Below are 72,089 nucleotides of genomic sequence, written 5' to 3'. Positions count from 1 at the left end.
GGGCTCCAAGTACTGGAGAAAGCCGCCATTAACAAACAAGCATCTGCTTGCTTCCTTCCACAGTCCCTGCCAGCTGCAGCCATAGCTCAGTAAATTATTCCGCTAATTCTATTGGCTCATTCCTTCATCTCTCTAATGCAGAATATTGATTTGTGCTGGGAAGTCTGAGCTTACACAGATTCTAAAGGTGTAAGCAGGGTGTGTGTATGTGTGTGTGTGTGTGTGTGTGTGTGTGTGTGTGTGTGTGTGTGTGTGCTGTACTAGGGTTTAAACTCAGAGTCTGGTATTTGCTAGTAAGGTGCTCTGCCACTTAAGCCACACCCCAGTCATTTTTCACTCAAATTATTTTTAGTAGACTCTCATGTTTTTACCCAGGGCCAGGCTTAGACCTTGATCTATCTACCTATGCTTCCTGCCTTGTTGGGATGACAGGTACATACCATCACACACACAGATTTTATTAGTTATGATGGGGTCTCTATACCTTGTTGCCAGGAGGTCCTTAAAAACAATCCTTCCAAGATGTGCCTGTTGAGTAGCTGGAATTACAGATATGAGCCAGTGTGGCTGGCTTGTTTTGACCCATTTTGAAAGATGGTGAGAATGAGCTGGGAGCTATCACTAAATAATTAATCTTTAAATGATTATTTGATGTAGAAGTTTTACTTGGGGAGGGACATTTCTACAACAGATACTTATTCTAGTGCTGTTCTAGATTTTCAGAAACACCAAGGTATTGTGGTTCAGAGTCTGTGACCCAGCCTCTACTCATAGTAGAATGATAAGGATGGAACTGTTTCCTCCTCTCAAAGTGGCAGTGATGACTCCCATAGAGGTGAGAATAGGATGAAATACTACGTGGAATTCAGTTGCTGCAGCCTAGCCATGTCATTGAACTCAGTCTCAGGGCTATGTTGTACTTCTGGAAAGCTTAAAGGTAGTGGAAGGTACTGTTTTCAGCTTCATTGAGAAAAGAAGATAGGTTTTTAGGTTTAGACGATGACTCTATTGAGAAGAAATTAGCCACTGATCCCTCCAGAGTTTACTAAGCACCAACGTCTCTGGAAGGACAAGGTAGAAGAAAGTCTACCCGTGTGTGTGTGTGTGTGTGTGTGTGTGTGTGTGTGTGTGTGTGTGTGTGTGTGTGTATATATTAGAATAATACCCTTGGGCATTCCGGGGTTACCAGATCACTTATAAAATGTAAGATGCTTGATATAAATTCCCCACCCACTCCAAGCTTCAATTTCACAGCCATTGAATATCAAAGAATTATTCTCAGGGTCTTCTTATTTTAAATTTTACAAAAACATAGCAGAACAAAATGCTGAAACAGGATTCAGGATATCTTTCATAGATGGAACTCGCATCCCATTCAGAGTAAACATCCTGGCTTATGTGAGGCATGGCTATTCTGAAAGATGACCAGAAGCCCAGAACACTAAAAAATCATGGGTCACTTCAGAAAGTTTGGAAAAATCTAAGGGCTTCCCCCTTCCTGGGTTCAGAACTGTCAATCCCAAATGAATGTTTGGGAAACTGCCTATTCACTTGCTGGGGACAAAGCTCCAGGTGGGACACTGCGTACAACACTCATCTCATCCCCACATATAACACTGTGAAGGCCGATACTACAGTACCCATTAGACATTGGGGCATACTAAGGCTCAGAGAAGTGAAATTACCTATACCTAAGAGTTCAATGCTAGTAAGTAACTGAGACAGGATCCATCCTGCCCGTTGACCTGCAGAAACTATCCTAAATTGCCTATGTTACAACATAGATCACAATAAATGAACCCCATGAAATTGCTAATGTTCAGCCAATTTTCCCCTAAAAATGTGAGAATCACATGCTACAGCCATCCTCACTTGACCCTCTCTAAACTTTTTGTATAGATACTACACAATGCCCCAAGAAGAACATAGGTAAATGTATTTGAAGACTTTATTTAAATTCCACGTTCTTTTCTTCTGCAAAATTCCAGGCAAGCTGATGGATCCAGCCTCAATGATTCGTATATTACTTGACATTTTCTAATGATTTTGTAATTAATCTTTGTATTTTTAAAAACAGCTTTATTGCGTTCTGACCAGATGTGTTTTGCTCTTATTGGCTGCTGAACTTGAACACATTTTACCACGATGACTTTTACATTACTTCCTGGTTCCTTTTATTCTCAGCTCAGCAATATTGGAGTAATTATTGCTCTTCATACTTTCCAAATGTGAGGACAGATTTTAAAAACATAAACTACATGAATGTAATTATATTAAGTTCTCTGGGATCTAAAAATATTCTCCAGAGGGGCAAAAATTTACCATAATTACACATGCCTAAGATACACTTGAGTAGCCATTTGAATAGAAAAAAAAAAACCTTTTAGATGTCATAAAATGATAAAAAATGTATTACATGGGATGCATGAATAAATAAATGAATGTTTGGGCACATTAGTATTTATTATCTGTGTTTCATATTTACAGCAAATTAATGTGTTGGGTTTATAAGCTTTATTTCCTCCCTCCCCAACAACTCCGTATCTGTATTTGCCTATCACAGCGATCAGAGAGTCCTTTTAGAAGGAATTCCACTGCTCCTAATGTCTTCATTTGCCACTTTTTAAACTTTTTCCTTTCCTTGCTTATTTATGTATTTTTTATTTAGTACTGAAGATTAAACCCACGGTCTTATCTATGCTTGCTAAGCAAGTACTGTACCTTGGGAGCCAGACCCCACCTCTTCTAGAGTTTAGTTTGTTATCAGATAGGGTTTTGCTCTAACTTTGCCGTGGGTGTTCTGTAACTGAGATTTTCCTACCTCCAAGAATTTAGGATTACAGATGTTTGCCAACACACCCTGCTTTTTTTGTTCTTTTTTTGAGATCATATCTTTGCAAGGGCCTTTATTGCCCACAGTTGGATCCAACTCTTGAGTTCAAGGAACTCAACTCCTGAATTACCTTCCTGACATTGCTTTGCCTTTTCTTTTAGAAGATAAATTTCTTCAATGTGTAGTAGTACAGTCATCAGATAAATTCAGTTCTCTTTTGTCTAGCTCATCCAAGGAGAATGTTGGTGAAGTAAAATGCTTCATTTACTTTTGCTTGAGAGCTTTTACTTGTGGAGAGAACTTTCATTGTTGCTCTCATTTCACATGAACATTACACTTGACAATATCCATTTCTTTTTACTTGCTTTCTTATGTCCCATTAGTAAGTATCAGGGTTTGAACACAGGCTTCATGCTTCTAAAGCCAGCACTCTACCACTTGAGCCACACCTTTAGCACTTTTGCTCTGGTTATGTTTTAGATAGGGTCTTTCTTTTTGTCAAGGCAGGCCAGGACTACAATTCTCCTGTTTACACTTCCTTCTGTAGTAGCAGTGACAACAGGTGCATCTCTCATGTCCAGATTTTTCTGATGAAGAGTGTTACTAAATTTTTCCCTAGGTTGGTCTCAAACAGCATTCCTTGTATTGTCTATCACTGAATAGCTAGGACTATCCATATAATCCTAGGATATAATCCTAGGTCTCTGGCCGTTGCTTTTTTAGTTTAAAAATTATTAGGTGCACTAATAGGTGTTTTGAGCACTGTTTTGTTAGACTGTATAGATGTCTCCTATTTTTTCAGTAAATACCAAGTTTGGAGTTCTTCTGGGATCTTTCCAGTCTTTGCCCATGTTTGTTTAGACAGTCTCTTTCATGGAACACAATAGACCCAGTGCTCCTTTTAGCTCTGACACTTTGAAATTATACTTGCTTTGACATATGTAGACACATTCCCAATGTGTGCTGGCCTTGCTGTAAAAAAGGCTTACATTAGGAGACATAAATTTCTCAGAAACTTGACAAAACTGAGGTGGTTTTGGGTGGTCTTCTTCAAGATCATTTAGACTTAAATACTTGGAGCCTCTAGAGATAACTCTTTTTATTAAAAAAAAGAGAAAATTTATGAATGATGATGAGATAGAGAACTGGCAAAGCCACTACTAGTGTAACAATTTCAACATCCTGTTTTTCTCTTATTTTCCTTCTGCAGCCTCCTCAGTAGTTGCAAAGTTCATTCCTGCATGCTTCTTGCAGGATGCCACAGTTATTTCCTCATTTTGTGCAGCTATTGTTATATGGTTGAGGACAATGTGACACTGGCATGTGAAGGGTTAACTCTCAGCAGTGTTGTTGCTCTGTCCTTCTTTACAATATGTTTCCTTTGAAGCAAGGGTAGAGTGCTTCAAAAGACAATCACTATAATTCTATGCAGATTTTTCCTGATTGATGAATAGGAATTTTCAATTGAATCTTTAAATGAATCAGAACCATGTAAGAGATGGATATAATCTTTACGTTTTTCTTATTAAAAGGCATTTCAAAATTGAAAAGCTTTGACATTGTATAGGTATCTGATTTATTGCCCTATGTGCTTCTTGCATCATAAAGCTGTTGTAAACGTTATATAGTGACCCCCTCCCCTTGCCCAAGAAAACAGTGTGGTCTTGTGAAGCTAAATAAAACAAAATATAAAGTTTGTGACACATTAAATCACAAACATAAATATGTACTTTATGGCCAGCTGTTATTTCTAAATGTGAACATTTTAAAACAGAAACATTTACCCAACATGCTGATTAGCAATTTCCCATTTCCAAAAGCCCAATTGCATTTAAGATGCAAAAGATTAAAATGCCTAAATAGATAAAGCTAATAGTTCATCTTCCTAAATGCTTTTATATGTTTTAAGTCTTACTGTTCCTTCCACCCCATGGACTCCAGGGATGGAGCTACTTTGATGTGGATTTGTGTTCTGTGCACATGCTGTCATTGAGACAGAATCCAACTCTGAAAGACCTGATGAGGACAGGAGTGGAGGCCATGTGGTCCCATGGACTGCATGCTGTGTGCATAGATAGCTTCCTGAGACAGTGAACTGTGCTTTTACTATCATGTCACTAAATCCAACCTTCATTTGGGCTAAAAATCATCTCATTTGCTAAAATTCCATCTCCCAATGATTTTACTCCTCCCATGCATAAAAACTGGTCAAGGAGAACATGCCACATTGCATTGGCTGGAAAATACAATTCCCTGGGGATGCCTGCTTTGCTCATTCATGCAGTATCTCTATCTCTGTAGGTAAGGCCAAATTTGTAAGTGCCTCTAGTCCTTTAGGACACATGGGCAATTGGCAGTTCAAAAGTTCATATGATGCCACATGTCCTAATAATTTTTATGTACATTTAAAACAATACTGGACTGTCAAATAAAATCCCACATGCAAACAAATGATGGAATGCAGGGGGACCCTCTGCTCTTGCCTTTTCTTCTTTGTCCGACAAGCTAATGCAATAAGGTCAATAATAAAAGGTTGTGTACTAGGCCTAAAGCCTATGACAGATAAAAAAGAAATGTTGGAAACCAATGAAGCTTTTGCACAATTAGATTTTTTGAGGCTGTGCTGTAAGGATTGCCCAGAGCCTGTTCAGTCCTGATTGATGGTAAAATCATAACTACATCATATTAGCTGTAGAGTTCACTGACAGGTTACTACAGATTAATATTGCCACTGCTGTTCACTTACCATCAAACCCGGGGAAATATGAATTGAGCCGTTCTTCTAACAAACCCCGCATATTAAAAGGTAAGGTGTTCTAAGGCACAATCTCACCCGTCACTGAGGAAAGACACAAACAATGTCTATTTGAACAATATACAGATACATTGCAGCATACTAATTAGTTTTCTGCTCAGAGAGCCCCAGCATATCTGGATGGCTAACGACCCTTCATGTGAGCTTGTTTCTTTGGAGCTCTTGGCTACAGGATTGCAAACGACACCCTAAAACGTGGAGATGCAATCTTGGTGATTTAAATGCCGGCTGCCAGGCAAATTGCAGCAACATAAATTTGGTCCATGTGTTTTGCATCGTGTGAATACAAAAACAGGGAGCACCATGGAGCTCAGTCTTGTTTGCATTGGACTGTGGAGGTTTGACGTGGGCCATTTCCAGAGACTGCTACCCATGGCCAAGGCCTGTGGGGCAGGGACTTTTTTTTAATTTGAAAAATGTAGAGAAAGCAAGAAATAAACACATGCTATTCTAATTCAATCATCCTGATGAAATTGATATTTAAAATAAAAATGTTTCTTTTTTGCCATCCCATGTTTTGGAGAAGTCAACTTTGAGACAGAGTCACAGCTCACTCTATGGTATCTGAAGTGGAAAGGTAATTCTCAATTAGTGCATGGTATGATGCCAAGAGCCTCTGCCTGGAATCAAGCAAGAGATCTCTGCCTTCGCCCCTTGGTCCAGGTGCTATCTTCTTGAGGCTTCATATATAATATATCTATAAGGAGAGAGATTGAACTTGGAGATCTCCCCATTTGAAGCTGAGCCCTATCTCCTAGGCTGTTTCTAAGTGGTAGCCTTTGAATTTCAGCCCCAGTGTCCCACAGGAGCTTGTTACAGATGCTGAATTTGGGTTCCACCACACATAGTTAATACCCTGAAGAACCACTAACATGAGAATGGCAAAGTGTGGCCAAAATCATTATAGACCTTCCATGGTTACTTTAGAGAGAATACACACAAATGGCTAGAGAGTCATCCCGGAACCCGGGGAAAGAAGATAAACGTGTCTTTTTATTTGCTGAGAGAAAATTGCCCAGCTATTATTTAGATATTTTATCTATTCATTTAAAGAGAATAATATCCTTGATAATTGTAAACTGTGTCATAGTTACCTTACCGGCTATAGAGTGACAACTTTGAAAATCCATGAAGCTCAATTAATATCTAGAATGTATTAAAAAAAACTTTCTGCAAATGGACGAGGAAAAGTGAAGGAACTCTAAGGAAAAATGCATATAATATGTGAAATGGAAATGATGATCTCCATCTGAAGACAAACTTAAGCCTACTGGTCATTGGCATGACACAGACTGACTCCATCACATCAGAATGTCAATGATTTAGAAAACTGGCTTTTGCCTGTGTTGGCAAGAATCCCCCCTTTTTTTTTGATTAGAGGAGGAGGAAATGATGATGCAGAAAACAACCTGACAACCTTAAGGAAAAATTGATCATGTCCTAAGACTCATGCAACAAAGATGCTTTTCTTACCTAGGATAGTGCAAAAATTGAGATGACTTCAGGAGGAATTATTAATAGTGTCCCTTTTTACTTCCTCAAATATCTTTGAGTCCCACTTATGAGCACATGGCTCAGAGAAATTTTTAAAGAAAGTATATTCAAAAATGTCTTGTTAAACCTGGTACAGGCTCATGCCTGTAATCCTAGCTACTCAGGAGGCTGAGATCTCAGGATTATTATTTTAAGCCAACCCAGGCAAAAGAATCCCACTCAAAAAACTGGAAGTGGCACTGTGGCTCAAAGTGGTAGAGCACTAGCCTTCAGCAAAGAGCTCAGGTACAGCAGCAACAACAATAACAATAACAGCAACAAAGTCTTGTTAACATTATTTGTGCACATGGGAAATTGAGATCAATCCTGATGCCTTCCATTAGACAAGTGGATAAATACACTGGCTGGTTTCTTTCTCTGAATATCATACAGCAGTTGGTGACAATATTTCACGTGTACATATAGTAATGTCAATTAAAAACAAGATTATACATAAAATCCAAGAATAAATTTTAAAGTGAAGTGCCATTTGACCAGCTTTTAAAGCCAAATTTAAACCCACTAAAGATAAAATAACAAGAGATATAAATATCAGAATGCTTCTGTGAGGGTGAGAGGAAAAAGAATGAGGATATGAGGTGAGGAAAGAAAACTAATGAAATGGGACAAGTGCTGGGTATGGGCTTGTGTGATGACTTGCTAGAAAAAGGTATAGCATTAGTATTGTAGAACTCTGCCCTAGTGGTCAAAAGTGGAGAGAAGAGCTCAGTGCTGGTGGCTCACACCTATAATCCTAACTACTCAGGGTGCTGAGATCTGAGGATTGCAGTTCAAAGCCGGACCAGGCAGAAAAGTGTGAAACTCTTATCTCGAATTAACCATCAAAAAGCCAAAAAAGGGGGCTGTTGTTGAAGTGATGGAATGCTAGCCTTGAGCAAAAGAAGCCCAGGGACAGTGCCTTGACCTCAAGTTCAAGCCCTACTTCCAGCACACACACACACACACACACACACACACACACACACACACACACACACACACACACACACACACGGAGAAAAGAGAGACTAGTTTTAATTGGTCTTTGGGAAAGAAATGACATTTTATTTCTTCAGCTCAAATGTGATTGTTATCAAAATGATAGTTAATAAAAAAAAGAAGGCTTTGAGTCTGTCCTGTACAAACTATTCACCAGAAGGATAGACACTTTAGTTCAGATAGTTCTGTCTAGTCATCTTCTAACTAAAAGAAGAGCTCTAGCATTTATCATCATCATCATCATCATCATCATCATCATCATTTGCTTGTGGTTTAACTCAGGAGCTTGCACATTCTAGGAAACCACAGTTGCACTGAGCTACATTTCCAGTCTTACCTACAGCATTTGAAGCAACAAGTGACTTAGATTTCACAGAAGAGAGGACACCATATTGTATTTTCAACGTGTTCATTAGTAACTCTCTCCTGCAACTTTCAATGGCTTCTTCTTTCCTCTCATATAAAGTTCAAACTTGAAGTTGGCAATAAACACCTTCTACCACTTGACATTAAACCTCTTTCCCCATTTAATTCTCTAACTTATCTACATTGATGTTTTGTTCTCCTCAACCAGTCCTGTTATTTCTTACACTGTATGTCCTGCCTGGCATGCCTATCTATTCTTCTTCTTATATAATTCTTACTGACTTTCAGGACAATATCAGACCCAACTGACTTTGATTTTCTCCTTGATACAGCTGTTAACTCCTACTTGAAATTATAATATCTTTTCATACATGTGTGTTCTCTGTAAAGGCTTGGTTTTATATTCTCAATTAGTCCTAAGATTCTACAAAACTATTGTTGAATGAAAGTGTTTTCCTGTTTGGAGATTGAGGGAGAATACAATAATTCCCAGGAAACTGTCCTTGATTTCAAATGAGCTTGTCCTCCATTGGGGAAATATGCCAATAGCATGTTGGAAGAGGCTGGGGCTAGGGAACATGCTGCACTGAGACCCCAGATGAGTCTAAGCACCTCCTCCCATTTTAGATTGGATCTTTGTGTTCAATGTATTAAGCCCAGTCCTGGTTCATTATTTCAAGGCTCAGGAGAATTATACACAAAGATTTTCAAGAGCTCTGAAGACCCCATCTTGCCTAGTGATTATACAGTCATGAAATAATTTCCCCACTACAGAGCCAATGATTCTCTTTCCTGTCTGGTATGTTCTAAGGGCAAAATAGTTACTGAATGAGTCTGGACTTTGACGAGTGAAATACTGACTGCTAAACCAAAATGGAAAATGATTTAACATTCTGACCTGGTTCTCAAAACAGGCAAAATTTTCATGGTCTTATGTTGTGTGTAACATGGAAAGGCAGTAAGTAACAAAATACTTACCCAAGAATATGCTAAATAGCTAGTTCATGATCTCTTGTATCCAGATGTTTGGGACAGGTATTCCCACAGATGATTTAGTGACTTAATCACATTATTGAGGATCTAGGTCTTCCTCCATTTCTAGTCTGCTGTCCTTGGCGTGCTTTCTGTTCATTTTCGGAGATACTGGATGGCCGCCACGTTTCTATCCTGGAAAACAGTTTTCAGTATTTCTTCAACACAGAGGTCAAATGGTGAAAAGGTCTATCATTTGAAAAAGCTGGGCATATAGCTCATGGCAAAATACTACTCCAAGAGTCTTATGCTATGCTAAAAGAAAGGCTTTCTATGTGATATAGGACAGCGTTGACCAATGAATACATGTGACAAAACAGCAGTGAGCTTGTTAAGTTTTGCTCACTGTGTAATCTGTAGTGCTAAGAATACTGCATTAAGTAGTGACCGAAAGAAGGAAATCTAGGGCTCAAGGCTTCTAATTCCTAGGCCAGGGTGTTAGAGTCCATTTTGTGTGAAGTCACATCTGCTTGTGAGAATATGCCCAGTTAGTTCCTAAATCAGTGTCTCCTACCACTGTCATTACCCTCAACCTCCACATTCCTGGCCTTGAATGGTTGCTTATTCTTCTATTTCTAGTCAAACAAATAAAGATCTTTTATCCCCTTTTAGGCAAAACTGAGGATTGAATTCAAAGCCTCATACTTGCTAGGCAGGTACTCTACCAGTTGAACCACATCCTGGTCTTTTTACTTTTAATTTGTTTTTCAAATAAGGTTTCTTACTTATGTCAGGGATAGCCCCAGACCAGAATCCAGCTGATGGAGTTACAGATATGCACCACCATGTTCATGTGTTTATGGGTATAAGGCCTACACACATGGGTAGAGTTTACATCTTAAAGGGCTCGAACCCCACTCTGCTATCAGGCTCTTCCCAGTGATCCAGTGGCTGCTTCCTTAGTCTCTTGGTCCCTAAAGCCATGTTCTCCATTTCCAGGGCTTGCTTTGTCCTTCTTAGCAATAACCCTACCAAATAATCTCCATAAATAATGACCAGTATTCACAAAAAACATAACTTGCAATATACCTTATACATTGATGTAAATATGCCTCCCAGTGTTCATGAAATAAGCTAAGGACGAAGAAAGCATCAAATAGGATCAGAGGACCTGGATAGGCCTGAGAGGAGGGAATGTCTTCTTAGATGTCTGAGTTGGAAATGAGCTCATAGCATGGCTAGAGTTCCCTTTTCACACCATTTCACAGTAAAAATGAAAAGGCTGAACTTGATCCATCAACCATGGACTTAATTAGAACTGTAGAAGTTAGCTTGACCTTTCAGACTTAGCATCTTTATCTCTAAGATGAAACATATGCCTTTGAAGATGCTGTCTAAGTATGAAAATCTACTATCTTAAATCATACCAGACTCTTTCCCTAATTTTCTCACTAAAAGTATAAAATGTAGCACTTTCATTTCCTTCCAGGAAAGATTGACATATAGTAGAAAATTTTAAATTGACCCTTTTTTGTCATATGGAGACTTTTTTTATGGTTACCCTATGATTCATGAGCCAATTTGTTGCACAATCCTGTGAATTATTCAGGAAACATAGTAGCTTTTCCTGTATTAAAATATTTCCCAGATTCTCTGTCTGCATTAAAAATAAAAATCTAGTAAATACACACATTTTCTCTATTTTGGAGTAACTATGAGAAGTCTGTATTGTGAGCAATGTGTTTGTGAGGAAGTAGCTAAACTGGGTAAATTTACCTAACCAGGTAGTCTCAGTTCCAGTTGCTGAGAAATGTCATTGTGAATGATAGAAAAATCCTGATGTCAGTCTCCTGATTTGATTTAATCAGTAGCTTCATTCTTGAAGTGAAAGATAACCTATTTGACAGCCAGATGAGCAGAATAAAGTTTGCAAAGCACTTAAGGTATCTACAGAAAGATTTGAAGAGAAAAAGATAATAATCCATTTGGATCATTCTTGGCTGACATGGTGGATTAGCCTGGTAACATAATTTATAAATCCTTTTCTTTGTTAACAAAGAGCTCTCATGATCTATAATTGTGTTTCCTTGAATTGTACTACTTTTTGGCAAGTGTCAGGTTCTGACCATGACCTAGATTTTGAATAGAAGATCAAGCAAGGCCAGATTAGACCACCAGAGTTCTCCAAATACTCCAGCATATAAACATTTAAAAAGGAAAGAAATGTGAAAAAGAAGCTTCTTTAAAAAACACACCTTTATTTTGGTAATTTCATCTAAGAATCCTTGTAGAATAGGTACTGTTCTTTTGTAGGGCATCATGTAAAACATCACTAGGAAAAGGTAGGTATAAGGAAGGGATCTTAAAAAAATCAGACATCTAAGGATGACATTCCAAAGTACAAAAGTCATTGAGTAAAACAGTACAACATTTCTAGAAGTTTCTAATTAGATTTTTGAAAGAGTGGAATTTGTCTTTGGAGTAAGAAACCCAGCTGTTTTACAAAATGATCTTGCCTCTAACATCTTCCCAGATGAAGTATGCCTTAAATCATCAGCCTATTCTCAAGAGCCACAATTCTTAGTTGTCTCCTATCTTAACAAAACATTTTCTGGAGTTATAATTCAAACCATATATCTGTTATTTCTTTTATGGATCAAATTCAAAATTTTAACTGAGTGTCAGATTCTCATGGATTTTTTAAATGTACTAAGTTTAATTGGTATGTCATACTTCTACTTTGAGGTTTTGGTATTTTAAGAAAAATCATTGGGTCTTTAAACTGAAAGGTTTGATGGAATATTAAATTTGATGAATCATAGCGAGTGTCTGTGTTTGTTAGCTTTTATAGACTGCATTAAAGCATTCATTAATAAAGTCACACTACATTGCCTTGAGTAGGTCCTAAGAGGTTAATGACTTGATGCAGGCGGCTGTTCTTAGCTTCTCTGTTTCAGGGTAGCTTGTGGCAAATGTAGTTCATTTAAAAATTATATTACAAGAGGAAAATTTTATTTCCTGTATCATAATCCAGGGATTTCTTTGTCCCTTTCTTCCTCTTGTCTAGTCTCCAACCCCCTACCCCTTCTTCCAAATCGTGTACCAGGTAGTGAGAAGCTGCTGGCTAGTGGATGGCAGGATGACCCTGGAAGGGAAGGGGCATACTGGAGAAGCCGTGGCCTCTGTCAGCACACCTGGCAGTGACCTTCCAGCAAGCAGGAGCTGATTGGCTCAAACTCACTCATTTGGGTAAATGAGAGCTGTTACTTGAAAAGTATCATTAACTATTTGATTTTTGTTCTTTTGGAGGCTCTGTTTTTTTTTTTTTTTTTTGGCCAGTCCTGGGCCTTGGACTCCGGGCCTGAGCACTGTCCCTGGCTTCTTCCCGCTCAAGGCTAGCACTCCGCCACTTGAGCCACAGCGCCGCTTCTGGCCGTTTTCTGTATATGTGGTGCTGGGGAATCGAACCTAGGGCCTCGTGTATCCGAGGCAGGCACTCTTGCCACTAGGCTATATCCCCAGCCCTGGAGGCTCTGTTTTTGAAGACAAAAAATGCAGAGATATTTACAATATTTAAACAGGGATAACTTATATAGCACTATTACATATCATTATCTAGTGCCTTGATTCTGTTAGAAATTATTAGCAAAATAAATGACTCCATTTTATATGGGAGAAAAATCAAGACTTGTCCATGGGGTCATCAAGCTGATCTGCAGTCCCTTAACCATTTCCAGAGTGTGTCAAAGCTACTCCATACACAGGTGATAGTTCCTAAACTAAGCATTGTGGAGAGAAAAATAAAAGTTCAAATAAAAGAGGCCACCCAGGGTTATATGGCTGCAATTGTTTCCAGGCCGGAGCAAATTCGTACGTGTTTATTATGGTCAGCATCTTGTTATAGTGTTCTTTCAGAACAAATAAAAGCTAACCTCCCTCCATGATTTTACTACTAAACTCTCCTGGCAGAGTGTGTTGAGCTGAAAGTCAAGAATGGAAAAACAGGGAAGAGGCAGATCTGTCGATGATAAGTAGAGTTAAACCTACATCCTTTACCAACCTTTGAGAGAAGGTTGTTCTAGTCATGTAAAGCATATGGGAAAATTCCTGCTATTTTTGTTTTTATTGTTTTGTTAATGGGTCAACTAATGTTTTCCCTTTCTTTCTTTTTTTTTTTTTTTTTGGTACTAGGGATCTAACCCAGGGTGTTGCACTTGCTAAGCAAGTGCTTTGCCACTGAGCTACATCCCAGCCCAGGTTTTCTTTAAAACAAAACAAAACCCAAGTACAAAGAACTGTCATTTTCTTACTCTTAACAAAAAATTCTAGCTGTCAGTTATTATAGGATGCTCCATGTATCCAATTTAGTTATCATTTTAATATTAAACAAAAAAGTAATTTTACTAGAAACTGACTTAATGAGCATAACTATTTGCTCATCCCAGTTCTCTGTGTTGTATCATTCTTTCATATTTCTTTCAGGCATTAGCTGCATTAAGTTCTCTTGTGTCTACTGCTTCTCAGCGACTATAATTCCACAAGTAGCCTTTGCTGGCTTTGGGGTGCAGGGGGAGACCACAGTTTTGCTACAGTTGTGGATGATGCTGAATGTTTAACATTCCCCTCCTGTAGCTGAGGGAAGGAAGCAGAAATATTTGACTTGCACAAAGTTACACTCTACCTTTGTGTATAATTCAAAGCTTCCAAACTCCATTGCTGAAAATGGAGCTAAGAAAAGATGCATGTATCTGGCTTTTGCCAACTCTGAATGATTTCTATATGATTCCATAGTGCCCCCCTAAGTGACAAGACTATGATTCTATGATAAGATGATGCTAAGCAAAATGAACTCCAAGATATGGAAACAAGGGGTTTTACTTTTTTTTTTTTTTTTTTTGCCAGTCCTGGTCCTTGGACTCAGGGCCTGATCACCATCCCTGGCTTCTTCCTTCTCAAGGCTAGCACTCTGCCACCTGAGCCACAGTGCCCCTTCTGGCCGTTTTCCATATATGTGCTGCTGGGGAATCGAACTGAGAGCTTCATGTGTAGGAGGCAAGCACTCTTGCCACTAGGCCATATTCCCAGCCCCAAGGAGTTTTACTTTGATGTTATTGTTTTTAATGTGCTATGTGAAGTTATTTCTTTTTTCTTTAGTTTTTTCCCCTATGGTTTATCCTTGTTGTGACTGTATTTGATTTTGGTACTATTGGTATTGTATATACATTTATATGAATTTGGGAATAGAAGGGGAACAACAAAATGATGAGACAAAGGATAAAGGATGAATCAATGCAACAACAATACTCACAAGAAAATAGGAGTTTAACAACTTGGTGGGGGGTTGGGGAGAGGGAAAGTGGGAGAAAAATGAGGGAGGGAGTAATAATGTTTGCCAAGAAATGTACACACTACCTTACATATGTAACTGTAAGCCCTCTGTACATCACCTTGACAATAAAATTTTAAAATGACTACAAATACTTCCTCTAGATATCAATATTTGATGACTTTATCCAAGCACTACAAAAAAACAGTTCTGGCACATTTCTTTTTCTAAAAGTTACTAGTTACAATCATCTCCAACAGAGTATTCTAAGGAAAATTCTCTGCACAAGAAAAAAAAGAATAGTAACATCATCGACATCATCATCATCATCATCATCATCATCATCATCATCATTATCATCATCATCATCATTTCTCCTGAGCTTTCTTGAAATAGTTGTTAAGCAAAATGTGTAGACTTATTGCTGGGTTTGGTGGTACATGGCTGTAATCTCAACTACTTGGGAAGTAGAGATCAGAAGGAGTCAAGTTCAAGGCTGTTTCAAACAAAAAAGTTATTGAGACCCCATCTGAAGCAAGGTGTGATCATGCAAAACTATTATCCCAAGTATGCAGAAGGCATATCTGAAAAGATCGTGGTTTGAGGCTGACCTTGGGCAAAAAAGTATGAGATGCTAAGAAATAACTAAAGCAAGAAGAAAAATGGTTTTGGGAGTATTAGAGCACCTGACCACTTGATCCTTAATGGCAATCCTAGTACTGGAAAGCCAAAGGAAGGAAAGAAAGAAAGAAAGAAAGAAAGAAAGAAAGAAAGAAAGAAAGAAAGAAAGAAAGAAAGAAAGAAAGAAAGAAAGAAAGAGAAAGAAAGAAAGAGAGAAGGAGGAAAGGAGCACAGGAAGGAAGGGAGGGAAGGAAGAAGGAGGATTGGAAGGGAGGGAAATTGTATATACTTAGAATGTACAATGTGCTGTTTCAATGTATGTATATATTGTGGAATGATTACTACAATCAAGCTAATGAACACAGTTTCCAGTTACCATGTATATGGTAACATCATTCAAGATTTCCTCTCTGAAATTTTTTATTTATATAGTAAAATATTACTTATTTTACAATGGAAGATGCATAACCTTTCACCAACCCCTCTCCAAAGCTCCACCCCTCGGCCCTGGTAACCACCATTCTCACTGTCTTTTGCTATGAATTTGAGGGTTTTTTTCCCCACTAGAAGTATGATTGTATGGTACTTATCTTTCAGCTGGATTATTTCGTTTAGAAGAATGTCCTCAAAGTTTATCCATGATGTTGCAAATAGAAATTTTCTTCTTTTTAAGACTGAGTACAAAAGGAATGGTAGATTATAATGAGCAATCTAGCTGTTTCACTTAGAAGTTCATTTTTAGAGCTATTGACTCATTACTAGAATCAAAACCTCTGTAGAACAGAATGGCTTTGAAGGACACGTTCACAGTCAATAGAAAACAATGGGCAAATCTCTAGATCTGTTATAAAGCAACGGGAGAAAGAGCCCATCACATGCATACTTGCTGGTATCTCTGAGATGCTTTATGGACAGTTGTGGGGAGGAGGCTTATCACTTGCAGCTGTTTAGAAGGAATGCCTGCAATGTGAGCAGCCTGGGTTTGAAGATAATGGATTTATGAGTTGCAGGAAGCCAAATGTGCAATCACTTGGGCCAGAATCTGTTAAGTGTCATGCTTCTCTTTCCCCTTTTCTTCTCCCTCTTCAGTAACATCTCAAATATGAACAGCACCCAGAAGTTACCCCGGTGATCTCAGGCCATCCTGGGTATGAAGCGGGGTAGGACTTGACCTTGAGGGACAGATGGCATCAAGAGAAATTTTTTGTACCTTGCACCAGCCAGGGATCCATTTCTGACATTTCTATCTTCAGAAAACAAAAGGCTTTCACTGTGAGCTGCTTTCTGATGCATGCTTAAAACCAAGCTGAATGAATTAAAAGGGCAAAGAGGCAGAAATCTTCTCACTGTGCTCTGTGAAGAGCTAAACAAAATTTTAGTGAGAGTAGGTGGAAGGAAAAACATTTTTATAAAAAATTGTGTGCCTTCTGTCATAAAAATGGATGCAATTTTTACCTTTCTATTCATTTGAATACACAGTGTGCTTGTCTTATATTTCCTTTAAAACATAAAAATACTTAGAATAAAAATATTCAGAATACAATGTTCATTGCAAATTTTATTTAGCTGAATTTAATCCTTTTCTGATTTGTATAAAAGTATCATTCTTTTCTTTGTTATCTCCCATCCCTCAACCCAACTCAGGACCTCACACTTGCTAGGCAAGCACTCTACCACTTAAAGCACATCCCTAGCCCTCTCTCTCCCCGCTTAATTCTTATTATCTGTAGTTGTATAAAGGGGTTTCAATTCAATATGTCAGTTTGTGTGGACAGCGCATCTTGATCAATGTCACCCCTTTCATCATTTTCCAGCACTTATTTCTTTCATTTTTCAAATAGAATGTCACACATTTTGTTTGTTTGTTCGTTCACACCCAGAGCTGCCTCAGACCAATTCCTCTTAATCTCTACCTCCTGAGTAACTGAGATTACAGGTATGAGCTACTATATCCAGCTTTAATGTAATGCTTCTCACAAATCTAATCCTTCTCTTAGTAAAAATTTAATGTCACTAGGACATGACATGCTTTAAGAATCTTTTCCAACCTATTACTTTGTAACACAAATACAGTCATAGTTTCCTTTCTCTCCACTGTTACCAAGTTTTTTTGAAGTATTATCTGATTTCAGAACAAAGACTTAACCGTGTCTTTTTTAGAAGACTTAAAATAACTCCAATGGCCTTCTAATTCAGTACTTCATTCTCCCATGTATCCACTTCAGTCCTCTTAATTTATCCCAGTTATGGAAAATGTAAGGCAAAATTTGTAGGTAGTATATTTTTTTTCAAGCACACTATGTACTTAAATGAAAAATAATTAAAGCTAACATTTCTGAAGTGTTTCTATGGCCCAGGCATCATTCTTAAGGCTACCTGTGCATTCTTTTAATGTTCACAGTGAGAAGGCAGTATGTGGTGTGGTGGTCAGAAGGAGAGTTCTACACTTTTAATGAATCATTTGTGGACATTTGGGAAAAATAACTAGTCTGGAAAAGTATATAGGTTAAAATTAATTATAATAAGTCCATTTGCATTTTATACATATTCTATGTGTATACTACAGCTCTCAGTGGGAGACTAATTAGGCAGAGATAAATACTGATCAATACTGGTTCTAGTGTTTGACATTGTGGTTAATATAGAGCTCCATGCAGGTCTTCCTGGGTGGAGTCCTTTTTCTTGCTGCCTCTTACCAGATGTGAGACAAGGCCAAGTTCTGTGGGAGTCGCATTTCCTCATGTATAACATGCAGACTATAACAACTATCCATTTAGAGGACTGTGGAAGATGGAAGACCTTAAGGCATTTAGCACAACATAGTATGTGTTTTTCTGTGTAATCCTCTGAGGTCATTGTCATTACCTTCATTGTACAAGAGAACAAAGCCTATCAAAGTTAAGTAACTCACTCAAAGATATGCATCTTGTTCATGACAAATCAACATTCTAAGCCCAGGGAGGAGAGGTTTTAGCACAAACAGCCTTTTTCTAGGACTGAAATGTTATCATACATTGTTTGTTCCTTGAGCTACCAGTCCCTTTCCCAGGATATCCTCCATCTTCTCACAGTTCAATAGCCAAAGAATTAAATTGGTATGTACAGAAGACTTTCAGGATTCCCTCTATCCAGACCCACAACCCCGTGACTGACTGAAAAGGACCTTCCTCTATTCTCATTAGTCAGTGCTATAAACTCAGACACTCCATCCAAGTTTTCTTTAAACCTTCAATCCTAGCCCTTATTAGGTACCAACTCTCTCAGTAGGTAGGTATCTTCCCACATGCCCTCAAAGACAAGCTTGTTTTTTTTTAAGGCTGATTTCTGATTTAGTACAGAATATTAAAATTAATATTATACAAAGCAACCACTAGTAGAAATGGCCTTAGGACATACAGAAACTCACTTATGTCAAGTGATTATGAAAATGGCATGCTGATACCCAGGAAATCAGAGCATGGACAGACAGAAATAATGCTGTGCGTCAATAACATACCTTAGAACACAAGAGAATTATTGCCCAGATTTCACTACATGTCAGGTGCTGATTTATTTCTATTAAAGACTTCGGAGAACTCTCTAACTTTCTGACTTGTAGTGGTTGTATCTAGTTCCATGATTTTTTTTCCTTCTTAATCAACAGCTAAGATATTAAATTTTCACATATTTTACATATGTTGCTACTTGCCTGCTTCATTCTCAAAGCTCCTAAAAGGTACCTTATTGCCTCCAAATGGATTCCATCAGACACATGGCTTCCATCTACCTTGGTTCCCTTTGGCTGAGAAGAACTGATCCCAGAGGTTACCAGTTTGTACCTCAGTGTGGCCTTCTTCCAGCTCAAGCTTCTTTTTAGTTTTCAGGTTTCACAATGATGCTGATCAGAGTCAGAACTCCCAGGGATGCAGTTGTTTTGTAAAATATGTCTGATTCCTAGCTCTTCTCACTGCTGTCTCTACAGCCCTGAAAATCTCTGGGGCAAAGTCAGAAGGCCGCAGATTTCTGTGTGAGGTGGGTCTGCATCCACAGAGAAGTGTCACCCAGGCCTCTGTAATTTATTTCTAACCTGAGCTCCATCCTTAATTCACTGTTATCTTGTCATTTGGGCATCCTGCTTTTCCTTTGTGCTGAAGTGGTTGGAGATCTCCCACAGAGAAACACCTTTAACATAGCAAGGTCCTGCACTAGAGCTGAAGATCCCCATCTTGACAACTGTTTTCAACCTAATCTTTCATCTTGTGATGCTTGATAGAGATGATAAAATGATGCAAGATGGTAAGTAAATAGTATACCGATGCCAAACTACCAAAGTGTTTTCTTTTGCTATTGCTAATGTAGGAAAATGAGCAGTCATCATTTAATTTGCACTTGTAGGTGAGAACGCTGGATCCTTCTTTAGGAAGCTAAATCTTATTTTTGTTTGAGACCAGCATGAATGCTGACCTCTGCCCTTTGAATGATCTTTCCGTCTCCCAGAAAGTTCATGAAAAGGTCATGCGACTGTGCTGACTTCCTCTGTGTGTGCATGGACGTGTCTTTGCTATTGATCTGGGGAAAGACTATTCCATGGTTTTGCTCACTTTGTTTTTAATGGAAACCTGATCAGTAATTAGAATTTTTCTACCAGAATTCACACCCGAGTAAGTGCAGAAGAGTAAACCTCATTTCATTCTGCTTGTTTAACCTTGGCCATAATTCCCAATTAAATGCCTTTCTTGAACTCTTAACAAAGCAATATATGGGACTTTGTGGTCCTAAGTTTAAAGCAGGAGAGAGGGGAAAAATGGCTTAATAGTTGGAAATAAAAACATCAGTGAATTTTTCTTATGGATTCCTTCATGTCAAATTCATATCATGAGTGACTGAGTTTTCCCTTTAGATCATCTTGGCATGATCGAGGAGCAAAAATAAAAATGATTTCTAGTATATTCTTGAGGTGATTCCTTCTTTTGATGCTGCCTGTCACCATAAAAGGGGTTATGAATCTCCGAAACCTTCTCTGCTGTCAGCAGCACAGCTCAGGGGGTTCAAATCAGACTGCGGTAACCGGCACAGTTGGAGGGCTTTAAATCTCTACTAGAAAACTATTGCCATTTACAAACAAGGATTGTGCGGAAATGGTGAAAAATGCACTAGCGTCATATTTAGAATGATTGTGTGCGGAGGATATAACAATACTTTTCAAGACTGTAAGCAATACGTATATTCATATCTGCTGCTATTTATCTTGTAGATATAGAGCGCTGGACGTTCTCGGCTGCTGGCTGTTAGGCTCCCAGCACGGAGAAGGAAAGATCCTGAGGTTTGTCACTGCCGTACATCACCGCAGCTGTGCCCTTTGATTACACCAGGGCACCACCAGTCATTAATAACAGTGAGAGCTTTTTGTCTGGCAAATACATCGCTGTACACTCCTTTTCTTAACACCGAGGCATCTTGATGGGACAATGAAGGTAAATGAAAGAGGAAGCTTGTTTATTTCACAGCCAGATTTGTGAAAGTAGAGGTCGCCTTTCCAGAGCTAGTCAAGAAAATGGATTTTTTTTTTCTTGGGCTTATAAGCTGAAAACATTTTCAATTTTTTAAATATATTTTTTGCTTTTGCTCAAGGGAGTCATGTCATGATGTTTCACCTGAACAAACAATCCCGGCACAATTGAGGGTTAAATTCCATCACTGTTGCATTCATTTGGCTGCCAGAGGGTTACAAAATAAGCAAGCTATCTTCTAAGATGACAATTACTATGTAGACATATAAGCTCAAGGATCGCCATAGTTAAAGGTCTCTTCAAGAGCAGAATGTGAGTGGGATTTGTGAAGTCAAGTGCTTTCAGTGTGGAAAACGAAGAGTCACATTCAATACACACTGAGTATGTTACTTTGAAAGATGGATATCAGAAACAACTTATTTTTCCAGGAAGTAGCACTTTTTTTTATCAAAAGTCATCCCAAAGTTGACCTAATTGCTAGAGGATCAATTTACACTAAGCAAATTCATGAGCAATGGATTTATGGATGCTACTTCCCTATCTCAGTGTTAACTTTATAAAAGGTGAGATAGAATAATCACACTCTGTTTTGCCTCTTTTGCTTTCATTGTCCTTAGAATCCTAGGACTCCTTATTTCTTACATCAGCTATTACAACAATTTCTCTTGTTGTATTCCCCAAATTCAGAATTTCTTAAAGCAAATTTTTCCCAACCTTTTATTGGATGAGTGAGATCAATTTAGTGTTCCCTGTCAATTTCAAAAACAGAAAACAGACAGACAGGAGAGAAATGGGCAAAAATAGGGCATATCAAAGCACACTGAACAAAAGAAGGGTGAATATTATTGCCTGAGGTTCTTTCCTTCTGTTGTCACAGTGTGCGTATGAATATGCTCACTGGTTCCAAATATAACATGTGCTTCTTCTGTAGTTCCTGATTCACAAAGTTTCAAACCTCAGCTTTGATGTGTCTCCCAATGTAGGCTCAGATCATTGGAACTGGTAATGGCATTGTTACAGCTTTTCAGTTCTTTATCCAATTGAAGTGGGCAAGAGGAACGTCTCAGGCTGTGCTAGTACATCTCTATTACCATCTGACACCTACCAAGTTGTCCCTATTTAACTTAGTGAGGACAGTTCTCAGGCTCAAAGTTTTGGGCAAGTATCTGAATTGAGTCATACATACATACATATATTTATATAATATTTGCTTCCATTGTGTTTATTTTTAAAATGCCATTGTGTTTATATTTAAAAGACAAGAAGGCAATTGATTTAAAGAAAACATTAAAGAATTTGGAATACAGGGTTATCAAAAATTTTACTGAAATTGAAAAAAAAATAAACCTATCAATAAAAAATTTAGTGTTAGGTACCAGTGGTTTCTGCTTGTACTCCTAACTACTTAGGAGTCTAAGATTTGAGAATTGCTGTTTGAAGCCAGCCTGAGCAAGAAAGTCTGTAAGATTCTTTGTCTCCAATGAACCACTAAAAAGCTGAATGTGGAACTGTGACTAAAGTGGTAGTCTTGAATACAAGTGCTAGTCTTGAACATAAAAGCTTATAGACAGCGCACAGGCCCTAAATTTAAACTGAAGGATCAGCGTGTACCTGCGCGGGTGCGTGTGCATGCACACACACACACACACACACACACACACACACATTTAAGCTGCTAGAGTAATCTTTCTTAAATACCAGTCAAATCCCTTTACTGCTTCTACATATAATCCCTCAGCAGAATTCCACCATCCCCAGAATTTGAGGTCTACTTCCTTTTCCAAACTCTTCCCCCTTCCCGAGCCCCCCCCCCCCCGGCCCCCCGCCCCAGTCCAGTCCCACCACTCCTGCGGAACAGCCAACCCATGAAATGGGAAGACTGCAGACTTGGCCTCACCTGAACTTGGTTCTGTGGCATCTCCTTATACTGAGCACTTCCATGCCCTTTATTGCAATGATTTTCATCTTAATCGTTGTGTTTGTTTCATAACATTTTTTTTTACCTTAAAGCACAACATGCTTTTTTCAGTGTTGAACCTTAGGTGCCTAAGACAGCTCCCTGCACATATACATAGGAGACACACAAAAACATTTGAGAATGAGTAAATTCCTCATTTGGCCAAAGATCAGGACCAGACATGATTTACAAGCAATTAGCAAATCCTACACTTGCTTCATCTAAACCAAGACCAAAGAGGACTTGAAATGAGTAGCAACAGTAATACCTAAATTTATTAAGTACATGGCAAGTGAATGACCTTCTACATATATTGTCCCATTGAGTCCTTAAAACAACTCTATGAGAAAGGGACAATCATTGCCTTTGTAGAAATGGAGGCCCAGTGAAGCTGTCACTTATCCAAGGTCAACAGCTCTTGAGCATTAAGATACAGAGCCAGGGATATCTGCCACCAGGCTGTGTGTGAGAATGGCACACACTCCTCTGCTCTCAAAGAGGAGTAGGAGTAGGTTTTAAATCTCTTCCCCCTCAACTCTGAGCTATGCCTGGAACTGCTGAGAACAGCTCTGCATCATTGCTCCCACCATCGCTTGTCTGACAAACACTTCCCTTACTGTCTCCTGGCCCATGCAGTAATTCCCTAAAGTTGATTCTGTCCCATAGGTCTGAATTCATGCTTCCCCTCAAAACTACCTGGTTCACACAAGTAGGACTACCTCCTTTTTAAGAACAGACTCTGCTGCCAGACTGCTTAGCTGGGCAACTCAGCCATTTGACCTCAGGCAGCTTACTTCACCCCTCTATGCCTCAATCTTTTGAAAATTAAATGAGGTCTTATTTAGTTAGGCACTGCTTAGAACCACACTGGGCATATAAGAAATATAAATATATGTTAATGAAAATGCAAACCCTGTGGGCAATGCCATTTCCAAACTGTTTCTGGGACACACTTGTTAAATCAAGTCCTAACAATTCTTCACTCCTTTTATATTTGTTGTTACTCGCTTGAATTTTTTTTATATATCCAAGTTTATTTTTGTTCTTATCTTTCAGTAGTTGTACAAAGAAGTTGCCATTTAATAAAACAGTTTACAAATGCAATGCATCTTGATCAATGTCACCCTTTCAGCATTCTCACCCATCCTTCCTTTACCCACCCCATTCCTCATGCTTCTTAATTTTGAGGATAAACATTGAATTCGTGATGGAAGTCTCCAGCTCTTCTCTTCTTCATTTATCTACTTCTTTATCCTTTACCCTACCTCACCAATTTCAAAGAAATTACACTATTTGAGATCTCCCTTGAATTGATCATATTTCATTTAACATATTTTTGTACTATTGAATACCATTTAATATATTTACTTATAAGTTTACAAACTAAATCTTGCTACTACATATAAGGGAAAACATGTATTCTTTGGGCTTGGCTCAAAAATTTTTTTATAGGTCTTTCCATTTCATTACAAATGGTACAATATCTTTATTTCTAATGGATGAGTAAAATTCCATTATGTATGTATACCATGTTTTCTTGATCCATTCATCTACTGAGGGGCTTCTGGAATGATTCTATACCTTGGCTATAGTACAGCAATGAACTTGGTTGTGCTGATGGCTTTACTATATCCTGGTTTGTAACCTTTGGGATAAATATCCAAGAGTGAAATCACTGGATCACAGGGTAGTTCTATTTTATTTTTTGAGGAACTTCCATACTGCTTTCTAGAGTGGTTGAAAATGTTTACATTCTCACTAACAGTGCATTAAGGTTCCCTTTGGGCCACATCCATGCCAATATCTTTTATTGCTTGTTTCCTTGATAATAGCCATTCTAACTGGGGTGAGGTGGTATCTATGGTCTAAATGACCTAAAAAAGAGTCTTCTCAGGAGAAGTAAAAGTGGCCAATAGACACATGAAGAAACATTGAATATCTCTAGCCATAAAGAAAATGCAAATAACTTGAATGAGAATGCTATCCACTTCTTGATGTGTTCTACTTCATTCTTAAGCAATTCCTGGTTTGGGGCCAAATTTGAAGGGAGGAAAGGCAGCACCTCAGGATCAGGAGGGGCCTGACTATGTCCATTTACTTTGAGTCCTGGCAAGACTAAACTTGAGGACCAGTTCTAAGATGTGTGCCTTCTAGAGTCGCTCCCTAGATAGGAAGAGGACGGGATGCTTCTTGATGCCCATAGTGGTCAAGCTCGGCCTAGCAAGAGCACAGAGCAACTAGTGGCCTTTGTGTGTTCACCAAAAGGATTCAGGGTAGCACTATGAATGACAGCAACATAAGCTTCTCAAACCTAGGAGACTAGATGCATTACCGCCATGATTTTTTTTTTTTTGAGAGGACACAGAGAGAAGGACAGTAAGCTAGACCTGGTGAGATGTAAGTGTAGGCATGCCTTTCGCAGGTGGAGCTGGTGTAGGGACATTCTTGTATGGACAGGGAGGAGGAGCATATATAAGGGTGAAAAAGCAGGAGGGGAGGATGAGATAGATTTAGAAGATTTTAAGTTTAGAATCAATGAACACTGGGCAGTGAAATTGTCACTGTCTTTAAAAGTATCACATTAATTTCCTTATTCTGGAGGCAATGTTAGTCTAGTTCTAATCTCTAGATGAATTCATTGCTTATGTATCCCTTTTTGACAACATCTCTGTCAATAAGTGAAATTCAGTGTGTCAGTTGTCTTCAGTAGGTGAAAAGGTGAGATAATTTTGGTAAGGGTAAATGGCATTTGATCTTTTTTTTTTTTTTTTTTGGCCAGTCCTGGGGCTTGGACTCAGGGCCTGAGCACTGTCCCTGGCTTCTTCTTGCTCAAGGCTAGCACTCTGCCACTTGAGCCACAGCGCCACTTCTGGCCATTTTCTGTATATGTGGTGCTGGGAAATTGAACCCAAGGCCTCATGTATACGAGGCAAGCACTCTTGCCACTAGGCTATATCCCCAGCCCGCATTTGATCTTTTTTTTTTTTTTGGCCAGTCCTGGGCCTCGGACTCAGGGCCTGAGCACTGTCCCTGGCTTCTTCCCGCTCAAGGCTAGCACTCTGCCACTTGAGCCACAGCGCCACTTCTGGCCATTTTCTGTATATGTGGTGCTGGGGAATCGAACCTAGGGCCTCGTGTATCCGAGGCAGGCACTCTTGCCACTAGGCTATATCCCCAGCCCGCATTTGATCATTTTTAAGATTTCTTCTGGTCCCACATTGCAGAGCTTTCTTCTCTATGCTTGTTCATAGTAATAATATCATCTCAAAGGATGTAGTATGTAAAGGAGTAAGAAACATTTCAATTTAACAAGAAAAGCAGCTCCTACTTTTTCCATCTCACAACAAGGTATTGATATTAGCAACCTTGAAATGAAATATAACCATTCTAGTAGCTGTGTACTGCCTACTTACTGTTTACTCAAAAGGTGCTATGCTAAAACAGCACGAAATAAGAGTGTAATGTGGTCCCTTACCTCAAAGAACTCACAATTTATGAAGGTCACACTCCAACACAAAAGTAGGCAAGGCAGTGTAACACAATGTTTGAATAAGTGGTTGCTAAACAGTATTGTACTGGCAAATATCTAACACCTAGTTATCTAGAATAAATAGCAGATGTTATATTTCCTGCCTATTTCTATGGTATAATCACTTGCACTGTAGTTTATTTCAAGCTAATAGCACAATGTTACTGAATGCAGAGATGATAACAATAGATCCCTTAAAGTTGGCAGGAGCTGATTCTAGAAATGATCTGTCTGGATTTAACTCTCAGCTCTGGCACATACCGGTATTATGACATGTATCAGTTTCCTAACTGTTTTAGGTTCAGAATCTTCCATTTGAGGGGCTGGGGATATGGCCTAGTGGCAAGAGTGCTTGCCTCGTATACATGAAGCCCTAGGTTCAATTCCCTAGCACCACATATACAGAAAACGGCCAGAAGTGGCGCAGTGGCTCAAGTGTTAGACTGCTATCCTTGAGCAAAAGAAGCCAGGGACAGTGTTCAGGCCCTGAGTCCAAGCCCCAGGACTGGAAAAAAAAAAAAAAAAAAAAAGAATCTTCCATTTGGAAAATAAGCTGGTAGTGTTGCTTACCTCATGGGTTCATTAGTGGGTTCCATGAGATGGTGTGTGTTCTCATAATTGAAAATTTATTATTAAGTGCAAAGAGGATGAAGAGAAGGTTTCCAGGCCCAAGGTTCTAGGATTTAAGAGGACACATTTTTCTATAGGTGGGATGGTTGGAGTCGTGGATTGAGGTTTTTCCCCATCTCAAGATTTGATGGACAGTGTGACAAAGCCAGGAAGTAAAGAAAGTCATGTTCTGAAAGTTTTTCTATAGCTCATATTGGCTGGCATATAGGCTACATTTTTAGAAACACAGAGACTGAATGCTTTGGAATTTATCTGGATCATGCTGAGGGATCTAGAATGCCAGAAAAGCAACCTACTTTAGGAGGCAGTGACTTCAAGGTAGAAGAGTGATGTGAGTCCAGGCACTCCCCACAAAACTTTAAATAGGAGTCCAAGTGATGTCCAAGTGATATGAGGTGACTATTTCAATTTATTCTATCAGTAAGGACAACTTTTGACAGGTCTAGTGCAGTATAAAAGCAAACCTAGACATACTCAGGTTCAACAGTTCATTCAGTGTTACAACTAGAAGCCCAGTTGGGCCAATGGCAGTTTTCCGATGGCTTCAGATGGGTGTGTCTTCCTTACTAATGGCTATGAAATTTCGAGTCTGGTAGATGTTACAGAGATAGATGATCTCACTGAGTGGGGTCTTCAGTTCACAGAATCACTAATACAAAATAAATTGCTGCCCTTTCAAAGAGGCTTGCATATAGAACTTTCTCAAATATTACTGACTAGGAAAGTGTGACTTTCAACAGAGCTGATTGAGGGAAAAATGCTTAGTTACCATTGTTTTCAGAATGTTTCTTCTTTAGAAAACACTTTATTTCAAAATGGTTCATTTGCTCTGGATTTAATTTTTAGCATTCCAGGCTTTGTTTTATAAACAATGTTCAAAGAGCCAAGTTTTATTTAGCAGTTTACAAATTGTCTCAAACCAGACTAATTTTCTAATAGATTTATTTGTGTACTGTTGTAAATGTGCACTGGTAAATGTTGTCCTCTGGCATCCACTCAATAGCACTGTGAGACTGGAATTAGAAAATTCAGAGTTAGAGGGGACCTGTGCAATCTAGTCAAAGACTCTTAAGTCTTCATAAGATTCCTTTTAGTCATCCAGTTCAATGAGTATTCCTTGTTATAAGAACTTGACAAAAACTCTGCCAGGATTATTCATGGTGAGTAAGAAAGTAAATTCCTGTTCTCAAGTAATTTACAGTCTCAGTGGGAGGCAGGCAGTAAACAACAAAGAAATCCAGATAATTAAACACTGTGGTATATGCTCTGAAGGAAACTAAGAGTTCCATGACAGTGAGGATGTCATAGAAAGAATACTTCAGTTATCAGTGGCAGAAGGTGATATTAGAACTGATACTTTAATGAAATGGAGCCAGTCATTGAAGACCATGGGATGGAGTCATTAAAGTAGAGAGAACCCTGGAACAAAAGCCAACAGTGAGCTTGGTATGGTTAAAGAAACGAAGTGACCAGGTAAGTGAGGAAAGAAGACAATGGTACTAGATGATATAGGTGACATAGACAAGGAAAAGATTTAGGGAGCTTGGAATTTCTGAGAAAATGAAATGTTTTAAGAGGAGGGGAGTCATGCATGTGCTGGGGGATGAATGAGCCTGTTGAGTTACCAAAAGTGCAAGGTTATTCAGGAAACTAAAATCTAGAGAGGAAAAATTAACTCAGTTAAGACAATGTAGACAGTTGATGGTAGAATGGACCTAGAACCTAGGTTTTCTACCTCAAGGTCCAGTGTTTTTGTAATTTTTCATAAAAGAAAATGATTAAGGAACGTTGACATTTATACAAGATTATCTTAAGCTTAGTCATTTTCCCAGTCAGCAAAATAAAGTATCAGACAGAGCTTTGCACACCATGCAAGTGTGTGTGTGTTTGTGTCTGTGTGTATATGCATGTGTGTATATGTAAGGTAGAAAATGTGGAGCAATATGCACTATGTTATTATGAGAACCATGTACAGGGCAGACATACATGTAGTCTCACTTCATCTCCATTCCTTTTTTTCTCTTACCCACAGATGTCTTATTTTGTTTAAGATGACACTGCAGTGTGTGTAAGAGAAATTAGTGTATAGTTGCTACAGTCCAATAATAAATGCTCATAAAATATGAGATGGGATAAGCTATGCGGTAAAGTCAAATTAAGAGTTAGGGATTTTTCTAAAAGCAAGAAGTATTTAAAGACAACAACACCCCACTGTCACTTTCTTTAGGAGGAATTCAGCCATCAGCTTTCACAGAAAAAAATGTAGGCATACGAATTGATGATTCTTATAATATGGGCATGTAAATTATATCAGGAGAAGGGCATGATTGCTGTCACTGCTGTTGGAGGCTCCTTGAGACCCTGTGAGAATGCATCTGAAGTTAGCTCAGGAGATCTTGATACTTTGGGGGGGGGATTTGGTCATAGCATATCCTCTCTCCAGCTTATTCTCAAGCAAGATGGTGATGGTCTTCTGAAGGTCACCCTAAGATCATTCTAGGAATTTCTGTATAATCAAGAAGCAAAAAAGAAAAACTCATGGATACCTGAGGGGGCTACATAGGGTGTGGCTCCTACATTATTCATGAGTATAGATAAATGGTCACTAAGAAGGTATATAAGAGCAAGAAGAACCCCAGTCTCTCCATTCTCCTGAAAGCGTCTAAGTGAAGGAACATCAAATAGCCTTCCTGTGTGGCCTAACTTTGGATTTGACTAAGTAATCCAAATGGGTATTGTCCATTTCAGCTGTGACATTGAGCATGGATTTCTATTTTCTAGACTTGGGTTCATCTCATGTCATCTACCCACTAATCTACCCATGTGACATGTACTAGTAGCTTTCTGATTTCCATTATTTTAAAGTTCTTTTTACTTGGGGGTATCTGGAAAGTAAAATATATGGAAAGTTAGAAAAGCTGACCACAAACTAGCAGAGATCAGTTGCAGAGGAAGCTCAGAACCACCAAGGTGTTACATACAGAGTGACAAGAGTCCAGCAGATACTTTAGTCCTTACAACATCCCCTCTTAATGTGGCCTATACTTCGTATTAAAAGCAGAATTTGTATGAGATATGAAAACTGCTTATAGCTCAAGTGTGGGGAATACAGTTATCATGGTAATTTATTTTTCTTTGAAAAAATACATCTTAATGTGTTTCTTGACGTTCCTTGGCTTCCAGTCCAGCGGTGTCCCAGGAAACATTGGATTGTGCTCATTACTCGTTCTGAGGTGGGGATTTGAAATGATTTTCAGGTTTGGGTGGGGGAGAGGAAAGAGATCGGGCAGCAAGGATATGCTTTTCAAAAATGCACAGCCTCGTGAAAGTTTGGTTTCCCATCACCATTTATATTCCTGAGGAATAGACGTGTCTTTCACTCTGCAGCAGTGTTTCGTGACATTTGGATTTACAATGTTCAAGTTGAAGTCTCTAGCCCCTTGCAGTCTGTCAAAAACAGCTTCTTTGTCCATTTATTTTTGTCTTCCACACCCAGTCTGAATATCTTTTGTAAATTTATACTTGACAACCCTCGTATTTCAGTAGCTAGCTTCGGTTTCACAATCTACCTTGCTTGCTTGGTTACATTAGCTGAAACAACAAATTTAATCCATGATGTCAATAGTAAATTATAGCAGAGAAGTAATATATGTTTGACATCATAAAGGTCAAGGCAATGGTAAAAACGCTGCAAATTCTGGAGCCATTGTGTTTGACCAAGCGGTAGGCTTTTGCTAAACACTAACATTATGAAAATCAGATTAGCACTAAAAGCTGCATTTGGCTAATCTTATTTTTTAATATCTTTTTTAATGGAAAATTTCTAAAAGCAGAAAGATCTTCTACTCTATACCGCACCATGGATTTTGTTCCCATGGACATTGGCTATGTAATTATATTTTATATTTGGTAGTGGATAAATAATTAAAACGAGAATTACTTTCCTGAAAAGATTCATTTAGAGCCCACATTTTCTATTACCATAGCTATTCGATGGGGGAGGGGACATTGCCTCCTACCTACCTAAACTACCTTACCATTAAAGTATCTAAATTACCTTGGTGAATTCTGAGCACAGAAGTGGTTGATGAATTGCTTTTGCATAAATGCACTTTCCCTTTGCTAGAATCTAATTTTATGAAACACTCGTGTGAGCGCTAACACACACACACACACACACACACACATACACTCACCAAGAGACACACATATACCAAAGCAACCACTGAACCCTCTCAAGAAGAAAAATTGAAGGCTGGAATTTTCTCTATATAATGAAGTTTTTTTTAACGTTGCCAGTAATATAAGCATCTCTGAGGAAAGCCCAAATGGTTTCATCTCCTGTAGGGAAGAGCAGTTCATGAATCATTGTTTCCATGCAAAAGGGTTTCATTCCTTTAACTGGGGCTATCAATTGTACAAGCAGATTTTTTTTTAAGGATCAGAATTTGATTCTGGTTTAAACTCATTTATTATAAGTAGGAGGAAAGAAATAAACCTTCTTCATAGTGAACCTAAAAGCCATTGTGTGGTGAGGATGAAAACAGGGTTTGAGAATCTGTGTCTCTTTGTCCTTACAAAGCGCTTTAGTGGTTTGGTCTGTCACAGACACAGTTTCAGCAGCCAAGGAGAGTTCTTAAGCAGTGACATCGCTCTTCTGGCTCAGATGTATTTTCATTAGTTAATTAGAAGCATTCATTAGAGTTGCCATGTGTCTTTGCTGCAAGTATTAGGCTTAGGAAGAATCCTGTGTCTGAACCCCAAGATCTGACATGGTAGAATACTTTGGTGTTAAGTATTAGCTCATGGTTTAAAGCCATTTGCTGTTAGTGGCCCTGAGAAGGGAAAAAATGACTTTAGTCTTCCATGTATCCAGGGATAAACCAGTGACTAATGTAAGCAAATTAGTGAGTTTTACATGTAAGCAAATTGGAGAAATGGCTCCAAGAATCTTGACACAAACTGGCAATGTGGAACAAGTCTGCAGTGCTTCTAGCTGAGGCTTGTCTGAGCAATCTTCCTGCCTCCATTTGCTGTACACTGTGTGTTGAGTTTGGCCTTAGGTTAGAGGAGAAGAGGGAATGAGGCACAAGTGGAGGAATTGTGTGTCTGGGCCTGTTTCTCTGCCTGGCTTTCCCTCACTACCAGTAAACTGAAGAAAGTTATTGCTTAAATTGACCATGGCTCATGTTCATACAACAAAAGAGAATGACTCCTGAATACTAAGATTGTTACAGTGGATAACAATATCTTTATTTCCAAGATTTCCTTAACTTGGTCATGTGTACCCATGAATTGCCCAACAGAATGAGAATGAGACACAATTCGTGCCTTCAAGAATATTCAAAAAGAAAGTTATGACCAAAGGAAAAATACATAGCCCTGAAATTGTCTCTCAATCCTTCTCTAGGTCACATTGCTACAAGGAAGAGTGGGGCAGAGGAGTCCAGGTATGGCCTTTGTGATAGGTTCATCACAGCATGGAACACACTGACACACTGGCAACATTATCAGCTCTGACGTACATGACAATGCGCCATTGATGCTATGTGAATCTCATCCAATATCGTCCAATATCATCCAATATCGTGAGTTTTTGCATAGTAAAATCCAAACATCGTTTCCCAAGTTTTACTACAAAGTAAAATAACATTCTACAAAACAGATGTGAACATTTTAGACAATGATCATTTTTTCTTCTAATCCAAGAGTGAACCTCATTTCCTAAATAAAGAAAAAAGTGAATTATAGCTGGAATTTGGATTTGCCCCTTTGCCCTTATTGGACTTTCCCTTCCAATGACAGTGAATAGAAACTTGCATAAAGTTGTCCTCCTCTCTTGGCTTTCAAAACAGATGCTCTAGGCTATGTGGCTCCTGTTTTGGATAAACAACAGCAATAATAATGAACAATTATTGAGTGCACTCATTTCCTCTGTGGTTTGTATTTTTTTTTTTTGGCCAGTCCTGGGGCTTGTACTCAGGGCCTGAGCACTGTCCCTGGCTTCTTTTTGCTCAAGGCTAGCACTCTGCCACTTGAGTCACAGTGCCACTTCTGGCCATTTTCTGTATATGTGGTGCTGGGGAATCGAACCTAGGGCCTCATGTATATGAGGCAGGCACTCTTGCCACCAGGCCATATCCCCAGCCCCTGGTTTGTATTTCAATAGCTGAATTTTATTCAGTATGTGGAATAACCCTTGGAGTTAGTTATTTTCCCATTTTACAAATAGAACACTGGTAATTAGGAGGCTGAAGCAGGAGAATCTCAACTTCATCCTGGGCTGTGTCAAAACAAAACAATCAACAAAGAGAGCAAAATTGCACTGATCTAAAAATATTTTACGATTACATGCACAGTAGCTTAATGCTTGTCTGTGACTTGATTTTATTTGAGTCATGTGTCTGCTCCTGATTGAAATATCCATTCAATCCATCCATTTCTGCCTACCTCGAACAATAAAATTCCCAATCACTGGCCACTTGTCAAGTCTGACTCATTATTGCTTTATGTTATGAGGTTCTTATGGTGTAGAATATTCTCTTAGTCCTAGGAAGACAACTGATTTCCTTTAGCATTTAGAAAGCAGGGTTTCCCTAGGCTTTCCTCATCTCAAGCAAGCCTGCTAGTTGCTGCTCTTGGCAAGGGAACTGGGAATATGATGAATGTTGACCGTCTGCTCCAGAAATAAACAAACTCTTCATTATTCCATTAGCTATTTTCCATTTCCTGTTAAGCCTAACAATTTATTAGCACTATTTAGGTTAATGTATGGCTATATTATTTTACATATTTACTCTTTGTGCTTCATAAGGCAACATATTTAGGTGTGCAGATCCCCTGTGTGGTTTTCTGAAGACAGAATCAGATGAGTTTGAGAACATAGATTCTCAGTACTGGAAAGACTACCACTAATTCCCTTGGGTAACCCCTTCCCTCCTCCAAAAGGTCTGAGGAAACAATAACTAGGCCACAGTCGACCAAGTAGGTTTAACATGTAGAGCAGCAGTAAAGGAAACATTTGTGCTTGCTCTCAGTTGGAAGTACATCTCGTATAGTATTAACTATAGAAACTATAGAGACCATGACATTTGATTTCTAGAGTTCCATTAGGGAGAGTATTCACAAAAATATGGAAGAAAATCCCAAACCCCTCTTTCATGCTGACCTTCTGATAGAAGGTCATTTATTGTAAGATCAGATGTGGACTGAAATGGAGAGAGGGAAGGCAGAGTCTGTCCTAGTGGATGGAAGGTACGGTAGGGTCTCTCCTGCATCCTTCACCTCAGGTAACATGCTCTTGATGGTATAGTGTCTGTTCTCTGGGACCTTGCTGTTCTCTCAGTGTGTCTATTATATTCTTTTATTGCCCAACTTCTTCCTTTCTTTTCTTCAAGGATTTAGAAGATGACTTGGAGCTACATATATGTGCATTTTATTTGGTTGGTTCAAGGTTTAGAATGAATTTTAAATTCTTAGTATTTTTGACAAGGCACCTCTTTTTGCTACTTAATTTTCTATAAGTCCTCATTCCTTCATCATCCCTCCAATAATATGCTCTGCCATACACATATGCACACACATTATAACATTTTCTCACTGTTAACACTAATTCAACAGTTTATTTCCATTTCTACTCAAAGAAAGAACTTTTCTGGGTAGAAGGTATGGGGAAAGAGCAATAGAGGGGTTATTCTGATTAAAATATAACATATAAACATGCAAAATACCATGGTGAAAACCTTAAGCACAATATACACTAAACAAAATTTTTTTAATGAAGGTAAAGGAGGCTGTGTTGGGAAGCAGATATTAAAGGTAGGCAATGGAGCAAATATAGCAGATGAATAAGGGTGAGTGTGATTGATGTACTTTATATACGTATGTGAAAATAGAGCAGTAAAACCTGTTAAAATTGTTCAAAGAAGGAAGGTAGGAATAATAATTTTATGGAGTGGGTGAGTTGACTGGGGTTCATTGTATATATGTATATATATAGAGAGAGAAGTATAACAATGAAATCCTCCCCTTGTAAAACATTTTTTTAAAAAACTCACATTGTTACATACTACATAATAGGTCAGTCCAAATTATCTCCAGTGACTTTTTTATTGTAAGTGGGAATGCATTTTCCAGCTTGGTATACAAATGTCGGGTATCCATTATTATTATTATTATCATCATCATTATTAGATGGTAGTATATATTAGGGTTATATAGATTGATCTAGCTTCTAAAATTTTTTTTCTCTCCTGGCACATGTAATGATTTATTGCTTTGGAGTTTATCCAAAGACCTTAGCTAAAGAACATAGCAGTTAAGCTATGGACCAATATTTTTACTGATGTAAACTTACCCATGGGTCTTCTGTAAGCATCTATGGGGGAATCATTTCAGATTCAGACAAATGGCTTGGATTCTTGGTGGATTGAAGAGTGTGTAGGCACAGTCAGGTGCCCTGGAGATAGCTTGGCAGGAATAGGTTCTTTGGGGCTGTTTTGAAAACAGTTTTTCATTTTTTCATACAACAAAGCCGTCAATATTGAAAAATGTGTATGGTCTTAAACATGCTTTCAAAACTGGCTCCTTTCCTACCTTTGATACACCCACTATCTCTATTAACACAACAGTTCACCTTCTTCATTCTGTTCCAAATTCCCCTGCCAATACAGGCTTAGATTAAAAATGAAGCACAGAAAAGAAATGAAGGGGTGACTAGAAGCTTTTCAGCTTTCTGCAAACTCTGAGCACTGAAGTTGGCTCTCTCTCTCTCTCTCTCTCTCTCTCTCTCTCTCTCTCTCTCTCTCTCTCTCCTCCCCCCTCCCTCCTTCTGCTTCAAAGTGTCATTTCATAAAGATATAAAGACAGCCACTATCAAAAAAGCCCAAAATGTCACTGGCTGAAAGGTGTGTGTGTGTGTGTGTGTGTGTGTGTGTGTGTGTGTCTGTGTGTGTGTGCGCGCACGCGCGCGTGCCTGTCCTGGGGCTTGCCTTGGTGGTATCTCTGGGCTTTTTTTTTCTTGCTCAAAACTAGTGCCCTATCACTTGAGCCACAGCTTCACTTCCAGCTTTTTAGGGAGTTTATTGGAGATAAGAGTCTCACAAGCTTTCCTAACCTGGCTGGCTGTGAACTATGATTCTCAGATCTCACCTAGTATTGAAGGAATGAGCTACCAACACCCAACTGACTGAAAGGTTTTTATACATATTTAAACAACGAATACAGTAACATATGTTTACAATGAATATAGCCTTAAACATCTCAAAACTAGAACTCATTAAGATAATTAACTTTGGAAAGAACCCAAAACAAACAATTAGACAAATGATCTTAGTCCAGAAGATGTAATTTTTTAAAGCACCTTTGACTCACTTGTGTATCATACAAGCTTTACTCTAGAAGCACAGAAACTCAAAAGACTATATATCTTAGCCTTTGTGCTATCTGTCTTGGCTTAATTCTAAAAAATGGTTTGGGGACTGAAGATCAGAGATGTAAAATGTCAATGAATTTGGAAAGAAAGGTGTTGTAAATATGTATATTCAAGGTATTATCACTATTACCTTTCTAGAGGGCCTTCTATTTTAAGAATTTTACTATGTGGCATCTAGATGTAAAAACATAAGAAGTAAAAACAAACAACACAGACAGAGCATACAATAAATCCAGTGAGTCAATCCAGGGGTGCCTAGGTTCCATGTCTATTTGTCTATGTGCTTTGAAGGCAGGTAGAATACTGCGAACAGAGCTATAGAACATCATTAAAATAGAACCATGTTACTGGATTCATGGTGTGTGTGTGTGTGTGTGTGTGTGTGTGTGTGTGTGTGTGTGTGTGTGTGTGTATTAGAGAGAAGATAGTGCTGTTGACTTTTTCTAATATTCAATATGATGGACAGAGCCAGACATGGAAAAATCGAACCTACATAGATGCTACGAATTATAACCTAATCCCGCCAATTGATCTGCTGCTAATGCCTTCACACCAGTACCAAAGTGACAGGAATCAGTCCAGCTACCTTGAGAGATGAGTGTCTTCATTTGGGTTCCTCTCAAAATGGAGTCTGATGACAAGTCTTATGGATACAAGGTATCTTTGGAGTTCATGTCAAGAATCAAGGGTAAAATCCAGACATCATTTCATGGGAGAGAGGAAAAGCCAACTCCATAGGTTCCCTATGGAGTTGATTCCTGATACAGTAGCTGGGGGCATGGGTCTGGCCATTGGGATCCAAGCAGATGCACAAAAGACTGACCTGAAAGGTGCTCCTCAGCCTCTCTTGTGTAGTGAACTTACTCTAATAGAGGAGTTGACATTTATTCTTCTTCAATTTTTAGTAATTTTTTTAGTGTGGAAATTTATTTCAAATACTCTATTTCTTTCATAGCCAATTTTGCCTGTCCACTTATGCAGTTCAGACCTTTGGATGTACAGCCAGTTGGCTTGGGTTTAATTCCTGGCTCTACTTCTAACTAGCAGTATTGCTTCAGGAAAGTTAGTAGCTTGTCTTATCTTTAAATTGGAACTAGTTACTACCTACATTGCAGAATTTCTGTTCTTAAGATTAAATAGAATGTTCCTTGTAAAATAATTATCCCAATATATGGATTATGTAAAATAAATTCTTAATATATATAAACTATATTTAAGTCATCTCACTCATTGGTCAAAGTATTAAACAGAAAATGTTCAAATAAGGAATTAAGCCACAATTTTCTGAAACTTTCTTTTAGATTAACATAATTTGAAGAAATCATAACATCTGTATGAGAGCCTAACCACTGACTTCATGCTTGAGTTCATCATAAGAACTGATCTCAATAGCTTTAGTGAAGTAAAGCAATGCTGTGTTTCCATAGTTGTGTTGCACAAACTGTAGTCTGTGGGCCAGTGTTGTCCATGGATCATTATTATCCTGACATGAGATACAGGCAAGTTTTGGGAATAGGTAGGAACAATTTCAATAGCAACTTGGCATCCTTGACATCTAATGCCTGATCAATGAGTGAGATCCACTGAACATTATATAGACCAGATCAGAATGTATATTGAATCATGAGGTAAGCCATAGTTGGAAAGAAGTGTGAATATGGGCTGAGAATATGGCTTAGTGGTAGAGTGCTTGCCTTGTACAAATGAAGCCCTGGGTTCGATTCCTCAGCACCACATATATACAAAAATGCCAGAAGTGGCGCTGTGGCTCAAGTGGTAAAGTGCTAGCCTTGAGCAAAAAGAAGCCAGGGACAGTGTTCAGGCCCTGAGTTCAAGCCCCAGGACTGGCCAAAAAAAAAAAAGTGTGAATATGCATCTCATGTTTAAAGTTAATTTTGCAACTGTAACCCAAAAGTATCTTTTCAAAGTCAATCTAAGTTTACCTATAATTACACCAAATAAATTGTTGACACAAGCCTGCTTATAAGGAATCAAAAGTTTTCCAAATAGATTATCAGTTATTTCAACTGGGGAAAAGCTAAAAATGAATACCCAGTGTTCTCCCTCTTGCTGCCATCAATACATTTTTACTTAAGACTGATCTGTTAGTCGAAGGAAGCCTGTAGCTCACTCATATAACCCTAGCTACTCAGGAAATTGAGATCTGAGAATCAAGATTCAAAGCCACACTAAGTAGACAAATCTAAGGACACTTATCCCTAATTAGCCATAAAAACCCAAGTGGCTCAAGTGGAAGAGTTCAGTCATCAGAGAAAAGCCTATTACTGTGGGAGGTGCCCACGCCAAAAAGAAGACTGGTTTCTCTGTTTTAAGTATTATTAAAACATAGAGACAGTATCATAAGCATTATACCCTTTGAGTAACATCATTCTAATCTAAATTAGACAAATTAGTAATCAAGAGGCAAGTTCATTTATCACGCCAAAATTAAAGGTATATAGGCTTATTAAAAGTCTGTATATAAGTGTCTACAATGACAAATTCGTTCTACTCATACTTTTGTATTATGCTTGCAGAATTAAAATAGTTGTAAGTGTAAAAACTTTTCTCCACTTATCTCTATAACTGTTTGCAATCAACAATGTGTGAAGTTTGTTTTTAAAAAATCATCTCTTGCTAGGCCTACACCTGTTATCCCAGCACTTGAGGCTAAGGAAGGAAGATGGCAATATTTATATCAGTCTGGGTTTTATCTTATATTTGTGCATATTGAACATAACATTGAAGAGGAGAATGCATTTTTCATGCCTCTTTATTAAGTTGAATTTTTTTCTGGTTTTAAAAAGTTACCAATCTCTGGGAAGTTTCTTTAAAATCAGATTTTTTCACAATAGTTTGAGGAGCACTATTCTATGCGATTCACTTGATTTATGAGCTCTTAAAAATAAAGATGAGTAACTTTTATAAAACGAATGTAATCCTTATAAGATTTTATTACCTATAAAACGATGGAATTCTGTCACACAAGACATTGTGTAAAGTACCTTTGAAGACAAGTTAAAAAAAAAACCCACCAGTTTTCACATTCAGTGTCTGCCGATCTCATCCATAGTCACAGTGGTAGAGGTGGACAGAAAATGCACCGTCTGGATCATGATGCCCACTTGAGATTACAATAACTATCATCACCAGAGAAGGTATTAAGGACTGTGGAGAAGGCAGAGGGAGTATAGAATGAAGCCCCTGAATGCTTCATTGTGAGCCACATTCACTTTTTCACATGGTTTCTCTAGCTTTTCTTTTTCTTTTTGTGGAACTGTCATTTGTTGACTGACTATAAGACCTCATGCTTGCTAGGCAAGCCCTGTACATCTTGAATTATGCTCCTAATTCTTTTTTTTTTTTAATTCCACAGGCTGGCCTCAAACTCTGGATTCTCTGCTTCTACCTACCAAGTTGCTTGGGTTATAAGAATGGCTATAGTTGGGTGCTGGTGGCTCATGCTTGTAATCCTAGCTACTCAGGAGGCTGAGATCTGAGGATCACAGTTCAAAGCCAGCCCAGGCAAGGAATTCCATGAGACTCTTATTTCTGAGGTAACCATCAGAAAATTAGAAGTGGCATTGTGGCTCAAAGTGGTAGAGCGCTAGCCTTGAGCTGAAGAGCTCAGGCAAGTGTGCAGGCCCAGAGTTCAAACCCCACAACAGACCAAAATAAGTAAGTAAATAAATGAATAAAAAAGTGGTTATAGCCACCATACGTAGCTACTTTCTAGGTTAATTTTTCTTGCTCATCCCATGACAACAGACAATGTGACCTTCCCTGCCCTGAAAACCCTGAAATTGGAAAAATGCTAGGCTATATTAGCCAACACTAACCAATCTTGGAGTATGTAGACTTATACACTGGGATTACCAAGACTAGAAAAAGGTACAAGTATAGAAGGAAGTCAGTAATAATAACTCAGTGCTTCAATTAGGACAAAAATATATAAATACTCGAATGCTTAAATACATCTTTATTGAGATTTAATTCAAATGGAATCTAAAATTTAAAGTGTTTACGTCAATGGGTTTTGTTATTCACAGTATTCTACAACCATCATCAAGACCTAAGTTTAAAACATTTAAATAATGTATTAATACATTGACTTATGTATACACAGAAATCATGCACATGTATATTTTTATTGAATAACAAAATGAACTTATGGTCATGTTAGAGAAGAATTAATACAAGGAAATGAGCTCCTTGTACTCCCATCAATTGCTCCAGAGGGGAGTTGAGGACTCTTCCCCCTCAGAAGTGGCTGGAATGAGTCTGCTTTCTTCTCCAGCCATGGCACTTCCTCCTGACGATAGATAGCACTTGGCTGCTAGCTGTGCCTCCCACTGTTGGTCAGTGGTGTTTGTAGCTTCTCAATGTTCACTTTTGTCTGGTTGCAACTCCTAATCCACTTTTGAGCCAGTCACAGCACACCAGATAACGATTTTACCTCCCACTAACATGGGTTAGGTTCAAAATGGATGTCTACAGAAAAGAGCTGTGTGCTCCTTACCTTTTCCTTCTAAATCTTAAATTTCTGAAACTACTTCCTGCTTCCAAGTGTGGCTTTTGCTTTGGTGTCTCTCTCCCCATAATTCCCACCCTTCTCTTTGACTCTTTAGGAAATCTGATTGCCACTCTTGGAAGGGTATCTGGGATTACCTGTTCTTGATGTACTTTTATTATTTTAATGGCTAGACATGGAGCCAAAGAAGTATCTTCCCAAATGCAAGTATCTTGCTTTTTCCCAAGTGCTTCACTCCAGAGGGCCACAGCCACCAACCACAGCCCATGTGGAAGGCTTCATGGATTAAAACAATAAATGGGTTCATCTGGAAAGAAGGAAGGGGATGGAAACCCCAAATGATTTAAAAATAAATTTAAGGAAAATATAGCTCCCTAAGGTAAACTTTCCAGTGAAAAGGTAAACATCATAAAAATGTGGTCTCTGTTTCAGGTATTCTGGAAACAGACTCACTTTCAGGATTGGGAGAGCTAGTGCAATCATCAACAGAATTACAGGCAGAATCCTGTGTTTCAGGCTTATGTGGCACTTTCCTTCCTCTCTCAAATAGTTTTTTTCTGTCTTGCAGAACTAAAGGTTGGAATTTTGGCCCTGATAAATGACTGACTGGTGCTTTCACTAACATGTATTTAAGTAACTTAGAATTTGCAAACATTAGACAAAAGCCAAGTGGTTTGCCTTTTCATTGCCTATAGGGAAACTGATAGTTCAACTAAATCATGTAGGGAACTTTGATGACAGAAAATTACAGCCTAATCAGATCTCTTCCACAACTTTTGAGCCCTCAGCATGTTCCAGCATTGACTGGGGACAGAATTGGCCTGTCCTAAACTCATAAGGACAGTAGTCTCTAGAGTAGAGACAACTATTACGCATCTATGAGATAGCCTTACTCTATGCTAGACAAGTATGGAGGCCTAGGAGAGTTCATGGTAGAGGGAGTAACATCTCCATGGAAACTATCACTCTCTTCTAATTCTCAGAATTCACTTCACTGCTTAATTTTTGGATCAATGGACATGAGTACAGAATTCAAACCTACCCCACTATTCCACTCAGCTGAGAAGTTATTTCCCAAAGCCAGGAAAGAGCAAAACAGAAATGCTGCCTCAAAATATTTGGAATGAGGTTTTCAACAATTGAATTGAACTGCATATATTCTAAGCAAAAGCAACTGACATTTTTTTTCTCAGTTTTCTTTGTCCTCTACCATATTGACACTGGTACTTAGTCTGATAGTAAGATTTTCATTTTTAAAAAAGCAGAACATCTACAACTCCTCTCTATTATTAATACATATTGTCTTTTGTGAGTGATGAATTCAGACAAGTATCCCTGTCCTTATTTTCCATCATTGTCGGTCATAAATCATGGAACCTAGAAGTGATAATGTGGTTTGGCTTTGGGTAATTGTGCTGGCTAGAGCTCTAGATGTTCATGTCTCCAGTTTTATTGTGTTGGGAAGACAGACAGCTCTTCCAAGTTGCTGATGGAGATGTTGGCGGTGGCCCAGCTCTCTTGGGTGATGGTATGTGGATTGCTTACTCTAAGGGATTGCTTTCGTTTGGCCAGAAATTTCCTTCATGACAGTGTCTCCATCATTTGGAAGGCCATGAACAAAATAGCAGTATTTCTCTTCTCTCTGCAGTTACTGGGAGGGTAGGAGTAGGAGAGGTGGAATGAGCACATTGAATTTGAAAGCATAAAAGAAAATAAGTGAGTCATCTTAAATGCATACACATGAGTTCAATCCCTTTCCCTCTCCTCTGCTTCCCATCCTCATTCCTTTCCACATCCACTCCTTAAACATCTTATATGCCCGGAACTACCCTGAGCATCGTGAAAATCCTAAAGGAGTTCATGGTGTGGCACAGGAAATACTAATATAAGGACAAATTTAGAGACAAGTGTCGACTTTGATGGGATATATTAAGGGTCACATTAGCTGCTATAACAAACTTCAAATATTCAATGACTTAATGCATTACAAGTTATTTCTCAGATAGCAATCCAAAGCAGATGTTCCTTATCTGTGGGAGGCTTTTCTTGCTGTAGTGATAAAGGACTCAGATTTCTCTCTTGAGGCAAGGCCTTTCTCTGTATTTAAAATCATTTTCAGCCCTTAGAGACAGTGAAGAGGGCATGTAAGCCACTTCCCAGAAACTCTACTTTTGTTCATTTTCCATCAGAGAAAACTTGTCACACGACCCCAGCTAGAGGCAAAGGATGCTGGGAAACACAGTCTCTGATCAGGCAGCTGCATTCCACAATAATGGAAGAAACTAGAACAGTGAGCCACATGGAAAACTTGATGTCTCCCTCTGTATCTCTCTCTTTTTTCTCTGTCTCTCCTCAACCTGGCACCAAATAATATTTTAGAAGATAATGCAACACAGAATAGAAAAAACACCTAGTAGAGACACAAAATAAACTAGAAAGGACATCAAAATTTGTGAGTCCAGAGATTTAAATACAAGCAGGCCTAACCTTTTAATTAAGAAAGCATAATAGTGTTTATGTCACCTCTCATTTTCAAATCTTCCACGACAGTGTAATTTGCCTCATTTTCTTTTTTTTCTTCAAGGGATCATAAAAATTAAATCTAAAATAAATTCAGTTTTTCAGCTAGCAGGTTTGGTTGCCCTTCATGATACCTAATTTACCAAGTTCCCTTTAGTGGGGACCATCTTCCAGCCTGGGAAATGAGCCACTACCTTCGAAGTCAGGTTTGTTAGCTTTTTTTTTTTTTTTTTTGCCTGAATCCCCTTCATTTTTTCTAACAGCCTCAGTGAGCACAGTTTCTTTTCCTCCTAATGTGGTGGAGAATAAGATGAAAGGAAAATTTCCTTAATTCAATAGTGAAACTTTCCAGTTGTGAAGCACTTTGAAATACAACTAATTAATAAACACAACTCTCTTCCAAGGCAGTAGGATTGCTCTTCTCATTTTTCACAGCTGAGAAGGCTGCAGTTAAAATAGGTTGCCCCGGGCTGCACACCTCATCTGTGGAAGAACTTTGAGGCACCAGACCTGAATTCTCTTAGGATGGCATGTTGCCTCTCTGGAGAGTAATCGGCTTTTATATGGGTTATAGCTATCAGTGACTTCCTCAACGACTCCACAGTGCCCCTGGCACCAGCTATGCAATTAGTAATGTTCTTGTCACCGACTCTGAGTAACCCATTAAGGAGAATAAAGAAAAAGTGACTTACTGGATATCCCTATCTCTCACAAACACTTCTGGAGATGGGAGAAATGGCTTTGCAATCACAAAGCTATTTAGTATGTACTAAATTGGGACTCAAAGATGCAAAAGATTGTTTATATCCGCATCATATTAAGACTTCCAGACCAAAATTATCATTGTTATTTCACTGAGAAATTGAGACCCTGAGTTGGTTGCTCCCAATGGTAATCATTATAGGCTCCATCCAAATGTCATGGTTTTGTGTTGGATCAACAATGAATCTGCTTGTAGATAAATAGCTCTGATGGCAGCTAGTTCAGTGAGAAAAAAACTATCACAAGTGATAGTTACATGAGAGGCCTTACCTTGGCCACATCTTTTGTGATGGAATTGGTTTAGAATTGTTTCACCTAAAGGCTCAATAGTATGTGCATATGACCATATTTATCGAAATGAACTCCAAGAAATAGAAACACGTTGTTTTCTTTTCATTGCTATTTTTGTTTTCTTTACTTTTTGTCTTGTTTATTTGTCATTGGGAGGGGAAGGGGTGCATAGAAAGGGTGAGACAAAGGGTGAACCAACACAGCAGTGATACTCACTAGAAACTATGTTGTCAATGAACTAAACAACTTGTGGGTAGGTACGAGAGGAAAAAACTGTGAGAGAGCAGGGGAATGGGTGACACTGTTCTAAAAGAATTGTACTCATTACCTGAATCATGTAACTGTAACCCCTCTGTACATCACCTTTACAATAACAATATATATGTGTGTATGTGTGTAGTTGTGTGTGTGTATGTGTAAATTGTTCCATAGCTGAAGAGTTGCCAGTTGCCTTAGTAGTAATGGAAGCTGCAGCCATTCTATGAAGCTCAAAATGCTTTTAGTGTACCCACAGTTAAAACATTTATTTTTCCAGGACTGTATCATAATTTAATTACATAGTATAGGATTTGTCATTATAAACATTGAAAGCTGTCAAGTATAAGCTAAATCCCAAAGATAAAACATATATCTTAGTAAAATCTTTGCCTCCCTTCTTGAAGTATATCCTGTTTATGTTACTGACAGACTGATAGCAATGAATAAATCTAGCCAGGTCACTACACTCTGAGTTCTATTTTATTTGTGATTGTAGTGAGATTTGATGCTAATGTTACAAAATTGCACTCTTCTCTATAAGAATGCCTACATTTTGCAAGGTGGCTTCTACAACATATATATGACCCATATAATACACAGCATATTGGAAAGACCATAGGAAACCAGATTGAAAAATATTTTATTATTTTTATATTCATTACAGGTTGGAATAATAATGTTTTGAACATGTTGGGTTAATTATATTGTACGTTACACTGCAACTATTAGAACATTTTAAATTCTGTGTCAGGTTCACAAATTGCTGTTGGAAAATAGTCATAGAATGGTAACCTTCGTAAGATTTCCTACGAAGACATATTTCTATGAAAAAATTTGTAAGAATTCTTTGTAAGAACCTTTGTAAGAATTTCCTATGAATGCATATTCCTATGAAAGCATATTCAATTACTGAGACCCCAGACTATCAGAAAAATCAACTGTTAGCTTTCCTTAGAACAAATGTTGTTCAAGTAAAAGGTATTTTCTGACTTTTGAATAATAAGTCTTTAGTGTGTTTTTGCTTTTTCTAGTATTAGAAAAAGATTGTAAGGAAAATATTATTCCTTTTCTACTGTGTTTTTTTTTTTCTGTGCTAGTTAATCAAAGAACTCAGACTCTGTCCCTGCTTGACAAATTCTCACTGAGCACATTCCCAGTCAGGAAAATATTTCTCTTCTCTTTCTCCTCTGGTTACTGATACATGTCCTCCAGGACAGTACCACATCACTGCTTCTTGAAAGTCTTCCCTACTACCATAGTACTTACCATAGTACTTCTGACTGTCCCTATGTCTAGGGGCCTAGGGATAGATTAGGTGCTCCTATTCTGTGCCATAGCAAACTTATACTTAGCACCTTACTGTTCCTTTTACTTTCAGAGACTCTGTACATTTTTATTTTGTTGTTGTTGTTATTGTTATTGTTATTGTGTATGCCAGTCCTGGGGCTTGAACTCAGGATCTCAGTGCTATCCCTGAGCTTTTTTGCTCAAGGCTAGAGTTCTATCACTTGATGCACAACTCTACTTTTAGATTTTTGGTAGTTAATTAGAGATAAGAGTTTCATAAGTTTTTCTGCCCCAGCTGACTTTGAACTTGGATCCTCAGATCTCAGCCTCCTGAGTAGCTAGGATTACAAGTATGAGCCACTAGAACTGGGCTATTTTATTAATTTTAGAAAATTTCCTGTATCTAGTACAATGCTAGAAACCTTTCACAGCCATTTGTTGAATGACTGCTTAATTAAAAATGGAATGAATAAAAACAATTCTTTAGCCAACAGTGTTGTTTCAGAACTAATAGTAGTATACATTTAATTGGCACTTTGTAAAAGTCATGTTACTTGAATAATGACAGTTTTGGGGGACCATTCTTTCTCATTAAAGACCTCCACATATAATTTAACTATTTTTAAATACTCTATTTTATAAATCACAATTCTTTAGCTACTCAACTTAAGAATGTTGCGATAATAACATTGATGACCATGGATTGCTATGTAAAAATTAGAAAGTAAAAAAAATAAGCAAATCACTTGTATTTCTATAACACAAGCCAACCAAGTTTATAGTGGAAAGGGCACTAGTTATTTACATAAAGCATTTGTTGTTGTTGAGAAAGTGCCTATAGAAAAATTAATGTTTGGAGCATTATATAATTTACTGTCAATTCCTAGACATCCTGAGAGTTTTTGATGGAAAAGAAGAAACCTTGACTCATAATAGAAGACCCAAGAGTTAGGCCAGCAGTCCAAGATCCTCTTTTTTCTCATGGCCACGTCTGAGTCAATGAAACCTATGAAAAGCCCAAGTGGAGCTACCTCATGGATTACAAGTGGCTTGTCACCTGGTTGTCGTTCAGTCAGAAAAGGTCTGGGAAAGTTCTGTCTTCTCCATGGTGAAGAGCTTCAGCTTAATTGTGCCATAGGTCTGTTTCACTGGACTAGCCCTGGAGAAAAACTTGTTGCTCTGCTCCCTCCATCAGTGCTTTCAATTAAACCTAGTACATAATTACTGTCTTCTTTTGAGGGAAGGAAGAAATGGAGACATTAAGAATTTGCCCAAGGAGAGAACCATGTTGGAAATCTTGGAGACAACAGTCTGGGGAATTTTTTACTGCATCACGCTGCCTCATGGAAATGCCTCAGGAAGATCTCCCTGCCTGCTTTTACTTTATGATACAAGCTCGAATGTTTCCAGACACACCCTGTGTGTGGTCACTTTGCTTCCCATGGGCGTGTTTACCTGTGCCATTCCATGGGCTTGTTCTCCTTGAGCCAACATGATTCCACTGACCTAACAACCACAGCGAGTCCAGTGGATGCCTGTGCTGCTGGAGCCACGATGCCGTTCAGCATTATTTTTCATTCAAACCTCCTTTAGGATGACTCCCAAGCACCTGCAGTGCCCATTCAAGAAGATCAACAAATGGCTGAAGACAGATTTCTCAGCCAGAGGAAAGAATTATTACCTTACCATCAGTCTAATGAAAACAGAGGTGAAATACCAACCTGCACTAGATAAACAGTGCACGGAGCCATCCATCACGCTCAGCCGTGCTGAGCAGAACACCCTAACCGACTTCACATGAACGCTGTGGTCTGGCTCAGACAGGCGCGCACAGCATCTGGGAGCTGGGACCTTTCCTCGCAAGTTTCTGTCAAAATAAAGACCTGGACAGGAATCCTTTAAGCCCTTCCTTCTCCCAACCTAAATTTCTTTTTCTCTCTCTGGCCACAGACAGCAATAGCGTCTTACTGGCTTGTATCTCACCTGCACACTTTACTAACTTGTTTTCCTGTCACGTGTGGTTTCTCCCTTTGGATCTAGTCGTTACCCCACCGCTGGAGGCAGCTCTTCCTCAGGAACTCCTCATTGATAATTTGCATATCCATTCACCTAATAGAAATGCCTACCTGGTTGCTCTGGGCATGGTGCATAACTTACTCGTGCAAAGCCTAGGGGAGAAGATAGAAATGTTATGTAAGAAAAGACTTTTCCATTGCTTTACAAATATATCATCACTTATTTTGCTTCCACAATATTCTGTGTGGTTGGTTGGGGGTGGGGGGGGGGGCGCGCATTATTAAAATCCATGCCAAAACGGGAGAAAACTGGGACCTTGAATATTCTTTTAACATGTGATTACATTGAGGTGTACCAACCCAATTTACAGATTTCCTTTCACCCAACCAGACTTCTTTGTTCAGATTTCTCCTTTGTCTCAAAACTCTTAAAACCAAATTCTGTATAGGATCTATCAAGTCAATTCCTATAGAAGACCTTCTACCTGAATGTTTTTCCTTTATCTTTTTTTTTTTTCATCTAGAAATCATACATTGATAGGCTCAGAGAATCTAGGCAGCTTGTAAGGTGGGCACTGAAATGTAATAGATGCTTTTGGGTGTGGCTATTGCCAAGCCCAGTGCCTGAGACAAATAAAAGGAAGTGGCTACTGTTAAGATCCATGTGAATGGGGTTGTTGTTGTTGTTGTTGTTGTTGTTGCTAGGGATTCTCCATCCATGAGTTCTGAGATCTATGGCCACTGATCTGGTCTATCTAGCAGCAGTAATCCTGGCAGACAAAGTGACAGTCCTGCTTCTGACCATGTAAGTAGATGCAAACAGGTGAGGATGAACAAACAGAAAGAAATCAGTGTGATCAGGATCAGTATTGTCATGGATCATAGTCATTCATCCTTATGGCAGTAGCCCACAGTTAATTGGTGAGTACAAAGAAAATCATTACTGTGTTCTGCAATGATCTGTTACTCATAGTTAACTCTAGTAAAATGAAATTAAATAGAAATAATCAATTCCCATGTTTTAAATTATGTACCCTTCTCTGTGATGTTACAACTTCTTGTTCTGTCCCATCTAGGATATGACTCAGTCCTTTGGTTAGTGTATTCACACTGTATATAACACCTACCTGTTAGTCATTAGGAGTCATCTAGGTTATCAGATTGACTGTCACAGTGTCAAAATGCTTTGTCTACATAACCCTTATTTCACTCAATAACGGTTTTAAAATGCAAGTGTGATGATGCTGACAATAGATATATGCTAAAGAGAAGTCATTTGGTGTATCTTTTATGTGAAAAAGTGAACATTATTTACTTAAGGAGAAAGACCATCAAATGTTGAGGTTGCTAAGATCTATAGTGTGAATGGGGCTTTTACCCAGGAATTCATGAAGAAAAAGAAATTCATGAGCATTTCTCCTTCACACTCAAACTGCCAAAGTTACAGCTATAGTGCAGGATAAGTGTCTCATGAAGATGATTAAGGCATTAAATTTGTATATGCATAAACAGGTTAAGTACTATCCTCAGTATAAAATATCCACTAGGGGTCTTGAAACGAGTTTCAGGGGACCACTGTTTATAAGTCATCTTTCCTCAGTAGTTTCTTGTTTCTTCTATTGTATGCAATCTCACATGGCAATGTTTGTGCACTGAACACATCAAACTTCAATATTGATTTATTTTACTTTCCAACTCTACTTAGTGTAAAGCATAATCAGTGATTATAAAGGAAATGTAACTGTTTCAAATGTAGATTAAATGCTTTAAAATAGTTAACATGTTCAAATGCATGGTTCTCAGTAGCAATAAGGCCAGAGAGCTGATTTTTTTTTATATTCCCAACTTAATAGTACCCACAAATACTTGATTTTGTAAAGTTTCACAACCTAAACAACCAAATATCTACCAATGTTTGGATCATTTTCCAGGAAGAAAAATACATTCTGACTTTCATTGTTAGCATAATGATATTGACAGCAAACCCCAAACCAGGAGTAAAATTGCTAAATCAAGGACTACATTGATTGAGTTTTGCAAGATGAACACCTGCTTTGTTTCATTAAGTCAATGGTGAATAAAACTCAGCATTGGAAATTTTATTAACAATGATTTGTTGAGGAACAGGTTTTTAAAGCTCTAACACATTATAGTATGTGTTGATGTATGTTGATTTTTGAGGCAAGGAATCATAAGAGAACACTGAATATTAAACAGATTTGCACAATACTTATGATGTGACAAGCACTCAACATGCATTATCATGTTTAATACTTATAGTAATCCCATAGTATTTTAAGATCACCAATATGCAAATGAAGAAAGCAGGCCCAGCCTAAGATTACATATCTAGTAAACAGAAAACTATTTGGGTCCTATATTTTTCAAGATATTCAGAAAAGGTCTAGTTAACTCACAAAAAACCAATGGTAAAGTGAAAATGTAGTACAGTTAGTCAATGTTAGTGGATGATACCTTCTTATAGGTTGCAATATGCCTTTTCTCCCAGCCATGATACTTTATCATTTTTCATCTCTGTGACAGAATATCTCAAAGAGACCAATAAGGGAGAAGGATTTATTTTGACTCACAGCTTTATTCCATGGTCATATGGTCTGTACTTCTGAACCTGCACATGTTTAGGCCATATACCATGGTAGGAGCATGTAGTAGGGAAAGTGGGTAGAACAAAGTGGCTCATGTCTGAACATTAGATTGATGATCACACCCTCAACATATGAGATTCATATTGAGACCCTAACATACAGCAACACTTTCTGGTATCATGTTATTTGACAAGCTTTCGTCTCAGTAATCTGAAAAGAGAAGAGTGGATGGTATTGGAGGATATTCTATGTAATTTATGTTAAAACCATGACATTGTAAGTTATTTTCCCTCTCCCAAACACATGCATACACACCACTCCACTCTGTTCTGGTAATAGAGGTAACTGCTTTCTCAGAGAATTCTAAACAAATTGCAGAACACTGCCTTTCTGTTTACCTGTTTTGTGTTCCAGCGCAGCTCGCTCAAGGTCACATACTTTCTTTAGCTTGAGCTATGCTAGAGTAGTTATGTTTTACAAATCCATATCTTAATATACTAATGAATATGGCTTTAGCAAAAGCTGGGGATGATGATGAAAATCCATGGTTTAAAAATGCTTGGATGAGGAAGGAGGTAACAAACAGTACAATAAATGTACCCAAGGCCTCACATATGAAACTATAACCTCTCTGTACATCACTTTGACAATAAATAGAAAAAAATGCTTGAGAAATGCAAATGTAAATAAAGTTAAATTGTCATTGAGGCTATCAAAGATTACCCCAAGCTAGCCTGGGTGGCACTGTAGGATGCCAAATTCATCATGACCTTGGGTTATCCCTCTTCTTATTCTGAAGTCATTTTTCCCAAAGGGTAAGGAAACATTTTGTCTCCTTCAATTAGGCTTTTACTTAAACAACTTGCTGTTTAGAGATCAATCACTTATCCTATTTTCTAGTTTCTGAAAGACATCCTGCTGTCATTCCCAAGTACCACATGCCATTCATTTCCATTGCCTCTATCATGTACGCTTAGTGGAGGAATAAACTTTTAAGTAATCATCATTTTTTGAAACTGTGACTAATCGTATTAGCTTGTCACCCACCATGGCTGGTTCCTGAAATGTTCAATGATAAGAAGAGATGAGATTTTTGAACTTTCCTTCTGTGGTTGTGAAACTGGGAAGTAATCCAGCTGTCAGGTCAAAGACAAACGTCACCTGCACTGTTTCAGATCCATCATGCATGGGAAATGGAAAGATAAGGTTACACCCAGTGAGGTGCTGAAACATGGGAAATGGAACCGACCCGAGGGCCATGTTAATTAAAGCAGAGCTCTGCCAAGCAGAGCTTATCAACCAAAAGGACCGTGGACTCCCCAAATGTGCACAGTTCAAGATCAAACTCAGCACGCCCTTGCCTGTGGCTGACAGTCACTTGGAGGACCCATTTGAGGTAAACCTGAACTTTGCTGGCACTCATCCAAATGCCTACAGTGGACTTTGATCATGTAGTTCTAAGTGTCCTAGGATTTCAGACCAAACTGAGGCTCAACTATCTTCACTATGACAAAAGAGAGAGATTAGTAGAAAGCCCCAATTCTCAATCCCATACCATCACTGTCTTGAGATATAGCGAATGCCTCTGAAACTTTCTTTGAGCCACAGATCAGAGCAGAAACACCATCTGTCTCCAATTGTGGCTTCTAAGATCTTATGTCTTTTCACATTTCTCCTATGTTATTGAGCTCATGGGTATAATAGCTTTCTGTATAGTAGCATTTATTTGCCTCGTGCATTTATAGTCTTTGGACCAGTCAGAGAATTTTCAATATGGAGTAAAACATAATGAAGATTTGGGCAAACAAAATGAAATATTTTTTCTTTGGTGTGACAGAGCTCAAACCAAGCCCCAGACTGGAAAGTTGTTCTCACAATCAGTTTGATGGTTTTGATGGTTATGGTGTTCGTACAGCCCTTATTTCTTGTGTACCTTGGCCTTGGGAGGTTCCATTCATAGGCTCAGTGGCTGGCAGGAAGCCAAGTGTTGATAGAAGAGAGGCTGATGTTTGTGGTTGTGCTGATGGAGAGCGAGTGGCTTGGGGAGCCATCTCGTGTTGAGTGACACTCTGCACCTTATCCTGGGCCAGATGTCCTACCCAGCAGGGACCCGTGAAACCCACATGTCATGACCTCTGGAGTCTAGTAACACAGAGGTATTGTAAGGAAAGAATTCCTCCACAGAATCCTTTTTCTGGCATGTCGAATACTCACTGAGTAATTATATATGGTGCTAAATATCATCTGATGAAATTATTACTTTAATTGTGAACTATACTCGTGGAGATGTTCTTTGACATACAATAAGGTTCTATCCCAATAAACATATATAAGTTGGAAACTGCAAGTCAAAAAGGGTTTTGGATATATCTCAGTGGTAGAGCACTTGTCTAGGACAAACAAGTACTGTGTTCAATCTCTACTACTATTTAAAAAAATGCATTTAATAGATTTAATCTGCCATAGGTTAGGTTAACCTATCTCAATACACTCAGAACACATTAGCTTATATTTGGACAAAAATCACCAAATGAAATGTTGATGTTATAGAAAGAATAAGGCACCAAGTACTATACTAAAAGTGGAAAACAGATGATAAGTATATTTTACATCCTTATAAAGACAAAAAATGATGTCAAACTACTTAATGATTGTGGTAGCCAAAGAACAATGTATGAGAACAACATAAAACCATAACTGTTTTCTATGCTCTTGCTATTAGATCATCATTCATCCTCTACCTTCCTCTGTGAAGTTGGATTCAAAACCAAATGCTTGGCAACTGAAGTTCATTCATGTTCATTTACCTGCAAGAATGTGTCTCCTACAAAGACAACTTGCCCGTTCCTGTGCTCCCGCTGTGACATGAAGACTTCTACATTTTGCGTCAGATCTCACATCAGAATGATGCTTGATTGTGTAGGTATCTTCTGACTACAAGCTTATGATGGCTGAATTTCATTTCCGGATGAATTCACTGAAATTGTCTTTGAAGCAGAAAAGAGCACAGCTTAGCTTATATATGTCTTCCAGTCAAATTGAACATGCTAAACAATAAGAAACAGCCCTTCTTCTACCCTTTACTTCAGTGGCCTCCTTCTTAACCTGACTCCTGCTTTCTGATCTCTTGCTCTTTGTGTCTCAGCCCAATTGACCTCCTTAGTGTCACTGGGGCCTTTGCTCTTGCTGATTCCTCAGCCTGACTACTCTTCTCAGCTGTCTTCATGGCTAGCTCATCATTTCTTCTGTCTGTCCAAATGTCACTATGTCAGCAAGGCCTCCCATGGCCACTGCACTGAAAGTTGTCCCTACCCTAGTCACTTCTGTTTCTTTCCTTGTTTCATGTTTCTCTTAGGCCTTTACTGCTCTACTCTAAATGTATACATATTTTATCTTTAGCTCATTTTAGTGATTATCTCCATAACCAGAGTGTGAAGACAGAGAATTTTGATTTGGTTTGCTTTATTGCATTAGAGTACAGCTAGAAGTATTTAATATGAATTTCTAAATTAGAGAAAAATAAATGAGTGAATGAATGAGAGAATTAAGGCCAGGCTCTCTATTTGTCATTTATAATCAAGTCAAATATAATTTCTCACAGCAAGAAGTTTATAGTCTCATGGAAAAGATAGATATTAAGTAACTGAAGTAAAAATGACCCATAAGATAAATCTGCACAAAATGTTTATAGTTCCTTGTTCATATTTACCAAAACTTGGAAAAAATGGTAGATGGATAAACTGTGGTATATCCAAATAACAGACCATAATGACAGAAAAGAAATGAGCTTTCAAGCCATGGAACAACACAGAGGAAATTTATGTGCATATTACTAAGTTCGTGAAAGAAGCTACATACTAGGTCCAACTCCAAGACCCTAGAAAAACAGAACCATGGAGACAGCGAAAGATTGGGGGTGCCCAGGAGCCAGGGAAGAAGAGGAGTAAACAGATCACAGTGGATTTTTAAGATGGCAATGAAACTACTCTGTATGATACCATCATGGTAAATGCAGAAAACCATAGAATGTCAACATTGAGCATGAACCCTGGTTGAAAATGATGTGATAATGTTTGTCCATCAACTATAATCAATGTTCCACTCTGGAGGGGGATGTTCATAAGAAGAGAGGCTTATGTGCACTATTTGCTCCATTTTGGTGTGAAATGGAAAATGCTCTACAAAGTAGGATAAAACTAAATGCTTAATTTGTTAGCAAAATCCAAGTGTCTCCAAGATAACTAGTTTGAACATGAAAAGGGCAATGTATACACTATGAAGCAAAATGCTACTGCAGGGGTCTGTGTGGGCCAGAATCTGTGAACCATCACTTGGTCCCCTGCAGAGGTGATTTGTAAACCAAGTCCTGTGCTCTGTGAGAAGAAACAAGGTAAGGGAAAAGAAAGGAGCGAGGGGGGTAACAAGTATGATAAGAAATGTACTTATTACCTTACTAACGTAATTGTAACCCCACTGTACATCACCTTGACAATAAAATTAAATTAAAAAAATAGAGGGGGGAGGGGGCCATGAGGGAGGAGGTAACAAACAGTACAAGAAATGTATCCAATGCCTAACGTATGAAACTGTAACCTCTTTGTACATCACTTTGACAATAACAAAAAATAAAAAATAAAAAGAAAGGAGAAGTATCTAGAAGAGGAGACCAGGTCTTGAACTTTGGCAGCAATCCTTGGAAGACTAAGCCTCCAAGGTTATTTGTTTATTTTTGTTTGTTTTGGTTTTTTTTTAGAAGATGGTATGATCAAAATCATATTTTAAAAGATTTGAGAGAAGCAACATGTAAGGCTAAAATGGAGAAGTAGAACTCAGTGTGCACAGATTGTCCAGCCTATCCTTATGAAAACTGGCCAATGCTTTTTTTTTTTGTCAGTTGTGGGGCTTGAACTCTGGGCCTGGGCACTGGCCCTGAGCTCTTCAGCTAAAGGCTAGTGCTCTACCACTTGAACCACAGCACCACTTCCAGTTTTCTGGTGGTTAATTGGAGGTAAGAGCCTCATGAGCTTTACTGCCTGGGCTGGCTTTGAACCAAGATCCTCAGATCTCAGCCTCCTGAGTAGCTAGAATTACAGGCATGAACTACTGGTGCCTGGCTAACTGGCCAACTTTGAACAAACAAAAATAGGAAGCGCATGCAGGATGCAAATGGGACAGTCAATTGGGATCCTTGGAATCTGAGGAACACACTGAGCCCATTCTGGCCTGGATATCTTCCACTGCACACCTGCCTTAATAGTAACTGGATATATACATACATACATACATACATACACACACACACACACACACACACACACACACACACACATTCCATCCAGACAAAGCTACTTACCCTTCACAAAGACAGGGGTAGTCACAGTTGCCTCCTCCAGAGAGCCATTTTGTAGCTCTGTGTCCTTGGGGAGGCTTACTTCCTTTGATCTCCTTAAGTCCTAACGTACACAGCACACACTTCAGTTCTTGATGGTCAAGCTTTCTGAATAACCCCTCAAGCAGAACATCTTCTCCTTGCTAACAAGAACAGCACATCCCACCCACCTAGAAATGGGATAGATACAATGTTCTTTACATATGTGCCAATTAATTTAGGTCCAAATCATTGAGTAGACCCTGGGATCCTGAACTCTCAGAAATACTCTTTAGAGACTCAAGTCTTATAAGTGAGATTACCTATGCATAGGTGGATCTGTGAGGAAAGCTAGGGAAATAACTGTAATTTATTATCTCATTATAATTTAGTCAAGTGAGCCCCAAGTCTTCCCTCCCTTTTAAAATAAATCAGAAAGCTTTTAGAGACGATTGGACATCTTTTCTTTTGCCAGTCCTGGGGATTGGGACTCAGGACCTGAGCACTGTCCCTGTGGTATCTTTTTTGCTCAAGGCTACCACTCTGCCTCATGCACCACAGCACCACAGCACCACTTCCAGCCTTTTCTGTTTATGTGGTGCAGAGGAATATAACTCAGTGCTTCATGCATGCTAGGCAAGCACTCTACTGCTAAGCCACATTCCCAGCCCCATGATTGGACATTTTATACAACAACAAAAATAATAAATAAAAGAAACAAAAACAGACATTTTAAATATTCTCCTAGACAATTGCCACACTTGTACACACACACACACACACACACACACACACACACACACACCACTCCATTAGCACCTAATTAAAAAGAAACTTCAGTGAAATTTTGCCAACTGCATAATAGACAGAAATCTCAATGATGGTCAGTGTTGATTCAGAAAAATGCAGTGAAATATGCTAAGATCAGCTCTCTTTCTAGATGCAATCTTATTCCTCTCCCCTGCCACCCCCTCTTCTTATATTGGAAATATAAACAGATTCATGAATGATCACTTGATTTATGAATTGTCCCAGTGTCTTTTCATTGGCTAACAAGGAACACTCAATGGATTTACCTAAAAGAGTGTTAATCTGCAGTTTCAAACTTTCTCTCTATCACAGAAAACTATCATTTAAGTGAAAATTTGATATGTTTTCTTTGTTTAGAGAAGTGGTAATAAATGGGTTCCACACTGCTGATTCAGAAGCTTGTTGGTGATAGTGGTGTACATGTGCATAAACATTCTAGTGGGTCCCCTCCATCTAAATCATGTAGTAATTATCCCTAGTTTACTTTGTGTATCAGTCAGTGCAAGGGGGATGCCAATCACATAGCTTCTCTTACAGGAGTGTCAGCACCACTTATTTTCTAGGGCCTTACATTCAAGAGTTTATAACTTAGGTATAGAAACCAATTATAGGATGAATTTTGGAATATAAAACTCACTTCCCAGAAGAATTTAAAAACAATACAAATGAGGGGGAAAAAATACTCCATATGCTTTGCCATTTGTACATTTCCCATAGGCCCCAAAATGAATCAGCAAATCTTTTCCCCTTGTCTTACGGAAATTAAGCACTTCTGGGGCTTTGGGTCAGTTTTTAACCAGATTTGTCTGGTAAAGGTTATCACTTTGGAGTGAAAAGAATTAAATTCTTTTGGGCTATAAGAAAATATTTTCCTTCAGGTAAAGGCAGGGAGGTGGGGGGGGGTTGGGGTCGGGGGTCACTAGCTCACACAAATCTCAAGTTTGAGTCCATGCCTATGTTTTCTGAGAACAAACAAGTTGTAGTATTGTGCCTATGCTTTCAGCTGCTCTTTCTTTTCCTTGGCCAACTTTAGGTCTACAATTTCAGAAAATGAACATCTTGTGAGTTCAATGACTCAGTCTTTTTTATCCTTTGTAACTGCTAAGTCAGATAGTTACCGGCCACAAGCCATGTTCTAGAAAACATTATATCACTTAATACCAACATCCATACTTCAAAGAGGCATTAATTACTGCCTTCATTTTCCAAATGAGGAAAGCAACACTCAGACCAGATAAGTAATTTGTTAGAGGTCAAAAAGTGGGGCTGAAACCAAACCCAGACCCAAGGTTAGATCTGTCTGTAGTCTACTTAGCCATAACAGAGGAAGGTCCTGTGAGAAAAAGGACAATTTAATAAATAGCACAAACTATTCAAAGTCAGATATATATTCCAAAAGGCTTAATTTTGCAAGTGTTTTTGGTAGCAATTGATAGAGCTTTGTACAGCGGTGCCTTAGAACAACATAGACACAGGCAACTCCTCACCTTAGCTTGTCCACAGTGTCTTTGTCACTTTTCCTGGTCATCTTCAATGTATTAAAAAGTTACATTATGCAGTCAATTGATTATGATGGCTACTAAGTAGTATTAGCTCAAAGCTAAAAGTGACATTGCTCTCAAAGACAAATTCCATTCACGGCCTGGACCGAAATAGGCTAAGCTTCATGGGTTACCCTTAAATGATGACTCATAATTATGTAAGTCAAACCTGTCCTTATATAGCTGCTAGTTATTAAATTTTGGTTTAGATCATATATCCTGGATTTAGTAGTAAAAATACAATTCACCAGGTTTCTAGTGCTTTTTAATAGTCGCATTTTCTTCTCATGGTTAATAATTTTAATTGAAAGAGAAAAGAAGAAAAAAATCCTCAAAAAAAGCACAAAATCATGTACCAGAGTTCATCTTTTTTTAATGTTATGTTTATTTCTTATCATAAGCCAAACAGGAAGAGAGTGAGTCATTTTCTGAATCTGGCATGCAGTCTGCTGCAATATTGATGATATAATATCAATCAGGAAGATATGTTATCCTGTTATCATTATGTGAATATTATTTTCTAAGCTTTAATAAGATGCTAGAGATTTTAAGATGAATGGTTTAAAAGTCTAAACCCACATTTATGCCAAATGCATAGGACATATTTGTCATAATTGTTCTTGTCCCTTGGGTCAGCAATACAGTTTATAATCATCATAAAATTTCATTCTTAATTCCTTTGCATTTATCAGAAGGAAAATATGGATGGTTATTACCCAATTAAAATACTCCTGATGCTTTTAAGGTAAATGTTATGGGGTTTTGGAGTTTCACTGAAGACAATTAAAAAGCAAAGAGCAGCTGAGTGACTTCAAAGTGGCTTTAAGTGCACCAAGTCTGGAGCGCTTCAGCTGTTCAGTGGTGCCTCGCTCCTACCTGTCTTGTCCTATCATCTGTAATTTAATCAAGAAATTCTTGGAGCATTTTTCCCAGATGAAAAGTGAGGGAGAAGGTCCCTAAAGGAAGGATTTTCATTTGGTAGCTAAAGAACCCATTGCCATGTTTACACTTGGCATATAGTTTCTTCCTCCCCTTCTCCAAGCATAATTCTATAATCTGCTCTGTTGGCTGGGTGTTGTTTGCCTAGAGAGACACACAGAGGTGTGATCTTGGGATGGATACTTTAGGAAGGTGTTTCCCGAGCATGTTTTCTTCAGGTAGTTCACATGCACTGGCTAGAAAGCAACCTTGTGGGTACCAATAGCTCCAGTAGGGTGAATTCTGTTACCAAGGCTATACTTTCTTCCAGAGAAATTAAATGGGTCAAAGTGATTAATATCCACAAAAAGAAAATGCATAAGCATCAATATTGTATTCTAATTCATTATAAAAGGATCACAACAAGAACTTAGGCACACACTCCTTTTTGAGAAACATTCAATTTCTATCTAGTTTCTATTTCATTTGTTTTTTATCTTAAGCCAGAACCAGGTTGGTATCTAGTTTTATCTGTTTACACTCACTTATTCAAGTATCTCCCCCACCTCCTCTTCTGGAAACCAGACCCAGAGTTCAGAGTGTGTTAGGTAAGCACTTATCTCTGAGCTTACATCCCAAGCCAAAATAATAATAATAATAATAATTTTGTATGTATACATGCATCCAATTCTTTGAAAAGGGAGCTCCTAAAATCCATAAACTGCTAAGTATTTACTTAATAATTAGAAAATACTATTAACTTTACAATGCAAAAATGCCTTTCTTGTACTTTGAAGGAGGACAAGTTGAGACTTTGCAGTGGGAACACAAAAGATTAGTTGGTAGATGTAGTAAAGGCAATGAGTTACTTAAATACTTCAATCAGCTTATATCTGTAGGGTGTAAAGCACTGGGACTTGAACTCAGGACCTTGTGTTCCTGATTGGCTTTTTTTCACTCGAGGCTGATGCTCTTCAACTTGAGCTACAGCTTTCAGCTTTTAATGGTTAATTGAAAATAAGAGCCTATGGCTCTCTTGCCTGGTACTGCTTTGAACCACCATCTTTAGATTTCAGCCACCTGAGTAGCCAGTATTACAGGGGTGAGCCTTCAGTGCCTGGCTTGTTGTGCTATAGTTTACAAATAATTTTGTACTCACCGATTGTGTTATTTTGTATAAATTATTAAATAAATAAATAGGCACACTAATTCAAAAATTTCACTAGAAACATTTGACGATAATATCTATACCATAAAAGATGATGAAGTGGTATTTATTTTAAAATACATGAATTGGCTTACTAAAGGCTTTCACCCACTATGGCACATTTGGCACTAGTTACTGTGTGTTGCTCCGGCATGCTCACCAGTGCTTGAGCACTAGTTACTCCGGTTCTGGAAAGCTATGAATTTTGATATATTGGCCCCTCATTTTGAAAGCTTACCTCTTTATGGCTTTATCCAGGTAAGTGTGTGGCTCCAGGCTTTTCTTCCAGGCTCCTTGACCTAGAGGAATGAAGGCTAGAACAGGATGCGCATGCACTGACTTGCCAAGGAGGTCTTACCCACCCACAGCTGCAGGTTATCCTGCAGTCAGCAAGCTGGGAACTTGAGCCAAGGACCATGGAGTCACTGAGAGCCTCAACTTTTAAGGAGGTTAGCCAAACGGGTGACAAACTACTGCACTTCAAAGACAGGAAATCCCTATAAACATTAAATTGTAAGGACACAAAATGACCTACCTTCAGGAAAACAGGGAGCTAGTGATTCAACGCCATGTTTGCTCCAGTTTAACCAAGCATGTTTGGTGGATATTAACCGACCTTGACAAGCCCTGCTTCAAGTAGATGACATCCTTTTCCACTGGAAATCCACATTTCACAGAGGCTGGAAGTTACTGGGTAAAGACTTTCTCTAGGCCATTTTTCACCCTTTTAAAAACTCAGTCTGGTTTAAAAATTACATTTCTTCATGATGCATAAGAAAATCCATGAAAATGTTCAAAACTTCCTGAACATCAAAACTAAGGGAAGGTATTAGCCTACAGTACAGTATTACCAAAGGAGCAGATGGATTGCTAAAGGTCTGAAAGATAGCCCAGAAGACCCCTACCATCAAGGCATGGGATTCCCAAGTCATTTTTCCCAATTTAGAATGCAAAGTCTAAATGGACCTCTTGTCATCTCCCTTAGGGCTGAGGATGTAATAGTTTGAACCATATGTCAGTATTAAATTGCTGGCTAATTCACTCAGAATAAAGAAAAAGCTGGGAGTGGAGATGGTGAAGACAGTAGGGAAATGGCATATGCTGTTTTCTCATTGCAGGGCCTCTGTTACCTCAGCACTTTGAAGAATTACTGGACAAATGTATAAGCAGGAAGAAAATAGATGAGGGAAAAGCAATCTCACAGAAGATGAAGGAAAAGGAGGGGGAGGGGGAGGGGAGGGGGAGGGGAGGGGAGGGGGAGGAGGAGGAGGGGGAGGAGGAGGGGGAGGAGGGGAGGAGGAGGAGGGGGAGGAGGGGGAGGAGGGGGAAGGGGAGGAGGGGGAGGGGAGGAGGGGGAGGAGGAGGAGGAGGAGGAGGGGGAGGAGGGGGAGGAGGGGGAGGAGGGGGAGGAGGAGGAGGGGGAGGAGGGGGAGGAGGGGGAGGAGGAGGAGGGGGAGGAGGGGGAGGAGGAGGAGGAGGAGGGGGAGGAGGGGGAGGGGGAGGAGGGGGAGGGGGAGGAGGGGAGGAGGGGGAGGAGGAGGAGGAGGAGGAGGGGGAGGAGGGGGAGGGGGAGGAGGAGGAGGGGGAGGAGGGGGAGGGGGAGGAGGGGGAGGAGGGGGAGGAGGAGGAGGGGGAGGGGGAGGAGGGGGAGGGGGAAGAGGGGGAGGAGGAGGAGGAGGAGGAGGGGGAGGGGGAGGAGGGGGAGGGGGAAGAGGGGGAGGAGGAGGAGGAGGAGGAGGAGGAGGAGGAGGAGGAGTCGTCCTTCTGGGTTTACATTTTCAAAAAAGTGAAAATCTTAAAAAGGTTCAGGTTGGAAAATTCCTGGGAAATAGAAAGACTTAACCTGTGTTCCGTAGTTTTATCAAATTGAGCCTCTCTGAACAAAGTCAAAGTAAGCTGTTTCCCGGCTTACAAAGCAAGTCAACTTATTTTGGATGTGTAACTATAAACTGTTTGCAAGTTTCCTAAGGCAGGCACTTAGGATGAATTATGAATGGAATTAGCTACCTTGACTTGGAATTTCCTCACTTTTACTGGTCTTTAGACAAGAATTTTATATTATTCATATGTAATCAATAGGACCAACAAATGAAATGGCCTTTGCCATAAAACATTGTTTTAAAGTGATTTTGCAGTTAAGGAAAGTTAAATAGGGACTTCCAATGTGGCAAAGGTAGTTTTTATTTGCTTGTTTAAAACTGATCTGGAAAAGTGATGAGCTGGCCACAAGATTGCTGTCAGAAACTGAAGTTAAGTTTATATTTTAAAATACAATGTTAAATATGTGCTTGCTTTCACAAAGCCAGTCTGCTTCTCATATTTGCCTTAGTCACCATAAAATAAATAAATTGGTATTTGGTTATTAACTTTTGAAGTTATGTGTAGAATAATTTAGGTATTCATGAATACAGAACATGAGGAAATCCTTCTAGAGTACAAAACTACCTTTAAAATCATCATCCAAAGAATGACTTTAAGCTGGCTTAAAGTCAGCTATTAGCTGTTTTATAACTTAATAAATATTCTTCCTATTAACTTGCACTGCTTTAAAATTTCCCTACATATTATCATGTCTAAATTGATTTGAAAAGCAATTTGTGTAAGACCAGGATCGATGCCAAGTGTTAGAGAGACAGAAATGAAGTTGAACTGTTTTTTTACTCCAACAGCTCCAATTTATTCCATGTATATATATAAAAATGGATGAATATAAAATACTTAGCACTTTTCTATGCAGAAAGTAAAATCAAGTAGAATCCAGTGATTTTTAAAAATCATATAGTTGATATAACTATTTGGAATATTTAAAGGGAAGGCACTTAAACTAATTTTCTTCTTTTTTTTTTGCAAGTAACTTAAACTAATTTTCAAAGTTGAAAACACAGATAAAATACTTCTACGTTTTAGAATACAATTGCTTATACATTTAATGATCAGATTTCAGCAATAAAATGTGTTTACAAACTCCTTTTCAAGTCCCTCAAATATAAAAAGTCAAGAAAATCCTTGTATTTTCTTCATAATGCATTAAAAGTATCTATTTGTGATTTCTAATGAAATTTTTTACTTGATTATAGCATTTCTATAAGAGAAAATGGTCTGATTTTGTTTTTCAGTTTGGGGAAGGAGGAAGATTGGTGTAAGATAACTACTTTACATATTCTTATGTCCATTTAAAATATATACAATTTCCAAGTTCCTTGACAAAACATTTACTCTCATATACATAGAGACTACATATATATATATATATACTACATTTACAGTTTTGAAAAATCCCCTTCTTACTAACTTCTTGAATGGGGTTGAATTCATCTTATTTAAAAATTTGAAATGACTATTTAGAGTAATCATATCTAGATGGAGAGGTAAAACTATAGTAGTTGTGATGTTTAGTATTAATAAAATACTTTTTTGGAAGATGGATGAATATTAATCTGAACATAACATAATCTAAGTATAAAGTTTCCTTTTGAACTTTATAGATCAAGAAAGATAGGGTTATCATATAATTCTTCATGGAAAACTTTTAGTTTGAATTATTGAGAAAATCCTAGATGATAAAAAATTATTTCTGTAAGTCTACAAACATCCTTGCCCTACATTTTCAAAGGCAACATCGAGTTACCAGGTCGACAATTGCTGTCTTTTGGGAATGGCTTAAAGGCAAACATGAGTGTTTGACCACTGCCTTCCCAGGGGCAGGCACGTGGAGTCAAAATGGAATTTTGTTATTTATATAGGTTCCTTTTAATTCTGTTTCTAATAGCTTTCAAAGCCTTGGGTAGCAAATGTCAAACCACATTTAAGTTGACTTGTTAACCTTTTTTTAAAAACCCTTCTGTCCCTGCCTATTTCAAATTCAATGTATTGCTTTGCAAACAGTAAGAAACACTGTCATTTAAAAAATTAAGCACCTCCTCATACAGCATAACAGAAAGACCTACAGCGTGGAGATGTAATTCCCACCGTAAATTTCCTTTGTTTCAAGCTGAAAGTACTAAGTGAACGTTGCTTATCAAGACAACTTCGGAGGCTCCATTTGCCCTTGAACGTTAACCTTGCTACCTTGAAAATAAATGTTCTTGTCACGTGGAAAAGTGTAAGTAAAGGTGTTTTCTCATTAGTAACCTATGCAACTTTCTGTTGGAAACTACAGAAGAGTGAGTGGTGATTTTACCTTACTTGTAGGCTTTGGTAAATTAATTAGAACTATTTACTTTCTGGCAAAAAAAAAAAAAATGCAGCTAATTCTTAGATGCCTTTTAAAACCTTGGACACCCCTAAGGAGAAATGGTCCAGGAAACACGTCACTGCCCATTTATTTCCCATTTCGCTAACTTCCAATTAACACACCACAGCCATCAACTCTTCAGAGGTGGCGTTAGCACCATTTTGGAACCGCAAGGCAAGACATGGCATGTTGACTCTACCTTAAATGAAACAAACACACAAAAAAATACATCCACTTTTCCATCGATCGGGCGCCCTAACCAACATCTTTCTTCCCTGAAGACGAATCCTTTTGGAGACGTTTACAAACCTGAGTGGGGCTTTCGTGGGGGAGGGGAGACAAGACTTGGGTGGGAGCTGCTTGTCTCCCCCGAAGCCCGGGCGGTCTGCAGAGGCGCGGGCATCGCGTCCGAGCCATTTCCTGCCGGTTCCAGGGTCCAGCGCGAGCCGGCGTGGAGAGGAAGGCGGGCTTCGTTCCCAGGCACCGCGGGCTCCGAGGGCGACTCCCAAGCCGAGGCCGCGCCAGGCCAGGGCGGCGGTGGAGTGGGGTGTCCCTGAGAGGGGGGGGGGGGAGTCTCCCTGCTCACCTGCGCCTCTCGGTCGCGGCTCAGAGTCAGACCCACGGGTTCGAGCCCCACGCGGGCAGCAGTGGGTCCCCAGTCTAGCCAGGGACACCCCGAACTCCGGAGAGGGGGCTGGGCAAGGGAGAACGCGCTCTGGAAGCGCGGTGTCCAGTGCGGGCATGCACTTGACCCGCGGCGGGGCTGGAAAGCCGCGACGATCGGAGCGCACCGGAGCCTCGCGCCGGGCTGGACGTCCCCCTGGATGGGCCCAAGGCTTCTTTGGGTGGAGCGGCTAATCTCCGGGCACTAGCCTAGGGCGGAGGGTGTGTGGGGGGGAATCCACCCTCTTCCCCGAGGTTTAGCTGGGGCCAGAGACAGCGCATCCCGATCCTAGGCTCCCGATCTGAAAGCGGGGATCGAGGGCTGCCGGCGGCAAGGCTCGACTTACACTACATTTTCTTCTGATTTGGAGAAAATGTCACAGGAGGGGGGTGGGGGAGCCCTCTCACTGTAAATATGATTTGGAGGGGGGCGAGGCGAGGCGCGGCAAGCCCGGCGTGGGCGCCCGGGCTGGGGATTCTCGGTCTCGCAGCGCGCCCTAGTGGACACCGCGCCCCTCGCCGCCGCCCCCCGGACGGACTCCGCCGGGTCTCCCCGCGCTCCTTACAATCATCTGCCCTGTATTATTTCTTCCAAAGTATTGACAATGTGTGAGACTCCGGTAACCCCGGAGCTATTGTCTGTAATCAGCACATTTATTCACATTTAGGGGACAGGGGTGAGGGGATTCCGAATTCAATCCCCGTGACCCTGATTGGGTTACAGTGTCATTTTCCCTGGATCCTCTTTTAAATCCACTCCACACTGCTTCTCTGTCTATTACATGCTAATTTAATTTTACTGTGGACGATATTTTCAGCATTTGCTGAGGACAGTAAATTTTGTAGTTTATGTTATTTCACTTTTTATGACTTTTTAACACTTAATAAAATTTTATTAGAGCACTTTTGTGTTTACAAGGCCACAAAACTCTTGGCAGGTTGTCAGAAGTCCTTTTTATTATGATCCTACTGATATACTGCGAGTAATGAAATAATCATGTCCAGAAATGTATCAAAGGCCAGAGGGATTATCCCACTTAATAGCTCCACAGATGCGCCCAGAAGAATGCGGACCCGCGGCAGGACGGGCTGCGGGGCTGCGGGCGGACGGAGGCTGCAGCCCTCTCCTTTCTTTACCATTGCAGTTGCTTTCCTAAAGGGCTACTTTCAGGGTCACGTGACTTTCCGCGGTCTCAATAAAAAAACACACACACACAGAATTTATTCTATTGCAAAATGTGCTTTTCTTTTTTTATTCTCCTTGTGTGGGCATTTAAGACTGTGCTGGTGGCAGCGGGGCTGGCTCAGCATACCCGTGTCAGTCCCTTTGCTCTTATTCCTAAGTGTACTTTTGTGCCGTTTAAGCGGCTGATGGTGAGGTGACACCGGTGTGGAGTGGAGCGGACTGGCTCCTCCAGCCCACACTGAAGGCACGGGGAGAGACCCAAGAGGGCACAAGGTATTTGAAGGTTCTTTCTGTCTGCTAATCTATACTTTGTGCTGTTGCCTGTTGGTTTTATTTTGTTTCACAATCTAGGGGAGCTATGACTTGGAGACTGCTTTCTGTCACCATATGCTGCTTTTATTTTATTTTTATTTAAAACATCTTTTTATTTTATGGTTAAGACTTGAGGACTAAGACAGTGCAGCTTTTCTTTCTTAAAAAAGTTTCCTTTTCTTTTAAATAGATACACCATCACTTAACACAGAGGTGTTAACTTCATTCTTGCAGCAAAAGAAGGCCATTGTACTTCCTGACCCTGAAAGCAAGGTGGGTGGCTTTGTTTTATAATGAAATTTTCTGTCTTTTAGCTTCATATTTCTTTCTGTTATTTCCTAAATAGTGTGCCAGAGTGATTTAAAAAAATAAAAGGCATGAGGAATGGACTCATAGATGGAGTGATCTTTAAATGGCTGTTGCCACGTCCCCAACATGTGTTTGCCTAAACTTTTGGCTTTAAAAGACTTTGGCAATGTTTTACACAAGTGTGTGTGAGTGTGTATGTGTGTGATATGTTCCAGCTTCTTGTGTTAGGATTTAGTAATCTGTCATTGTTTAACACAACCACCGGGAAGCACAAACCTCTCCCTGGACTGCCTCTATCACACACATGTGTATAGCTCTCCTGCTTGCCTGCACGTAGGATTGCTCAGGAGGGCTCTTTGACTTTAACTTCAAGGGAGCAGGGTTTTGTTTTTTTTTTATTGTACGTCATTTGTCTCTAACCATGAACAAAACAGAGCACCTGGTCTAGAATTTTGCTCTGTGCCTGTACTGATCTAATTTTGAAATGAACATAAAGAAGCATTTGAATCCATCCTCGAGGGGGAGAGAAGGGAGAGAGAGACATAGAGGTACACTGGAACTATTTTGGTAGCCATTCTTTCCTCTTGTTATCATGCTTTCCATGTGTAAATAAATACAAGGCACTTTTTCTTTTTTCTTTTTCTCAAATGATTTCTCTAGCAGTGAAAGAACTCGGGAGGAAATGCTGGGCTCTAAGTAAACCCTCTCTCCAGTCTCGCTGTTATTGGTAGCTGTGTTCTTTGCTGTTTATTGCAACAGGCTGAGCAGTGTTCTGGTTATCGCTATCCAAATTTTAAGTAAGAGAATTTATACCCAGGGACAGGAATTACGGGGTGCATATTAATTATTTTGTTGTAAAGTGACAGTTTTAATTTTATAAGTAACTTGTGTCTAGGATGATTTAAACAAAATTTCGAAAGCTGCAATAGCTATCAAGGTAAAAATCTGTTTAATTAGATAATGAAGCGAACCTGCACTGGAGTTTTGCATGCACTGAATTTGTAACTCTTACTTCAAAAGAGAGAGATTGGCTTACTTAACTAGGATAACTAATGACACAGCTTGGTCTATGAGGATAGATCTAGTATCCATAAGCATACTTCTGTTCCTCTTGAAGTGGTCAGTGCAGAAAAGAAAGGAGGGAGATCTCATCCTATCATCCAGGGAATCCACTTCAAACAGAGGAGTCAAGGAACCAAACTAAAGGCCTGAAACTAGGCCTCGCAGATGACCACGTGGGAGAGAACAGACAGCCTCAGGTTAACAGAGATTTTAATAAAATACTTTGACTCAGTTCTCATTTTTTAGGTGAACTTGGATCCCTTTGCCTAGTTTATCTGTCTACAAAATAGGATTGAGGGATAAAGAGTTAATTTCTATGAAATACTTAAAATAGACTTTCCAAATTTCTGCAAACAAATCTGAAGCACTGACTGCCTCCCATCACCTGACAAAGGCCCCGGACACAAAGTGAGTTAGTAGACACTGGGTGGATGAATGTCAAGTCAATGCTATCTCACTGGCTGTCTGGTGGGATCAGGTGTGGGCCCTAAGCAATAATTAAGGTGTTATCAGCCTCCTTGGATTTAGACTTGACTCTCCTGAAAATGGCCAGCACTCCAAGAAGGGTTGTGTCCCAATGCTGTCTGACTTTTTCTGTGGGTTTCTTCGTGGTCTTCTTAATTAACAATTAGGTTGTAAGTCATCATCATCATCATCATCATCATCATCATCATTATCATGTAGCTGTACAAGAGATTACATTTCCATTAGACAGGTTATACGCACAATACTTCTTGATTAATGCCACCCCTTCCACTACTCCTCCCCTCAAGTTAAAAGAGTCAAATCTTTTGAGACTTCAAACCATTGTGTACAATGCTTCGTTCATAAAAGATAACTTAGAAAAACCAATACACTACACATAGCGCAGCACTATATTATAATCTATTGTTAAATACTCCGTAGTTTTGAGTACCATGCTAAATTCTTTACATACATTGTTTCACCCCATGCTTACACTGACCACCCACATCGTTATCTCACTACCTATTCTACAGGTAAGATTATGAGGCTCAGAGAAGTTGAGAGTAACTTTCCCAAAGTCATACACTGAGTAAAAGAGCTAGGCATTCAGCCAATGTCTATGGGAGTAGAAAATCTATGCAGATAGCACTATCTTTACTATTTCCTCTGTATGTTTGGCTTCCTAGAGCCTCTAACCTAGTTAGCCAAGTGAAATTTTTGTGTAAATTGTGAGGAAATGGATACGGTTGGGCCCTTAGCTTGTTAGATGTGAATCATCATGAAGCTTGAGCTAACTGGAATATCTTGCCTGATCTCAGCTCTGAAAAGTAAGAGGTACTTTTTACTCCCTTTGAAAAATATGATTATGCTGAATTTACCTCAACTAATTTCAAAACATCTAGGAAACAGACTTACATGGAAATTAAAAACTCAGAAATCATGACTCAGACAAAATGAGTGCCAGAACCATTATTAATTTTAACTAAAAGTTCTTTAGGAACTTTAAAGATAGTCATTCTGCCAAGGCAGTTGATGGTGTTCTGACCATTTCAGGAAAGGAAGAATGCTTTGGAGAGCCAGAGGATCTGGTGCACACACAAGTTTATTTAATGAGTAAACAAGGAGTCACACAGGACTGCTTTGCCTGAACTACACCAGGATTTCTATACCTTGAACCCCCAAGAAGGAAACTAAGAAGCCCAGGAGTTTTTCTAAAGAATAGCTAATAGCTAAGTATCCTTTAAGCAAGCAAGCAAGAAAGAAAGAAAGAAAAAAGAAAGAAAGAAAGAAAGATTCCATAAATGGGGGAGGAAAGAAAGATGAAAGCCAATGTCAGCTATCTGGTAAATTCGAGGTTCTTCCTGAGAAGAAAGGACTCTGTCTTTGGTGGGCTAAAATTCCAGCCATCACCAAAACAAGTAGAATTAATCTTTGGCTCATGATTGCTAGAAAGAAGTGGGAGAAGGGAGAGGAAAGGAAGGCTATTTCCAAAGAACTCAATCAACAGAGCTCAGGCTCACTGCACAAATCCAAAAGCAGCATATTCTAAGCCAGGAACCTAGAGAAGCACCAGGCTTTGGTGACCTTGCTGGGAAAGACGGGTTTGCCACTTCCCCACATGTATGACTTTGGATACTTAATTTAGTCTATCCCTAAGTTGCCCTTTTTTGAGAGAGAAAAGCAATCCGATTTTTAAGTCACATTTTGAGGCTTTGGGAATTAAAGGTGTGTGTTTAGAGTTAGTTGTAATCTCATTGGTATGAGGTCTGAACATTTTTAAAAATAATGAATGTGTTGTTATCTTGATGAATAATTGATAAGAAGAAGAGAAAACTAGAACTTTAACAGTAACTGCTAAATTCAATCCCATCAAAATATAACTGTAGGGCTATAAACATTAAACCTGGTATTTGAAATCTCTACAAAGAAGACAGAGTGAAGAGATATTCCCCTCATATTGTAGTAGATATAATTTTAAGCCATCAAAAACTTTTAAAGATCTTGAGCCATTTTCTTCAAATTTGACTTGTCTTTCTTTCTGCGTCTGTGAATTTGCCAAGTTAAAGTTTATTGCCAGAACAGGTTTTGAATGATAGTGCCTATCTTTGAAAAAGGTCTGAGTACTTTTTGATTATTTGATGGAAAGAATGCATGCTTTTCCCTTTTCATGCATCTTTCAAAACAACTGCTCTGATATAAATAAAATCTTTTAAAAATATACTCAATTCACCCTTTCCAGAGCAAGACCAAGCATTTCTTGTTATGAAAGTCATGAATGATTCCTAGAAGGGCATTATGAATAAAATAATGTTTTAGCTTTTATCAAGACAGCCAGCCCTCAGATCAGATCTTATTCCTAAAAGTTTCAGAATCTAGAATAAATGCAATGTTTGGCAAGGTCCAAATGCAAAACCATGGTCAATAAAAAGCAGCAAGCCCAGCTGGCTGGCTCCCAGGACAGGAAGCCCCTGGAATCTGGTTGCTAGGAGACACTTGTCTTTCCCTGGCAGCAGGAAGATGTCCTTGAGCATGGCTTCCCCTGTGGTTGGCTTTGGACAAGCAGTGAATCAGACTGTCTTCTCTGGCACAGTCCTCCAAGCAGAGTCAATCGGCCCACAGCACAGGTGCTACTGAGGGGCAATGGTGGAGCCTGTTCCATTGGAAAGTTTCTCTCATGCATCTTGTTTTGCTGATATACATTTCTGATATCAATGTGCATTTGATGTTTATTATGAATAATAATAATATGGATAAATAGCTTCTTATGTGGTATTTAGACCAATGACAATGGTACAAAATAAAATCACATGCTAAGTTCTACAAAAGGACTACAGGGGAAAAGAGAAGAGTAAGATAATTTGTTGGTGGTAATGACAAGGGATTTCCCAGAGAGGGCTCTAGAGCTGGAAGATTCAGGGGTAGGGTTGCTATGTGTGCCGTGGGAGCTCTCTCAGAGGCCCAAGACAACTTGGAAGCAGTAGACTTGGCTTTCTTGCTCACAGAGGCATCTCCAGCCTCTGGGACAGTGCTTGGCCAGAAACATGTGCTCAGTGTGCAAGGGCTGGAGGTGTAGGAGAGGGAAGGTGCTGGGAAATCAGTAGCATGGACTTGATCACTATTGGTATTCCAGGGCAAAGCCTGGTAAAGCATAGCAAGTGATGTAGGCTGGCTTTTTATATCTGATTATTTGTATCCGAAATTAGTAAGAAACTAGATGGGCTAGACAAGGTGCAGCCTGGCT

At 39.0% G+C, this 72,089-nt stretch overlaps 1 protein-coding gene and 1 long non-coding RNA gene across 2 annotated transcripts; one reads left to right on the top strand and one right to left on the bottom strand.

Annotated features, from left to right (window-relative positions):
* Window positions 1-50,291: 50,291 nt before the first annotated feature.
* Window positions 50,292-66,654, bottom strand: LOC125350859. Its single transcript, XM_048345746.1, has 6 exons — window positions 66,493-66,654; window positions 65,161-65,719; window positions 60,856-60,916; window positions 56,127-56,332; window positions 51,821-55,146; window positions 50,292-50,796 (listed from the first exon to the last, which is right to left on the bottom strand). Exons 1-4 carry the CDS (start codon window positions 66,652-66,654, stop codon window positions 56,248-56,250), a joined length of 867 nt encoding a protein of 288 aa, XP_048201703.1. The 3' UTR covers window positions 50,292-50,796; window positions 51,821-55,146; window positions 56,127-56,247.
* A 145-nt stretch (window positions 66,655-66,799) lies between these two features.
* On the top strand, window positions 66,800-67,285 carry LOC125350525. The gene is made up of 2 exons (XR_007210760.1): window positions 66,800-66,973; window positions 67,203-67,285. It is a non-coding gene; the product is annotated as an uncharacterized LOC125350525 (long non-coding RNA).
* The last annotated feature ends 4,804 nt before the right edge of the window (window positions 67,286-72,089 follow it).

Source organism: Perognathus longimembris, chromosome 4 (genome assembly GCF_023159225.1).
Source record: "Perognathus longimembris pacificus isolate PPM17 chromosome 4, ASM2315922v1, whole genome shotgun sequence".
Taxonomy (NCBI): domain Eukaryota; kingdom Metazoa; phylum Chordata; class Mammalia; order Rodentia; family Heteromyidae; genus Perognathus; species Perognathus longimembris.
This window is presented reverse-complemented; position numbering and strand designations above follow the sequence as displayed.

Excerpts from the sequence above, each read along its gene's own strand:
- LOC125350859 (XM_048345746.1), bottom strand. The coding sequence starts at position 66,654 with ATGGTAAAGAAAGGAGAGGGCTGCAGCCTCCGTCCGCCCGCAGCCCCG. Across the intron at positions 60,917-65,160 it reads CCCACGAAAGCCCCACTCAG|GTCAAGGAGCCTGGAAGAAA; the intron begins GTTTGTAAACGT and ends TCATTCCTCTAG. Across the intron at positions 56,333-60,855 it reads CTGGATAAAGCCATAAAGAG|GTGGGTGGGATGTGCTGTTC; the intron begins GTAAGCTTTCAA and ends TCCCATTTCTAG.